Source organism: Schistocerca serialis, chromosome 8 (assembly GCF_023864345.2).
Source record: "Schistocerca serialis cubense isolate TAMUIC-IGC-003099 chromosome 8, iqSchSeri2.2, whole genome shotgun sequence".
Classification (NCBI taxonomy): Eukaryota; Metazoa; Arthropoda; class Insecta; order Orthoptera; family Acrididae; genus Schistocerca; species Schistocerca serialis.
Genome location: NC_064645.1, coordinates 604,137,755 through 604,209,843, shown reverse-complemented (window position 1 = coordinate 604,209,843; position 72,089 = coordinate 604,137,755).

Below are 72,089 nucleotides of genomic sequence, written 5' to 3'. Positions count from 1 at the left end.
CAACAATAAACTGGTGATCCCTTTGACGTCTCAGAAAGTGTCAAAACAACCGATCCTTTCTTTTAGTCAAGTTGTGTCACAAAGTTCTTGTCTCCCCAAACCCATCCTCATTGTCCGCCTCTATAGCTGAGTGGTCAGCGCGGCAGAATGCCGTGCGAGGGACCTGGGTTTGATTCCCTGTGGGGTCAGAGATTTTTCTCCGCTCGGGGGCTGGCTGTTGTGTTGTCTTCATCATCACATCATCCTCACCGACAGGCAAGTAGCCGAAGTGGCGTCAACTCGAAAGACTCACACCACGCGGACGGTTTACACGACGTGAGGCACTAGCCACACGACATTTCATTTCACTCCTCATTACTTACGTGATCTAAGCCCGTACGCCTAGCCGTGCGATCTAACGCGCTGCTTCCCGAACGGGAAGGCGTGCAGGTCCCCGGCACGAATCCGCCCGGTGGATTAGTGTCGAGGTCCGGTGTGCCGGCCAGCCTGTAGATGGTTTTTAAGGCGGTTTTCCATCTGCCTGGGCGAATGCGGGCTGGTTTCACCTGTTCCGCCTTAGTTACACTATGTCGGCGATAGCTGTGCAAACACTATCTCCACATACGTGTACACCATAATTACTCCACCACGCAAATATTCGGGGTTACCTTCGTCTGGTACGAGACGTTGCTGGGAGGGGGGGTTTCCACTGTCCACTGGGGGTCGAATCGCACAATAATCCTGGTTTCGGCGAGGGGCGGCGGTGGGGTGGGTGGACTGCTGTGGCCTGTTGTAGGGTTGTGTACCTCTGAGGGCTATGAATATGCAAAACACACACGTGGTCTAACCTCAACTTCAGCATTCTTCCGTAACAGCACATTCCAAAAGCATCTATTCTCTTCTTATATAAACTGCTAACCTTCCATGTTTCATTTCCATATGTTGCTACAGGGTGTTTCAAAAATGACCGGTATATTTGAAACGGCAATAAAAACCAAACGAGCAGCGATAGAAATACACCGTTTGTTGCAATATGCTTGGGACAACAGTACATTTTCAGGCAGAGAAACTTTCGAAATTACAGTAGTTACAATTGTCAACAACAGATGGCGCTGCGGTCTGGGAAACTCTATAGTACGATATTTTCCACATATCCACCATGCGTAGCAATAATATGGCGTAGTCTCTGAATGAAATTACCCGAAACCTTTGACAACGTGTCTGGCGCAATGGCTTCACATGCAGATGAGATGTACTGCTTCAGCTGTTCAATTGTTTCTGGATTCTGGCTGTAGACCTGGTCTTTCAAGTGTCCCCACAGAAAGAAGTCACAGGGGTTCATGTCTGGCGAATAGGGAGGCCAATCCACGCCGCCTCCTGTATGTTTCGGATAGCCCAAAGCAATCACACGATCTTCGAAATATTCATTCAGGAAATTAAAGACGTCGGCCGTCCGATGTGGCCGGGGACCATCTTGCATAAACCACGAGGTGTTCGCAGTGTCGTCTAAGGGAGTTTGTACCGCCACAAATTCACGAAGAATGTCCAGATAGCGTGATGCAGTAATCGTTTCGGATCTGAAAAATGGGCCAATGATTCCTTTGGAAGAAATGGCGGCCCAGACCAGTACTTTTTGAGGATGCAGGAACGATGGGACTGCAACATGGGGCTTTTCGGTTCCCCATATGCGCCGGTTCTGTTTATTGACGAAGCCGTCCAGGTAAAAATAAGCTTCGTCAGTAAACCATATCGCCGTCATCAATCCAGTGCACTATATCGTTAGCGAATGTCTCTCCTGCAGCAATGGTAGCAGCGCTGAGGGGTTGCCGCGTTTGAATTTTGTATGGATAGAGGTGTAAACTCTGGCGCATGAGACGATACGTGGACGTTGGCGTCATTTGGACCGCAGCTGCAACACGGCGAACGGAAACCCGAGGCCGCTGTTGGATCACCTGCTGCACTAGCTGCGCCTTGCCCTCTGTGGTTGCCGTACGCGGTCGCCCTACCTTTCCAGCACGTTCATCCGTCACGTTCCCAGTCCGTTGAAATTTTTCAAACAGATCCTTTATTGTAACGCTTTTCGGTCCTTTGGTTACATTAAACCTCCGCTGAAAACTTCGTCTTGTTGCAACAACACTGTGTTCTAGGCGGTGGAATTCCAACACCAGAAAAATTCTCTGTTCTAAGAATAAACCATGTTGTCTACAGCACACTTGCACGATGTGAACAGCACACGCTTACAGCAGAAAGACGACGTACAGAATGGCGCACCCACAGACTGCGTTGTCTTCTATATCTTTCACATCACTTGCAGCGCCATCTGTTGTTGAAAATTGTAACTACTGTAATTTCGAAAGTTTGTCCGCCTGAAAATGTACTGTTGTCCCAAGCATATTGCAACAAACGGTGCATTTCTATCGCTGCTCGTTTAGTTTTTATTGCCGTTTCAAATATACCGGTCATTTTTGAAACACCCTGTATATTCCAGTAAAGTTGTAAATAGCCTGTCGTCCCCTTTATTTTACCCCTGCTGTCTTCAGAATTCCTAAGAGTTTATTCCAGTCAGCATTGTTTAACGCTTTCTCTAAGTCTACAAACGTTGTAAACGTAGGTTTGCCTTTCCTTAACCTGTCTTCTAAGGTAAGTCGTATGGTCAGTATTGCCTCATGTGTTCCTGCATTTCTCCGGAATCCAAACTGATCCTCCTTGAGGTCGGCTTCTACCAGTTTTCTGTTCTTTGTACAGAATTCGTGTTAATATTTTGCAACCATGATCGTGGCAAGTGGCGAAAGCTGTGTCCATCACTTTGCGCCAGAAACAAAAATGAAGTAATCCACGAACAAATAAGCGCATTCAGAATATGATACCACAGTGAATGATGAGAGACGGGAGTACAAACTTCACAACAGAATTCCTAAATTCGCTCAATGCTTCCGGTATCCTCTCGCTAAAAACGCTTATAGTCAGCATCATAGGACGGGAATAGTAACTGGAAAAGAAATAGGCAAGTCACTATTTATAACACTAATTTCACCCAGTTCAGTTAATTTTCCAGTCATCTATAAAAGGTACAAATTTCCGCTCAGATTAGTATGCAGTGTGACTGTCAATAAAGCACAAGGACAAACATTCCACTGTTGCGAAGTGAATGTAAAGGAGTAATATTTCTTGCACAGGCAGCTATACATAGCGTGTTCACGTGTTGGAGAATCCCAAAACTCATTCCTATTTGCACCTGATAGCAAAACACAAAATATAATTTATAACAGTGTACTAGAATAATTTAGATGCTATACAGATGATATATTTAATTGCACCTCTTCCCAGTTCAGAATACAAATGGAAAAGACAAAGTGAAACGAGTCCTTTTCATCTAGTAACACAATAAAATATATGAGTACTTATTACTGAAAACTGAGGATCTGTTAAGGGACTATCAATTTGGCTCTGGGAAATGTACGAGGTGCATTCAAGTTCTAAGGCCTCCGATTTTTTTTCTCCGGACTGGAAAGAGATAGAAACATGCGCATTGTTTTAAAATGAGGCCACGTTCATTGTCAATACGTCCCAGAGATGGCAGCACCGTACGGCAGGTGGAATTTTACCGCCAGCGGCGAGAATGAGAACTGTTTTAAATACTTAAAATGGTGACGTTTTCCTTACTTGAACAGCGTGCAGTCATTTGTTTTCTGAATTTGCGTGGTGTGAAACCAATTGAAATTCATCGACAGTTGAAGGAGACATGTGGTAATGGAGTTATGGATGTGTCGAAAGTGCGTTCGTGGGTGCGACAGTTTAATGAAGGCAGAACATTGTGTGACAACAAACCGAAACAACCTCAGGCTCGCACAAGCCGGTCTGACGACATGATCGAGAAAGTGGAGAGAATTGTTTTGGGGGATCGCCGAATGACTGTTGAACAGATCGCCTCCAGAGTTGGCATTTCTGTGGGTTCTGTGCACGCAATCCTGCATGACGACCTGAAAATGCGAAAAGTGTCATCCAGGTGGGTGCCACGAATGCTGACGGACGACCACACGGCTGCCCGTGTGGCATGTTGCCAAGCAATGTTGACGCGCAACGACAGCATGAATGGGACTTTCTTTTCGTCGGTTATGACAATGGATGAGATGCGGATGCCATTTTTCAATCCAGAAACGAAGATCCAGTCAGCTCAATGGAAGCACACAGATTCACCGCCACCAATAAAATTTCGGGTAACCGCCAGTGCTGAAAAAATGATGGTGTCCATGTTCTGGGACAGCGAGGGCGTAATCCTTACCCATTGCGTTCCAAAGGGCACTACGGTAACAGGTGCATCCTACGAAAATGTTTTGAAGAACAAATTCCTTCCTGCACTGCAACAAAAACGTCCGGGAAGGGCTGTGCGTGTGCTGTTTCACCAAGACAATGCACCCACACATCGAGCTAACGTTACGCAACAGTTTCTTCGTGATAAAAACTTTGAAATGATTCCTCATGTTCGCTACTCACCTGACCTGGCTCCTAGTGACTTTGGGCTTTTTCCAACAATGAAAGACACTCTCCGTGGCCGCACATTCACCAGCCGTGCCGCTATTGCCTCAGCGATTTTCCAGTGGTCAAAACAGACTCCTAAAGAAGCCTTCGCCGCTGCCATGGAATCATGGCGTCAGCGTTGTGAAAAATGTGTACGTCTGCAGGGCGATTACGTCGAGAAGTAACGCCAGTTTCATCGATTTCGGGTGAGTAGTTAATTAGAAAAAAAATCGGAGGCCTTAGAACTTGAATGCACCAAAGATGGCGTTACGACGTTGCGCTTATAGTTGAAGCAAGATTTTAAAAACATCAAGGCTCTTTCATGGGAATTGTCGACCTGAAAACGAAATGTGCGTGTGGCACTTTTAAGAGGAAGACGCCTTCTGGGGAGTTTTGCCGCCTGGTTTAAATCGTTGTATTTGTAGTCACTTCGGCGTCGGCGGCGATGAAACGATAATGAGGACAACACATACAAACACGCACTAGAGAGCTGAGAAAATTCCAAATCTCGCCAAGAATCGGACCCGGGGCCTCGTGAATGAGTGTCAGTAATGCTAACCGCAAGATTGTCGAGCTGTACGAAGGTTTCGAGAATGTCCATCGGCGCGAAAATGTTCGAAAAATACGTGCAAGGGATGGAGGAAGGGTGTTAGTGTACAGCACGTACAAAAAGCAAAACGGAACATTTTGAATGGAAAACCAAGAACGAAGTGTTTGGATTAAAAAGCACGTAAACAGGAATACAGCCCTTTCCCCCTACTGATCAATCTATACATCGAAGAAGTAATAACAGAATAAAAAAGGTTCAGGAGTGGGATAAAAATTCAGTGTGAAACGTGATCAATGATCAGATTCGCTGATGACGTTACTATACTCAGTGGGAGTGAAGAAGAATTACAGGACGTACTGAATGGAATGAACAGATTAATGAGAAATAATGTGGATCGAGAGTAAGCGAATGAAGACGAAAGTGATGAGGAGTTCCGGATATCATGGTTGAAATGGTTCAAATGGCTCTGAGAACTATGGGACATCTGAGGTCATCAGTCCCTTAGATTTAGAACTACTTAAACCTAGCTAACATAAGGACATCACACACACCCATGCCCGAGGCAGGATTCGAACATGCGACCGTAGCAGTCTCGCGGTTCCGGACTGAAGCGCGTAGAACCGCTCAGTCACAGCGGCCGGCTCCGGATATGAAACTGGCGATGAACTTAACGTAACAACCGATGACCACGACGTAAACAGAATTAAGGAATTCTGCAACATTGCAAGCAAAATAACACATGACAGACGAATCAAGGAAGACATAATAGTTGGATTAATAAAGAGGGAATTCTTGGCCAAAAGAAGTGTACTAGTGTCAAACGTAGGCCTTAATTTGAGGAAGAAATTTCTGAGAATGTACGTTTGGAGCACAACATTATGCGGTAGTGAATCAAATGGTTCAAATGGCTCTGAGCACTATGCGACTTAACTTCTGAGATCATCAGTCGCCTAGGACTTAGAACTAATTAAACCTAACTAACCTAAGGACATCACGCACATCCATGCCCGAGGCAGGATTCGAACCTGCGGCCGTAGCGGTCGCTCGGCTCCAGACTGTAGCGCCTAGAACCGCACGGCCACTCCGGCCGGCGGTAGTGAATCATGGAAAACCGGAAAAGAAGAGATTTTAAGCGTTTGAGGTGTTGTACTATAGAAGGATACTGAAAATTAGGTGGACTGATAAGAAATGAAGTAGCGAGGAAAGGAACAGTTGGAAAGCACTGACAAGAGAGAGAGAATGACACGGCATATGTGAAGACATCAGGGAATATTTAGATGGAGCTGTAGACGGTGAAAACTGTGAAGAAAGAGCCTGGTAAACGTCAAACAAATAATTCCTCGACGTTGGGTGCAAAAGCTAGATTAATATGGAGCAGTTAACACAAGACAAGATGGTGTGATAGGTAGCATAATATCAGTCAGAAAACTGATGACACCCTTCCGCCTCCCCCCCTCCCCCCACCCTCCGCGAAATAGAATATTTCTGAAGAGGGACGCAAGTATATCAGCGCTATAGGCTCTATCTAGAAAATGATCTTAATAATGTGACGATTAGACGCACGTCGTCAGGTTGCGCAATATTGTGGTCCGTCGTTTGCGAGCGCAGGTATTGATTAGCCCGCCTCGTTGGCACGGACTTTGGGTACGCACGGCAAGGATGCAGCGCGAACCGCTGCAGTTCCGCCTCTCTAAATGCTCCCCTCATTGTTTCCCTCCGTCCTCCAGCTCGCCCGTCCTTTTTTTCCCCGTCGTTTGCGGGCGTGAGCAAAGAGAGCGGCGAGTAAAAAGGCTGCCACGTGGCGACGGATTTAAACTTTATAGCGTCGCGAATGTCGCCGGAATGCCGTAAGCCGCGGCTTGCCGTCACCGCCGAAAGAGACTGCAGCACGGGAGACGAGCGCAGCATGTCCACGCGTGCTCTGGGAAAAGCCGAGCCGGCCTGCCTCGCTGCTTTCCCCCCACACTCAAAGACACGATACTGATTCAGCCGTTTATTGTTTCTTATACAGGGTGGTCCATTGATAGTGACCGGGCCAAATATCTCACGAAATAAGCATCAAACGAAAAAACTACACAGAACGAAACTCGTCTAGCTTGAAGGGGGAAACCAGATGGCGCTATGTTTGGTCAGCTAGATGGCGCTGCCATAGGTCAAACAGATATCAACTGCGTTTTTTTAAAAAATAGGAACTCCCATTTTCATTACATATTCGTGTAGTACGTAAAGAAATATGAATGGTTTACTTGGACCACTTTTTTCGCTTTGTGATAGATGGCGCTGTAATAGTCACAAACGTATAAGTACGTGGTATCACGTAACATTCCGCTAGTGCAGACGGTATTTGCTTCGTGATACATTACCCGTGTTAAAATGGAACGTTTACCAATTGCGGAAAAGGCAGATATCGTGTTGATGTATGGCTATTGTGATCAAAATGCCCAACGGGCGTGTCGTATGTATGCTGCTCGGTATCCTGGACGACATCATCCAAGTGTCCGGATCGTTCGCCGGATAGTTACGTTATTTAAGGAAACAGGAAGAGTTCAGCCACATGTGAAACGTCAACCACGACCTGCAACAAATGATGATGACCAACTAGGTGTTTTAGCTGCTGTCGCGGCTAATCCGCACATCAGTAGCAGACAAATTGCGCGAGAATCGGGAATCTCAGAAACGTCGGTGTTCAGAATGCTACATCAATATTGATTGCACCCGTACCATATTCCTATGCACCAGGAATTGCATGGCGACGACTTTGAACGTCGTGTACAGTTCTGCCACTGGGCACAAGAGAAATTACGGGACGATGACAGATTTTTTGCACGCATTCTATTTAGCGATGAAGCGTCATTCACCAACAGCGGTAACGTAAAGCGGCATAATATGCACTATTCGGCAACGGGAAATCCACGATGACAGTGACAAGTGAAACATCAACGACCTTTGCGGGTTAATGTATGGGGCGACATTATGGGAGGAAGAATAATTGGCCCCCATTTTATCGACGGCAATCTAAATGGTGCAATGTATACTGATTTCCTACGTAATGTTCTACCGATGTTACTACAAGATGTTTCACTGCATGACAGAATGGCGATGTACTTCCGACATGATGGATGTCCGGCACATAGCTCGCGAGCGGTTGAAGCGGTATTGAATAGCATATTTCATGACAGGTGAATTGGTCGCCGAAGCACCATACCATGGCCCGCACGTTCACCGGATCTGACGTCCCCAGATTTTCTTACTGTGGGGAAAGCTGAAGGATATTTGCTATCGAGATCCACCGACAACGCCTGACAACACGCGTCAGCGCATTGTCAATGCATGTGCGAACATTACGGAAGGCGAACTACTCGCTGTTGAGAGGAATGTCGTTACACGTTGAAACACTTATGTATTCAGTACCAGCGATGGCGAGACATGACAGAATCTCTGACCAGAGAGTTATTTATCGTGGCTAGTATGCGCTTGACCGCGCGTGAGTGCAGTAGTTGTACGTAGCGAGTCGCGAGAGCATGTAGTTCAGTTGCGAGTCGGAAGTTGTGTGTGAGGAGTCGGTGGGCGTTGACATTGGTCTCTGGTCAAGGTTCGGGACGAGGTATATTGTTAAATAAGGTAATGAAGCAGCATTGCGCTCAGCCAATAACATCTGTTAGTTGTAATTAATTTGTTCAAGAAATGCCCCAATAATAATTTTGTTTTCAAAGCAATCTTTTTTAAGAAAAGAATCATTCCAATTGAAACAATATTTCCTTTGCTTTTCCTCCCAGAATCAATTTATCAGATTAATTACTGCACAGGGCCTAAGGTCAGCGATGCTGCCCTTCAATTTATCAGATTGATCTTAACGTTAATTTTGTGGGGACTTAACATTTTTGCACATTTTTATTATCATTGAGTTTTATTACTGTGGGAAGCTAACATTTGGCACTATTCGCAATTCTATTCCATTCTTTTCATTTTCATATTTTTACGGGGAGGTTACACGTATGGCTCCCATTTAATATTTAATAAATAATTTTCATTCATTTTTTGTGGGGAGGTTACAACGTGTTGCCAAATGCATTGAGGTTGACTGACATCATTTTGAGCATTCATTGCATTAATGTGGTATTTACAGGTAATCACGCTGTAACAGCATGCGTTCTCAGAAATGATAAGTTCACAAAGGTACATGTACCACATTGGAACAACCGAAATCAAATGTTTAAACGTACCTACGTTCTTTATTTTAATTAAAAAAAAACATCTTCCTGTTACCGACTGTTCGTCTAAAACTGTGAGCCATATGTTTGTGACTATTACAGCGCCATCTATCACAAAGCGAAAAAAGTGGTCCAACTAAAACATTCATATATCTTTACGTACTACACGAATATGTAATAAAAATGGGAGTTCCTATTTTAAAAAACGCAATTGATATCCGTTTGACCTATGACAGCGCCATCTAGCGGGCCAACCATAGCGCCATCTGGTTTCGCCCTTCAAGCTAGACAAGTTTCGTTCTTTGTAGTTTTTTCGTTTGACGCTCTTTTCGTGAGATATTTGGCCCGGTCACGATCAATGGACCACCCTGAATACACTGCATGACAAAATAGAAGTGAAGCACCCGTAAGAGGAGCTGGAAACGAAATGAAACTTCCAGGGTTGAGAGAGTATGTGGCATTATTTTAGTGATTACAAAGTCAACTTGGCCGTATCAGCATGACGTTTGACCCACCTCTGACCTATGTGCATGCACTGATTCGGTCGGGAAGGGTGTCATAAAGCCGCTGAAGCCTCTCCTGAGGCGAACTGACCCACAAACTGGAGTAACTGGTCCTTGAGATGCTGGGTACTGTTACTGCTGGGACGGAGTTGAGAGCTGGTTCCACACACGGTCTATCGGAGGCTGATATGGGGATGTTGGTGGCCGCAGGAGAACATCAGCATCACGCGGACAGTTCATAAAAGCACATGCAATGTGTGGACAAGGATTGTCCTGTTGAAAAACAGCATCACGATATTACTGCAGGGAGGTAACGTATGAGGACGCATGATATCAGTGACGTACTATTGTACTGAGAGAGATAGCTCAGTGACTACCAGCCGCGACCTGAATACACCCGTTAGCTCACCACGCCATGCCGCAAGGAGTAATGCCGTCGTTCCTCTCCAGATCAATGGAAGACTGGGACCTCTCTCCATGTCGCCGCCATTGTCGCCGACTATGGTCATCGGGGACAATGGAGACTAGGAATTCGTCGCTGGAAATATGGCAGCTCCATCCATCGGCAGTCCATGCTTCCTGATCACGGTACCGCAGTCTGTGTTGTGGTGTTAACAGCAGCCTACGCATGGAACGATTATTCCCTAAGATGGCTGCTGCTAGCCTCCAACGCAAAGTGCGGGATGACGAAGAATGTTGCAGGTACTCCGTTACATGTTCTTCGATGGCAGGTGAAAATTTGTAGGGGCTACGGTGTGCTTGATTCACAATACGATGATTCTCCCTTTCGGGGGGGGGGGGGGGGGAGGGGGAGGGGGGGGTGTCATATGTGGTCGACAGGAACCTTGTCGACGAGTACACCTGACTGGTATCCCCATGTAGTCCAAAATCAGGCCTCTGTCACATTTAATGTCTCTCAAATCTGGATAATGCACGTTTCGACCATCTGGCCAATTGGAGACCTACCATGAAGCCCGTCTGTGACTCTGTCAGATGCTGATAAATAAACTGGAAGCAATCTTTAACGCATAAACTTTTCTATGTGGTGACCGGTTTTGATCTTATTATAAGATCATCTTCAGACCTACAATGAACAAGAATCCTTATAAGGACGAAATCGTACATATATAAAACAGTAAATAACGCTGATATACCATAGATGTCTGCCGGAGGTGTTGGAGCATGGAAACCTCTTGCTTGTCGCTGGTGGTGTACTGCAACGTGAAGGACGCCAGCTGCTAATTAAATAAATACTTGAAGCCGCGCCCACCGTCTCCGGCATAACATCACGGATGGTCAATCACGTAAGTTGCATTTCTGCCGCTTAAGAAAGTAACGTGGTAGTTACTATTAAGTCATTATTACCATCTATAGAACATATAAAACGAGTTAAAATCTTATTGCTTATAAAATATAGTGTAAAAAGGTAATTACTGCGACCTAAATAGTGTGGCCCTCTATCATGTATTGTTATCGACCAAAGCAAAGATTATAACAAGGATGCCACTCTAGTAACCATGGCTACCTACTCGCCTTTCTAGGGCCAAAGAGGCTATATGTGGGGAAAATGTCCGGCTCGCTCTAAGGTTGCCAGGGAGACCCAACGAAGGTCGATCAGTACATGATATGGATAAGTGGTATGCGCATGAGTTACTGGTACCATTAAAATTTTTATTGAAAGACATCTTGTCAAAATATATGTTACATCTAGAATGCGATATCAGTTGTGGAATGTAACAGAAATGTATAAAGTAAAAGCTATATTTCCGTTACTGTAGTTGGTCTGCATAGAACGCAACGTGATGGCTATCATGAGCGTAAAATTAATGACATTATGTCACTGAAGAACAGAAAAAACGACTGTCTGGACGGTCACGTCATGGGTGGACGAAATAATGTCTGCGTGATTAGCTGTCCATGACGTTGTACCGGAGACGGTGGGCGGGCTTCAAGTATTTATTTAATTAGCAGCTGGCGTCCTTTACGTTGCAGTACACCACCAGCCACAAGCAAGAGAGTTGCCAAGCGCCACCGCCTCCGACAGACATCTATGTTATATCAGCGTTATTTACTGTTTTATCTATATATGATTTCCTCCTTTATATGCTTATAAGGATTCTTGTTCATTGTAGGTCTGAAGATGATCTTATAATAAGATCGAAACCGGTCACCATATTAAAAAATTTATGCGTTAAAGATTGCTTTCAGTTTATTTATAATAATTATAGATCGCTGTTTCCTATAATAAGAACTATGTTCTTTAAAATGTTAGATGCTGATAATGCTGTCTCACACGAGTACTCGGAATCTCCATGACCTTCACAGTGATCAGTTAACATCTGATGCTGTTAATGCCCCAGGTCTGGACACAACACCATACATGAACAACATTCATGCACTGTGGTGGTCATTTTAACTCGTCAGAGACAATTGTAACTCTAATCATTTTCATACCTGCCGATGGTGTGTACTCCTGCTAAACTACATTGACATCCGACAGTTTCTGTCAGCAGTGTACATCTGATTCGTAACAGCTCAAAAGTAGCACTACAATTTTTTTCTGCGCATGTTCTTTGCTCTATATACAATTTCTTCCGTTTCTCCATGCCACAGCAATGTGCATGTGATTCTAGAGTTATCCTAACCTTCCACCATCCCGGACTGCTGTCAGCATGTGTGTGTGTGTGTGTGTGTGTGTGTGTGTGTGTGTGTGTGTGTGTGTGTGTGTCTTTCATCCCTCATACATTTGACAGTTGCTTGTCAAGCATATAGCTACTCGTCGTTAAACGTGACATGTTGCTTTTGTTTACACAAATGGTTCAAATGGCTCTGAGCACTATGGGACTTAACATCTGAGGTCATCAGTTCCCTAGACTTAGAACTACTTAAACCTAACTAACCCAAGGACATCACACACATCCATGCCGAGGCAGGATTCGAACCTGCGCCCATAGCAGTCGCGCGGCTCCGGATTGAAGCGTCTAGAACCATTTGGCCACAATGGCCGGCTTTTGTTTACGCCCATGCTCTCAAAGCGTTGCGCGAATCCCCTTCATCTCACCTGAATAATTTTTTCCTGACTTCTGTTTAGTCACCAGTCTTATGATGAAAATGAAATAAGGCGATTCTGAGGCAATTACATTACGAAATTGGACACTAAAAATAACAGATGAATTTTGTTATTTGGGTAGCAAAATAACTATCGAGTAGTGATGCGGAGAGAATTTTAAATGCAGTGTGAAAACAATAAGAAACGAATTTCTGAAAAAAAGAAATTTTGTAACACCAAATATAAATAAAAAGACCTTTCGGAAGGAATTTGTCTCGAGAGTAGTCTTGTACGAGTTGATACGTGGGTGTTACTTGTGAATTGCAGGAGAATGCTGAAGATTATATGGATGTATCAGTTAACTAATAAGGCGATAGTTTATCGAACTGTGGCGAAAAGAAATTTATGGCACATCTTGACTAAAATAAGGAATCCCGTAGATACCCTGACCTTCCACTATCCTGGCGTGCTGCCTGTGTGTACGGATAAATCGTAGAGGGAAGGCGTCAGTTGACTATAATAAACAGTTTGGCGAGGATGCAGATTGCGGTAGTTACGCTGAGAAGAAGAGGCTTGCACAGGATAGACGGTCTTCGGACTGAAGGCCACAACAACAACAACAACAGTCTTGTGACTGATTTGATCCTACAGTTTTTGCTCTCTATGGCTCCCTCTAATAGGGGACTGTTTTCAGCTCTTTAACAGAGGTTATCCATTTTTAAAAGAGAGCATTCGCTTTTTACGTGCTGCACTCTTGTTCTGGAATCACAGAAATTACTCTGGGAAAACAAGGTTTTTCACATATGAAAACATGCGTGAAAGTACAACATGATGATGTACCCAGGAACAAAGTGCTTCAATCGATAAATACTTGTTTATGACAGTCTGTGTGTATTAAATGGTGTATATGTTACATTATTATTCTACTATACACCAATAGTCAGTAAGTGAAATCAAATTGAGAGGAAGAAGCATTATCAAAAACCAGTTATAAGTTTAAAACTTTTTGAAGCAAAAGCCATGCGAAACTAACGCAAATATCCGTTTTGGAGACAGGTAGACTTGTTAAGACATTAAAGAAACTCAATTCATTTGCAAGTATCACATGTTGCATGGTAAGGACCTTCTTGTGTATAATTGTGCAAGATGTTGGGTGCCCAGCGAATATATAAACAGTTCTAAAAATATAGAATTTTACTCAACATAAAATTCTATAACTAAAGAATGAGGAATATATTCCAAATAGCTTTAATATATTATACAGCACTTAAATGTTTAGAACACGAAATATTTACAAATGCTGCACAGAACAGAACCTGTTTAACAACAACAGAGACAGTCAGAAATTTTGCAAAAACAGACATAATGGCTGATGGGATACCGCAATCACTGGTTATGCAATGTTATTTATAATCCGTCTTGATTGCAAAAATGTTTATTCACATGACCGGTTTCGGTTCCTCTAGGACCATCTTTAGATCTGAAACAATAATGATACTAATTTACTATTTCACAAATGCTAACATTTTTCATCCTATCCGATCAACATCAAATATACCAGAAGATACCTGCAGTTTACTTAATGCACATACTTAATACAGGTGGCGTCTGGTACATTTGTTACATTACATAGGCACATACTTAATGCACATACTTAATACAGTATGTGCATATGTAATGTAACAATGACGCCACGTGTTGGTAATAGTTTTATAATTAATATAAATGACGTGCATTTTGCCAACCAATTTTATGTGACGCAGCATGTGAAGATTGTTACTCTTGTAACAGAAACTGCAGGTATCTTCTGGTACATTTGATGTTGATCGGATAGGATGAAAAAGGTTAGCATTTTTGAAATAGTAAATTAGTATCATTCTCGTTTCAGATCTGAAGATGGTTCGAGAGGAACCGAAACCGGTCATGTGAATAAATATTTTTGCAATGAAGACGGATTATAATAAGTCAGAAATGGCGGAAATTGCTTATGACCGTCCCTACTGTGCATTCCGTCATGCCATTCTAAAATCAGTCCGTAGACAGAAGTACCAACCAAAAAAACCGCATATTGTATTCCTCGCCGGCCGCTGTGACCGAGCGGTTCTAGGCGCTCCAGCCCGGAACCGCGCTGTCGCTACGGTCGCAGGTTCGAATCCTGCCTCGAGCTTGGATGTGTGTGATGTCCTTAGGTTAGTTAGGTTTAAGTAGTTCTAAGTCTAGGGAACTGATGACCTCAGATGTTAAGTCCCATAGTGCTTAAAGGCTTTTGAACCTTTTTTTTGTATTCCTCTAGGTACAACGCTGTGCCCTATGGTGAAAGTTACTCCCTGGCGTCTTAGTCATATCCTATCGACCATTTCTTTCTTCTGGTCAGTATTTCCCACATATTGCTTTCGTCACCATTTCTGCGAAGGACATACTCATTTCACACCTTATTAGTGAGCTTAAATGGTTCAAATGGCTCTGAGCACTATGGGACTCAACTGCTGAGGTCATTAGTCCCCTAGAACTTAGAATTAGTTAAACCTAACTAACCTAAGGACATGACAAACATCCATGCCCGAGGCAGGATTCGAACCTGTGATTGTAGCGGTCGCGCGGTTCCAGACTGCAGCGCCTTTAACCGCACGGCCACTTCGGCCGGCCTTAGTGAGCTTAATTTTCGGCATCTTGTTACGTTACATCACAAACACTTTTTGATTCTCTTGTTTTCCGGTTGTCCCACACGGCCCATGATTTATTTCCACTGCTGTGCTCCAACCGTACATTTTCAGATTCCTTACCAAAATTACGGCCAATATTTGATACCAGTACGCTTCAGTTAGCGAGAATGCCCTGTTTGCCTGTGTTGGTCTGTTTCTCACATTCTCCTTGCTAAATACGTTATGCGTTATTTTGCTTCCAAGATAGCATAAACTCTTTACTTTTTCTACTAAATAGCTAACCTCTTGTCTACTACTCCTCATTATATGTAAATTTAAGGTGGAGAAGGAAAGAAGGAAAGGAAAGGGGAGGGATCATTGCTGTCAGCTGCTTAGGAACATAACGCGGAATAGACGGCGACGAGTGAAAATGTGTACCCCACACATTCGTATAATTTGATAGGTCTAGCTGTGCAATGAATCCACCTACTTCAGTGTGAATGCACAAATTCATCTGACCTCCTGTGGCAATCTCGGAAGAGCGTCTATAGAGGAAACGGACAGGGAATGCGGATGGGTGGTGCTCGATGGGAGTGCAGATCGGCCGTGAGGTGATCCGAGGTAGCCTGTCCAGTTGCGATAACACTGTGTCCCGGTTAGTGCAGTGGTTACCGCACCTGCCTAGTAAGCAGGAGATCACGCGTTCGAGTCCCAGTCCAGTACACATCTTCACTCGTCGCCGCTGATTCCGCGTGATGCCCCAAAGACAGACAAATGGCTCTGAGCACTATGGGACTTAACTAGTGTGGTCATCAGTCCCCTAGAACTACTTAAACCTAACTAACCTAAGGACATCACACACATCCATGCCCGAGGCAGGATTCGAACCTGCGACCGTAGCAGTCGCGCGGTTCCGGACTGCGCGCCTAGAACCGCTAGACCACCACTCCTCATTACTTTCGTTTTTCTTTGGTTTATAGTGTTCATTCCATTCAGTACTCCCTTTTTCTCCTGTAACACAATTTTCGTGACTCCGGCCAACCGGATTGAGTTTTTCCATAGTTTCCCTTAGTAGTTCAGGGCAAGCGCCGTGTTAGTTCCTTTGAAACGCAAGCAGTCGATTTCCATCTGTAATGACCTCACCGTCGAATGGTTGACAAATATTAATTTTCCTTTCTTCAGGGTTGTTCCATTAACACGTTCTCCTCCTCTCCCCATTTCACGATTCTGGAAACTTCCTGTTTTCGGTTAAAATAAAGGAAACAGGGAGGCACTACAAAGAAATTAAAAATGATGGAAGATCAGCGTTCAGCGTCCCCTCAGCGCTGAGGTTATCGGAAAAGGAGTTTAAGCAAAGGTTGGACAAATACGAGGCGGGAGATCAGGAATGGTTGCAAAGGAAACATTCCGAAAAGAAGTAAGATTAAGGTTTCACGTTCGGTCGCCAAGGTCATTGGAGGCGAAGAATCAGGGAAGTGTGAAGGAAGGAAATTGGCCGTGCCCTTTCAAAAGAATCGTCCCGGCATTCGACTTCATCTAGCACGGGTCCGCAGCTCATGGTCGTGCGGTAGCGTTCTCGCTTCCCGCGCCCGGGTTCCCGGGTTCGATTCCCGGCAGGGTCAGGGATTTTCTCTGCCTCGTGATGACTGGGTGTTGTGTGCTGTCCTTAGGTTAGTTAGGTTTAAGTAGTTCTAAGTTCTATGGGACTGATGACCATAGATGTTAAGTCCCATGGTGCTCAGAGCCATTTGAACCATCTAGCCCGGAATGGCCGGACGGGGTTTGAAGCCTTGTCCTCCGGAACACGCATCTAGGGTCGCCTCAGAACACGTCCAGCCAACCGATTCCTTCTTCTAGTCAAGTTGTGCCACAAATTCCTCTTCTCTCCAATTCTGTTCAGTACCTCCTCATTAGTTATGTGATCTACCCATCTAATCTTCAGTATTCTTCTGTAGCAACACATTTTGAAAGCTTCTATCCGCTTCTTGTCTAAACTATTTATTGTCCATGTTTCACTTCCATACACATACTCCGTACACATACTTCCAGAAAAGACTTACTGACACTTAAATCTATACTTCGTGTCAACAAATTTCTCTTCTTCAGAAACGTTTGCCTTGCTATAGCCAGTCTACATTTTGTGTCCTCTTACTTCGACCGTCATCAGTTATTTTGCTCCCCAAATAGCAAAATTCATATACTGTTTCAAGTGTCTCATTTCCTAATCTAATTCCCTCAGCATCAGCTGATTTAATTCGACTACATTCCATTACCCTCGTTTTTCTTTTGTTGATGTTCATCTTATATTCACCTTTCAAGACACTGTCCATTCTGTTCAACTGCTCTTCCAGGTCCTTTGCTATCTATGACAGAATTACAATGTCATCGGCAAACCTCAGAGTTTTTATTTCTTCTCCATGGATTTTAATGCCTACTTAAAATTTTTCTTTTGTTTCCCTTATTGCATGCTCAATATATTGATATTGATAAGACTGAATAACATCGGGGATAGGCTACAACCCTGTCTCACTCCCTTCCCAACCATTGCTTCCCTTTGATGGCCCCTCGACTCTTATAACTCCCATCTGGTTTCTGTACAAATTGTAAATATCCTTTCGATCCTTGTATTTGACCCCTGCCACCTTCATAATTTGAAGGAGAGTATTCCAGTCAACATTATCAAAAGCTTTCTCTAAGTGTAACAAATGCTAGGAACGTAGGTTTTTCTTTCTTTAATCTATCTTCTAGGATAAGTCGTCGGCTCAGTATTGCCTCCCGTGTTCCAATATTTGTACGGAATCCAAACTGATCATCCTCAAGGTCGGCTTTTACCAATTTTACCATTTGTGTGTAAAGAATTAGTATTTTTCAGCCGTCTTATTAAACTGATAGTTCGGTGGTTTTAACACCTGTCAACACCTGCTTTCTTTGGGATTGGAATTATTATATTTTTCTTGAAGTCTGAGGGTATTTCGCCTGTCTCATACATCTTGCTCACCAGATGGTAGAGTTTTTTCAGAGTTGGGTCTCCCAAGGCCATCAGTAGTTCTAATGGAATGTTGTCTACTCCCGGGGCCTTGTTTCGACTTAGGTCTTTCAGTGCTCTGTCAAACTCTTCACGCAGTATTATATCTTCCATTTCATCTTCACCTACGTCCTCTTCCATTTCCATAATATTGCCCTCGAATATATCGTCCTTGTACAGACTCTGTGGCCGAGCGGTTCTAGGCGCTTCAGTCCGGAACCGCGCTGCTGCTACAGTCTACAGTCGCAGGTTCGAATCCTGCCTCGGGCATGGATGTGTGTGATGTCCTTAGGTTAGTTAGATTTAGCTAGTTCTAAGTGTGGGGGACTGATGAACTCAGATGTTAAGTCCCGTAGTGCTTAGAGCCATTTGAACCATATTTTTTTCTACTTTCCCTTCTTTGCTTAGAACTGGTTTTCTATCTGAGCTCTTGATATTCATACAAGTGGTTCTCTTTTCTCCAAAGATCTCTTTAATTTTCATGTAGGCAGTATCTACCTTACCCCTAGTGATATGTCTCTGCATCCTTACATTTGTCCTCTAGCCATCTCTGCTTAGCCATTTTTGACTTCCTGTCGATCTCATTTTTGAGACGTTTGTATTCCTTTTTGCATGCTTCATTTACTGCATTTTTATGTTTTATCCTTTCATCAATTAAATTCAGTATCTCTTCTGTTACCCTAGGATTTCTACTAGCCCTCGTCTATTTACCTACTTGATCCTCTGCTGCCTTCACTATTTCATCCCTCAAAGCTACCCATTCTTCTTCTACTGTATTTCTTTCCCCTGTTCTTGTCAATCGTTCTCTAATGCTCTCCGTGAAATTCTCTACAACCTCTGGTTCTTTATGTTTATCCAGGTCCCAACTCCTTAAATTCCCACCTTTTTGCAGTTTCTTCAGTTTTAATGTACAGTTCATAATCAGTAGATTGTGGTCAGAGTACGCATATGCCCCTGGAAATGCCTTTCAATTTAAAACCTGGTTCCTCAATCTCTGTCTTAACATTATATAATCTGTCTGAAACCTTCCAGTATCTCCAGACCTCTTCCACGTATACAACCTTCCTTTATGATTCTTGAACCAAGTGTTATTTATGATTAATTTACGCTGTGTGGAAAATTCTACCAGGCGCCTGCCGCTCTCATTTCTTACCCCCATTCCATATTCACCTAATACGTTTCCTTCTCTTCCTTTTCCTACTATTGAAATCCAGTCCCCCATGACTATTAAATTTTCGTCCCCTTTTACTATCTGAATAATTTCTTTTATCTCATCATATACTCGTATTTCTTCAATCTCTTCGTCATCTGCGGAGCTAGTTGGGATATAATGTGGTGTCACCGCCAGACACCACACTTGCTTGGTGGTAGCCTTTAAATCGGCCGCGGTCCATTAGTATACGCCGGACCCGCGTGTCGCCACTGTCAGTGATAGCAGACCGAGCGCCACCACACGGCAGGTCTAGAGAGACGTACTAGCACTCGCCCCAGTTGTACAGCCGACGTTCATAGCAAAGGTTCACTGACAACTACGCTCTCATTTGCCGAGACGATAGTTAGCATAGTCTTCAGCTACATTTGCTACGACCTAGCAAGGCGCCGTATTCAATTGATAATTAATATTATGAAGCATGTACCGTAACGAGAGATGTTCTACAATTGTGGATTAAAGTTAAGTATTACATCATCTACGTACTTTATTTGCAATTCTCAAGATATTGTCCTGTTCCAGACCTCACGCCAGTCAGTGTGTAATTAAACGCGTGCATTTCGGCCTCCTCTAAAAACACAGTGTTGGCTCTTCTGCCAACACTACATATAAACTTGTAGTAATGTGGTAGGCGTAGGCTTCGTGTATATCTTGGCTACAATAATGGTTCGAATGGTTCAAATGGCTCTGAGCACTATGGGACTTAACATCGGAGGTCATCAGTCCCCTAGACTTAGAACTACTTAAACCTAACTAACCTAAGGACATAACACACATCCATGGCTGTTGTTTTTCTCTTGCTCTATTTGCAGGTGGAACAGGAGGGGGAGTGACGAGTAGGTAGAGGGTACCCTCCGCCACGCGCCGTACGGTGGCTTGCGTGGTATATATGTAGTTGTGCATACAGATGCGGTGCAGTCAAAAGATACGGCCGAATATGTCACATATTTTCACATTCCCAAACTCACTCATCAAAACCTACAGATCACGTGTCGCCAAGAATTAGGCTCGCGACATGCCCTGGCACTGGTGCCATAGCGCGCAGCCTAGCTGACTCAAGTTCCCCCACCGGTATGCCATGACGTCAGAGTGTGAGCAGGGGCAAGAGGAGAAACTGCGTACGCGCCACATTTAAGTGGCAGTGTAGTCGCACTGAGTGTAAGTTGGTTTTATATTTCACATTTCTCAGCATCATAGAGCAAAAACAAAACAAGTTTTCAGTATTATTTAATTATTTTCTATCAAAAGCCCTGCTCAATCGTGTATCACCAATTATAGAGGGAAAACTTGGAGAATATCAAGCTGGCTTCAGACCAGGAAGATCCTGCGCCGAACAAATTTTTAACCTCAAAACAGCAATGAACTATTTATCTACAAGGAGCAAGAAATATTTCATAACATTCATTGATTTCAAAAAAGCTTATGACTCAATCGATAGGGACACACTCATCAAAACACTTCGAGAATATGAAATAGATGAAACAACAATCACCATAATCAAAGAAACATTAACAAATACAAAGTAAAATTCCAAGGAGAAATTTCACGGCATTTCGAGGTCAAAACCGGCGTCAGACAAGGAGATGCGCTGTCCCCGGTACTCTTCAACTGTGTTCTGGATAAAGTCATTGCAGAATGGAGAAAACTCACGCAAAAACATGGAGTTGAGAAAGTCCAAATTGGAGGGAAGTGCTACAAAGCCATTGAAACCAACTGTTTTGCCTTTGCTGACGATCTCGCCTGTTTAGCTTACACACAAAAAGACACAATAAAACAAATAGAATTACTTAAAGAAACTGCTGAAAAAGCAGGCTTGCAAATTTCATTTGAAAAGACAGAAATCATTACAAATATCAAAAATCCACCAAAGAAAATAACTACGAAATACGAGAAAATACAGGTATCTAAACATTTTAAGTATCTTGGTGAACTAATTCAGCCTGTGGCAAAAGATCATCCAGCCTGCAGGGCTAGAATACGAAAACTAGAGACAGCAACTCACTACTGCAGACAAATGTATTAAAAAAATGTATATCCAAAAACTCAGACACTACCAGACTGTCATTAGACCACAGATACTATATGCATCAGAAACACTGGCAAATTTTACATACGCAGAACAGATAGAAAATCGTGAAAGAAGAATTGTGAGGACAATTCTTGGACACAGGAAAATAACAGATGATCAAGGCAAGCCTGTATACAGACTAAAAAGCAACAAAGAAGTGTATATGAAGTGCAGCAAAATTACAGACGAAATTAGAAAAAGAAGATGCTCCTTTTATGCTCACATCATGAGGATGAACCCGAATAGGCTTACAAAACAAATATTTTCGTACATTGCAAATCTAAAAAATAAAAATTTATGGTTTATCAACACAGAAAGAGATCTAAAATTAATGGACATAGATCAGGAAACAATATTTAACAGAAACCTTTTTAGAAAAAAACTGAATTCATTCACGGGTTTCGGTGTGAAAATTAAGAAGACTTGTGGAACTAAATGGTCTGAAGAGAGAAAAGCCGCCTTCAGCGCAAGAATGAAAGAAGTGTGGACTGAGAGAAAGAAGACTTCCCAGAAGCGCAAGAAATAACTGTTTTCGCGGTCTTTAACGGCCAAATTTGTATAATAATAAATAATAAATAATTATTTTCGGCGCTCTGAAACCGTAGTATAATTTTTATCTTGTACAAAATGTCGGCGTAAGGACAGACGCAGACAGTTTCACAGATTTTCGCACTCAGGTTGCATATAGTCATGACTTATTTAGTTTCATAATCGAAAAAATGTCTTACACACACATGTGTTGATCGAAATATTGTACCACTTTATCAGACGTAGACACTTTACCCGAGGAAAGCAATGTAGACGTCCTGGTAAGTTTTAACCTTCAAGATGTTAATGTTTAAAACGAGAATTACCATCCAGACCAATCAGCTACATGTGCACATGCACAGGGACACCTTCATCTGAAATATCTAACGGTCTCGAAAACAGCTCTAAAAAAAATGTAAGATTGTCAGTGTCCTGGAAACGTTTACGAAACTATCCTTGTAACTCTTTCAAGACCACAATGAATTCTTCAGACCTCACGTTTGCTTTGACGCCAGTGAGCGTACAGAACTCGAGCGTGTTTATCAGAATGTGTCTCTTCTACAACGCGATTTTCTTTCTAAATGCATCCTCGTCAAATAAGAAAGAAGTTGTTTCTTAGCTTGCAGTGTCTGGCTGTGGGCAGTGTGAAGTCAAGTCCACTAAAAATGCGAGATCTGCAGTCCATTCTGGACGTTCCAATTTCCTTCATAAATTCAACAGCAGCGTGTTTTAAATCGAAGAATCGTTCCATGCACGCCGCTTGAGTTAACCAACACGCTTCTCAGTAACGTATAAAGTCTCCATACTTTTTGTTCAGTTCCATCGAAAACTATTGGACATGACAGGGGACTTACGTGTGGACTACAGGAATTTTACTATTAGTAATTTCACTATTCATGCACTGCTTGCCTGCAAATTTACCACAAAGTATTTCTTGATGAACAGAGCAATGAATCCTATCCGTCGATCGTTCCATTTTTTTTTTTTTTTGCTCTTCCATTGTCAACTATATCTTTAAATTGTTTCTGCATGATATTGTAATTTTGTTCCGTAGCAAATAAGCAATACCTTTTTCTTACAGGGTGTTTCAAAAATGACCTGTATATTTGAAACGGCAATAAAAACTAAACGAGCAGCGATAGAAATACACCGTTTGTTGCAATATGCATGGGACAAAAGTACATTTTCAGGCAGACAAACTTTCGAAATTACAGTAGTTACAATTTTCAACAACAGATGGCGCTGCGGTCTGGGAAACTCTATAGTACGATATTTTCCACATATCCACCATGCGTAGCAATAATATGGCGTAGTCTCTGAATGAAATTACCCGAAACCTTTGACAACGTGTCTGGCGGAATGGCTTCACATGCAGATGAGATGTACTGCTTCAGCTGTTCAATTGTTTCTGGATTCTGGCGGTACACCTGGTCTTTCAAGTATCCCCACAGAAGAAGTCACAGGGGTTCATGTCTGGCGAATAGGGAGGCCAATCCACGCCGCCTCCTGTATGTTTCGGATAGCCCAAAGCAATCACACGATCATCGAAATATTCATTCAGGAAATTAAAGACGTCGGCCATGCAATGTGGCCGGGCACCATCTTGCATAAACCACGAGGTGTTCGCAGTGTCGTCTAAGGCAGTTTGTACCGCCACAAATTCACGAAGAATGTCCAGATAGCGTGATGCAGTAATCGTCTCGGATCTGAAAAATGGGCCAATGATTCCTTTGGAAGAAATGGCGGCCCAGACCAGTACTTTTTGAGGATGCAGGGACGATGGGACTGCAACATGGGGCTTTTCGGCTCCCCATATGCGCCAGTTCTGTTTATTGACGAAGCCGTCCAGGTAAAAATAAGCTTCGTCAGTAAACCAAATGCTGCTCACATGCATATCGCCGTCATCAATCGTGTGCACTATATCGTTAGCGAATGTCTCTCGTGCAGCAATGGTAGTGGCGCTGAGAGGTTGCCGCGTTTCAATTTTGTATGGATGGAGGTGTAAACTCTGGCGCATGAGACGATACGTGGACGTTGGCGTCATTTGGACCGCAGCTGCAACACGGCGAACGGAAACCCGAGGCCGCTGTTGGATCACCTGCTGCACTAGCTGCGCGTTGCCCTCTGTGGTTGCCGTACGCGTTCGCCCTACCTTTCCAGCACGTTCATCCGTCACGTTCCCAGTCCGTTGAAATTTTTCAAACAGATCCTTTATTGTATCGCTTTTCAGTCCTTTGGTTACATTAAACCTCCGTTGAAAACTTCGTCTTGTTGCAAGAAAACTGTGTTCTAGGCGGTGGAATTCCAACACCAGAAAAATCCTCTGTTCTAAGGAATAAACCATGTTGTCCACAGCACACTTGCACGTGGTGAACAGCACACGCTTACAGCAGAAAGACGATGTACAGAATGGCGCACCCACAGACTGCGTTGTCTTCTATGTCTTTCACATCACTTGCAGCGCCATCTGTTGTTGAAAATTGTAACTACTGTAATTTCGAAAGTTTGTCCGCCTGAAAATGTACTGTTGTTCCAAGCATATTGCAGCAAACGGTGTATTTCTATCGCTGCTCGTTTAGTTTTTATTGCCGTTTCAAATATACCGGTCATTTTTGAAACACCCTGTATGTGCCCCGTAATATACAGGGCGTTCGGAAATTCCTGGTACAAACTTTTAGGATTTGTATAGGGGAATGAGTTGGAACCCATGTCCGTAAACGTACTGTTTCCGTGCTATTTCAATTCAAAATATCATGTACTCACTCCTTTATACAAATCCTAGAAATTTGCAACAGGAATTTCTGAACACCCTGTATATTGAGATAGAGCAGCTACTGGACCTGTGAACGTCCTTCAACACCACGAACAAATAGGAATGGGTAAAGAGCGCTGACGTCACGATTCGGCTGAACATTACGAGAAGGACCGAGCAAAGCCGAGAGAGAGGCCGAGTCTTGGACAGCACGTGGCCCGCACACTCAGCGTGCGTGAAGTTTGGGACGCCGCAGCCGGCCCTGCTACGGATGAACCGTCGCTATACGTGTCAGACGTGGTGGTGTTGCGGTAACACGTGTGTTTGGAGGGAGAAATCGCGGAATCGAATTTCGGTCGGACTACGGATTTTTTCTTCCAGTATTCGTTTTAGCCTAGCCTTCACCTCTCAACGATGTGAGACGTCACCAGAAGCAAAACACGGTTCGGACTCCGCGTTAAGCTGTAAGTCCCCTTTCCCCGGCAGGATGTGGTAGGTTAGGCACAGCCAAGACGTCGGTATCCGATAGAAAGACTTGCAGAGGCCACTGAGCCATAGGAAATTATTATAATCATCTATGTACCTAACTAGCTTAGCGCCCTCTGCTTCGTTTGCGTAGACTTTTTTTTTGCTTTATTGAAATCGAATTTTAAAGGGGAAAAAACCACATTAGGAGGTTCAAAAAATCCGATTTCTTTCATTGCATAAATCGTTAGCTTAACTATCCAAGAACACGCTGTCAAAATTTCAAAGCGAATTCGCATTCGTTTAGATTTTATGAGCATAGAACTAAGTGCACATAGGGTGCAGAAGGAAATTCTTCCAGTAAATGAACATTTATCAAGGGATGAATTATTGGAGAGATGTTTAGGAGGCCACACACAAAATGCGAATGAAAGTTTTAATTCCACTATTTGGCGATTAGCTGCTAACCACTTACACTCCGGAATAAAAGTCGTATTTAGCAGCGGGCTTGTTCAGTGAAGGAAATTCATCCCTTCTGATGGTCATGAACGAGGAAGGAATTGTAGTAGGCACGCAAAGCTTCAATTATGCCGAACAAATGGATAGCCAGCGTGTGAGCCGGCACAATCGGCTTAGTTCATTGGAATCGAAGGAAGGAGGGAAAGCTCGTGAAGCACTGCTGCAAGCGCAAAACGAAGCCTATGAGGAAGATTAATCGGTGAGCATTTTACATTGTTGTTAACTTCCTTGAATTTCTAGTTTCCGAGAATTTATTTTTCAGGCTCCTTTATCTCGAAATGACTTTTTTTTTTTCAAATTTGCCTGCAGTGTAACTCAAAAAGTATAGAACCGATCATTATGAAAATTGATAGTATGATTCTTTGTAAAATTACGAATTATATAAACCAACTTGGGAGATGATATCATGATTTTTCTTTGCATAATTAGAGAAAAATCGTGAAAATCGAAGTAAATTGTTCCAACGCCTGCAAAATTTTTGATTTTCATTATTTTCACCATTATTGAGTTTCGTATTCAAAGAAAATAAGTTATTAATGTAAAATCAAGACCTTTTAGATTTTAGATGAAAATCTGAGTGGCTACACTGCGCGCAATTGGAGAACTGTACTCACAACATTCAGCGGACATCACAGCGTAACTTTGTTATTTTTGGCTGAAATTATGCAAACAAATTCACAATAACTGTTAGAAATATGAATGAAATGATGTCAGAATTTGATTAAATTCTAATTGATTCTTCCTACCCAAACAAATCCAAAAAGCAGTGTCAAACAGCCTCCTAATGTGGTTTCCCCCCTTAAGTTGTTCACGAATTGCAGCATCTTGTAAACTTTTCATGCTAATTAAGGCCATAGAAGCACGGTCTTTTCCGAACGTATTTCTCACCAAAAAGCGGTTTGATAGCTGGAGTACAAAACTTTTGTTATTCGTACATTTTGCATTCTTGTGGTGACATTTCCATAGAAACATTAATCCCCTAACACACATTTCTTTATTACCCAACCGAGTGAAATACGAATTTTCGTAGATTTACCTTAAAATTTTTTTTGATGATGATGAGGTCCCGTACTCCGAGGAGCGTAGGGGACGATGCGGGAGACAATATATGAAATATTTTCTGAAAATATTTCATCAGAATCAAACACGTATTTTATTTACACCCAATCGAGAAGCCAAATTAAGTTTCATACGTTTAGCTTTGAAATGCTTTCATAATGAAATAATTTCAAAAAACACTTCCTCCCCTATTTCACTCCCTTAGGCGTTGAATTTCTGAAAGAACTGAAACATTTATTTTTTTATTTGCAACCGAGAAGTCAAACGTCAATTTTTACAAATGTTATTTCAAAACCACTTTAATAGTCCATTAATAATTACTTATTTTAAAAAAGCCTTTCATTCACCATTTCACCCCCAACTGTTTAAATTTCCAAAAAGCTGAAACACGTATTTCTTTATTTCTGATCGAGAAATCGAGAAACCAAACACGAATTGTCCTAGGTCTAGCTTCATAGCGACGTATTAAAAAAAAAAAAAAAAAAAAAAAAAAAAAAAAAAAAAAAAAAAAAAAAACTTTTAATCACCTTTTTCACTCCCTTAGGTGCGGAATTTCGAAAAACCCCGTCTTAAATGACGCCTACAGTATAAGATCAACACTCTCATCAAATTTCAAGTTCCTATCCTTAGCGTTAAGTGCGGGGCGATGATGACCAGTTAGGACATTGCTTTTTATGTACGAGGGCTATTCGAAAAGTAAGGAACGATAGGATGTGAAATGGAAACCACAGTGAAAATCAAAACTGTTTTATTTGCAACAGTTAGCTACAACCACCAGCTACCTATCTCCATAGTCGCTGATCCGACTTAGACGTTTGTCGTAGCGTTGTACCAATTTTCCAATACCCTCGTTATAGAAGGCAGCCGCCACTGCTTTCCGCCAACTGTCTACCCTGTCCTACAGTTCGTTGTCTGTGCCAAAATGTTGTCTTCATAGCCAGTGGTTCATGTGAGCTGAGATGAAACCCAGAGGGAGACAATTACGGTCTGCATTGTGGGTAATCAAACATTTCCAATTGAAAACGATGCAGGACCATCTTCATTGCCCCTGCAGAATGCGGCTGAGACTCGTCTTGAAGAAGAAAACGCACGACAGTTATGTAGTGTGGGCTGCATAGCTTCAGGCGAAATTTCTGACTAGGCTTGTCGTACTTGGCTGGAGACACTATTGTTCTAGGTATCTTTATGTGCTCCCTGTCTGCGCAGAACTGAAAAAGAACGACGTAATGCGATTGTCGGGCATGCTACAGACACTGCCCGAGACACGTGTGCAAAATTTAATCGAATTTTCACTATGGTTTCCATTTCGCGACCGATCGTTCTTTACTTTCCGAATGTTGTTGTTGTGGTCTTCAGTCCTGAGACTGGTTTGATGCAGCTCTCCATGCTACTCTATCCTGTGCAAGCTTCTTCATCTCCCAGTACCTACTGCAACCTACATCCTTCTGAATCTGCTTAGTGTATTCATCTCTTGGTCTCCCCCTACGATTTTTACCCTCCACGCTGCCCTCCAATACTAAATTGGTGATCCCTTGATGCCTCAGAACATGTCCTACCAACCGATCCCTTCTTCTGGTCAAGTTGTGCCACAAACTCCTCTTCTCCCCAATCCTATTCAGTACCTCCTCATTAGTTATGTGATCTACCCATCTAATCTTCAGCACTCTTCTGTAGCACCACATTTCGAAAGCTTCTATTCTCTTCTTGTCCAAACTATTTACCGTCCATGTTTCACTTCCATACATGGCTACACTCCATACAAATACTTTCAGAAATGACTTCCTGACACTTCAATCTATACTCGATGTTAACAAATCTCTCTTCTTCAGAAACGCTTTCCTTGCCATTGCCAGTCTACACTTTATATCCTCTCTACTTCGACCATCATCAGTTATTTTGCTCCCTAAATAGCAAAACTCCTTTACTACTTTAAGTGTCTCATTTCCTAATCTAATACCCTCAACATCACCCGACTTAATTCGACTACATTCCATTATCCTCGTTTTGCTTTTGTTGATGTTCATCTTATACCCTCCTTTCAAGACACCATCCATTCCGTTCAACTGCTCTTCCAAGTCCTTTGCTGTTTCTGACAGAATTACAATGTCATCGGCGAACCTCAAAGTTTTTATTTCTTCTCCACGGATTTTAATACCTACTCCGAATTTTTCTTTTGTTTCCTTTACCGCTTGCTCAATATACAGATTGAATAACATCCGGGAGAGGCTACAACCCTGTCTTACTCCCTTCCCAACCACTGCTTCCCTTTCATGTCCCTCAACTCTTATAACTGCCATTTGGTTTCTGTACAAATTGTAAACTTTCCGAATAACCCTCGTATATACCTGTATATAGATTCAATGTATACGAAACCCTCAGAGCTGGAGTTCTACTCGCACATACCCGGTTTCTTTTCTTTCTTTTTTTCCTGACTGCAGTAGGAACTGATCTATGTTTACAATCAAGAGCGGGAGGCGACTACCTGTTGCAACGTTGCGCAAACGCGCCAATTTCGCGGAAGTGGAGCCGCCACGTCACCGGCTGCTCGGCGGCGTGTCGCGGCCTGGCTGTGCCCGCGGATGTGCAGCGACCCGCCTCTGCTTTAAAGCGAGGCGTCCGCGTGCGCAGAGTAGCGCAACCTTGCGGCCATCGCCTACTCCTGCCGGTACCCGGTACTACCTCGCCAAGAGCCAACCTCCCCATTGAGCGACTGTCATCAATGACCGCTAACCACACTTACGCGGCACGGTCTCAACTGTTGAAATTTGTTAACTGTTTTTCCTTATTTTTAAAATCCCGCAATGTTATTCATAATTGCGCAAGGTGCTCACTTGTGGACTTTGACCACTTGCTGCGTCATTGGATACGGCGATGCAAATGGCGTCATCCGAATTGAGTTCCCGGATTCCTCTCCCGGTACGGTATCGAGCAGCACTATCTGAAGTGCACACGAAACGAGATATGATAAACTCCAGCTTGGTGTTTTTTGTTCTTTTAATCAGAGAAACGTGACGTTGAGCTGTTGAAAATGTAGCAGAGTAGGCGCCATCAATGGGGAGATCCCGTAAGGGTGGTTACTAATACAGGCCAAGGAAGACGACGCCTTAGCTTAAGGACTGGGTTCGTGTCCAGGAGGGTCAGGGGGAGCTTGGGAGGGGTTTTACTACATTCACCTTCACTTTGACCATTCATGATGGCCACTGTGGCTGCAAATTTTCGCACTCCCCGCCACCAGAAACATTAATTATTGATTCCAAGTGAACGGACTATCACTTAATTTAGAAGAAAAACGGAACCCAGTCAAATCAGTAGGAGGCGGAATATACCCTCATCACTAGGAACAGAACAGAAAGGAATTGTAAGAACTGAGTGCTCAAGACTCTTGAGTGTGCATATTGATCATAATTTGACTTGCAAATTACGTAGTTTACATATCAAACTCTTGAGTTCAGCAAAATTTCCACTATGTTTAATTGCTGATGAAAGTATCGGAACGACGTACAATTGCAACGAAAAAGTATTGGCACACGTGTTGTGGACTGGCAAGACAGCCAATCCACGAGGACGGGAGGCCGAAGGGCACGCGTTTAAACTCACGCAGGCTGGCGTGAGGTCTGGAACAGGTAAAGTAATTGAGACTAGCAAGTAAAGTACGTAGCTTCTTGAATACTTAACTTTAATCCATAATTGGTGAACATCGGTCTGACGGTACATGTATCACAAGATAATTAGCAAATGATAATGGCGCCTTGCTAGGTCGTAGCAAATGACGTAGCTGAAGGCTATGCTAACTATCGTCTCGGCAAGTGAGAGCGTAATTTGTCAGTGAACCATCGCTAGCAAAGTCGGCTGTACAACTGGGACGAGTGCTAGGAAGTCTCTCTAGACCTGCCGTGTGTCGGCGCTCGGTCTGCAATCACTGACAGTGGCGACACGCGGGTCCGACGTATACTAACGGACCGCGGCCGATTTAAAGGCTACCACCTAGCAAGTGTGGTGTCTGGCGGTGACACCACAACACGTTTATATTTATCGTTGCTGGCTACAAACGCCGCACCTTCCGGTACACAACGCATGTACGTGCTGCCTCACATACCAGACGTTACAATTCTGCCCACAGTGCCTACCATTAACAAAGAAATGCAGTGTTAAGGCCAAACATGTATCTCCTCTGCACACAAAAAGCATTGGCACATAGCGTGGCTTCTCGGTATATTGCTGGGTTTTCAGGTACCGAAACGCCATCTGCTGACGCAATAGACACTGCGTGTTGTTGACGGCCCAGTCGCTAGTATGTTGCTGTATTGCGCGTTAGTGGTCAGTACGGGGCCGAAGATGAAGGAACATTCAGTGGCGTTGCGTGAGTGGTATTTCTCCACTCACAAGGGAGAAGCTATCGACAAATCGGAGCAGAGGTGTCTGTTACCTACACCACGGTACGAGCCATCGTTCATAAATATAAACAGACTGGAACAACAGTGAATAAGTGTCGTCCTGGACGTCCGAAAGTACTTACAACCCAAGAGCGTCGCCGTATCATCGCACTGGCTCGGAAGGAACCTGCTACAAGTGCAGCAACTATTGCTGAGTTTGTTCAGACAACGTCCGACACGACGGTTAGTGTTCAAACTATACGAAATGTGTTGAATGAGGCTGACATCAATCGACGTTCTCCCAGGAAAAAGCCATACAAATCGGAAATCAACCGGCAGAAACTCCTGCACTTTGCCAAGGACTGCATCAGCAAGTCGATGGAGTTTTGGAACATTGTGATATTTAGCGACGAATCGAAGTTCAATGTTTTTGGATTCGATGCATGAAAGAAAGTTTGGCGCAAGCCGAATACGCACCTCGACATCAAACACATGCATCACCACAGTCAAACACGGTGGGGGAGGTATCATGGTCTGCGGCTGTATGGCAGCGTTCGGCGTTGGAAATCTAGCTGCAATCCACGGTACAATGGATCATATGAGATACACCGGCGTGTTGCAAGTTAATTTACACGCTTGTGCACAGACTTTGGGCCTTACTGGGGTGCTTCATTTCCAGCAAGACAACGACCCAAAACATACCGCCATGAAAACCCGGGAATGGTTACTGTACAATGCCCCCAGAAGGGTTCTAACACCACCTCAGAGCCCTGATTTGAACCCCATCGAGAACCTGTGGGCTCATCTTGACACACAAGTCAGAAAAAGGCGTCCATCCGGTAAAAACGACTTGGAGAAAGTGCTCCTGGAGGAGTGGTCGAAAATTACCCCTGATATCACGCGGAATTTAATACAAAGCATTCCTGGGCGTACAGGTGCTGTTATAGATGCTAAAGGGATGCACACTAGCTATTAGAAGGTGAACATCAATGAAGAAAACGAACACACTGTCCGATTCATACGTGTGTGCCAATACTTTTTTGGATGCAGAAGAGCGATGTTTATTTTCGTAACACTGAATGTTACTTTACGGACGGGTGATTTGGACATATTTGTAATCTATGTACTGCAAGGTGGCACGTGTTTGGGTTCTGTTCTGAAATATACACTCCTGGAAATTGAAATAAGAACACCGTGAATTCATTGTCCCAGGAAGGGAAAACTTTATTGACACATTCCTGGGGTCAGATACATCACATGATCACACTGACAGAACCACAGGCACATAGACACAGGCAACAGAGCATGCACAATGTCGGCGCTAGTACAGTGTATATCCACCTTTCGCAGCAATGCAGGCTGCTATTCTCCCATGGAGACGATCGTAGAGATGCTGGATGTAGTCCTGTGGAACGGCTTGCCATGCCATTTCCACCTGGCGCCTCAGTTGGACCAGCGTTCGTGCTGGACGTGCAGACCGCGTGAGACGACGCTTCATCCAGTCCCAAACATGCTCAATGGGGGACAGATCCGGAGATCTTGCTGGCCAGGGTAGTTGACTTACACCTTCTAGAGCACGTTGGGTGGCACGGGATATATGCGGACGTGCATTGTCCTGTTGGAACAGCAAGTTCCCTTGCCGGTCTAGGAATGGTAGAACGATGGGTTCGATGACGGTTTGGATGTACCGTGCACTATTCAGTGTCCCCTCGACGATCACCAGTGGTGTACGGCCAGTGTAGGAGATCGCTCCCCACACCATGATGCCGGGTGTTGGCCCTGTGTGCCTCGGTCGTATGCAGTCCGGATTGTGGCGCTCACCTGCACGGCGCCAAACACGCATACGACCATCATTGGCACCAAGGCAGAAGCGACTCTCATCGCTGAAGACGACACGTCTCCATTCGTCCCTCCATTCACGCCTGTCGCGACACCACTGGAGGCGGACTGCACGATGTTGGGGCGTGAGCGGAAGACGGCCTAACGGTGTGCGGGACCGTAGCCCAGCTTCATGGAGACGGTTGCGAATGGTCCTCGCCGATACCCCAGGAGCAACAGTGTCCCTAATTTGCTGGGAAGTGGCGGTGCGGTCCCCTACGGCACTGCGTAGGATCCTACGGTCTTGGCGTGCATCCGTGCGTCGCTGCGGTCCGGTCCCAGGTCGACGGGCACGTGCACCATCCACAGACCACTGGCGACAACATCGATGTACTGTGGAGACCTCACGCCCCACGTGTTGAGCAATTTGGCGGTATGTCCACCCGGCCTCCCGCATGCCCACTATACGCCCTCGCTCAAAGTCCGTCAACTGCACATACGGTTCACGTCCACGCTGTCGCGGCATGCTACCAGTGTTAAAGACTGCGATGGAGCTCCGTATGCCACGGCAAACTGGCTGACACTGACGGCGGCGGTGCACAAATGCTGCGCAGCTAGCGCCATTCGACGGCCAACACCGCGGTTCCTGGTGTGTCTGCTGTGCCGTGCGTGTGATCATTGCTTGTACAGCCCTCTCGCAGTGTCCGGAGCAAGTATGGTGGGTCTGACACACCGGTGTCAATGTGTTCTTTTTTCCATTTCCAGGAGTGTATGTTTCGTTTAGCCTACAACCAGTAAAATGTAACTATGCCAGTACTTTTTGGTGAGATTGTACGTGTTGCCCATCGTCGGAAGCGTTTGATACAGAATAAGTCTTATTTACATAATAAATCTAAAACTAACAAAGAAATTATATAGCTTAAGTTGTGTGCTAATTTGCTCGTGGAGGGTCTGTTGGCGGAGTTGGGGGAGGAGGGTCGTGAGCGCGGTGAGTTTAAATAGTAACAACTGTTGTTGTTGTTGACCTTATGGGGCAGGGCACAAAATATTGCAGCCAGTTCTTTGTGTAGTAAAGAACGCAACCTGTGTTGGAAACATGTAGACTTTTTTGCAACATTTATTGTGACTATCTTCACGCATCACAAAAAATGCACATATTTTATTGTATAATTTATCTGTTAATTTTAGATTTACGAAGTAAATGGTATCGCTAAATAACAATTATTACGGACGCAAAATCGACTGATGACATGCAAAACATGCTCGAAACGCATCGCAATGTGTGAATTAATTAACTTATAATGAATGGTAGCAGTATGACGTATGTAATTATTACAGACAATCACAGTATCTGTACTTATCCTTCATGGTCACAATTAATGAGGAAGACGCCAAGCTTAAGATCTCCACTCTCAAAGGAAGATAGAGAAGTTACTAATCTCACAGTCTCATAACTGAAGACATGGCTACTAGGGGCACCGTGACCACTTTTAATACACGGAAGAACACAGACCATTTCTGAACTACTTTTTATGTTCACTTGCATTACCGGTTTAGACCTTTGTTACAGTCATAACGAGATCCGTATCTAATAAAAGAAGATAAAGCGGAACGATCGTACAGACCTGATTATAACGTGACATAAAAATACAGGGCTATTACAAATGATTGAAGCGATTTCATAAATTCACTGTAGCTCCATTCATTGACATATGGTCTCGACACACTACAGATACGTAGAAAAACTCATAAAGTTTTGTTCGGCTGAAGCCGCACTTCAGGTTTCTGCCGCCAGAGCGCTCGAGAGCGCAGTGAGACAAAATGGCGACAGGAGCTGAGAAAGCGTATGTCGTGCTTGAAATGCACTCACATCAGTCAGTCATAACAGTGCAACGACACTTCAGGACGAAGTTCAACAAAGATCCACCGACTGCTAACTCCATTCGGCGATGGTATGCGCAGTGTAAAGCTTCTGGATGCCTCTGTAAGGGGAAACCAACGGGTCGGCCTGCGGTGAGCGAAGATACGGTTGAACGCGTGCGGGCAAGTTTCACGCGTAGCCCGCGGAAGTCGACGAATAAAGCAAGCAGGGAGCTAAACGTACCACAGCCGACGGTTTGGAAAATCTTACGGAAAAGGCTAAAGCAGAAGCCTTACCGTTTACAATTGCTACAAGCCCTGACACCCGATGACAGAGTCAAACGCTTTGAATTTTCGGCGCGGTTGCAACAGCTCATGGAAGAGGATGCGTTCAGTGCGAAACTTCTTTTCAGTGATGGAGCAACATTTTTTCTTAATGGTGAAGTGAACAGACACAATGTGCGAATCTGGGCGGTAGAGAATCCTCACGCATTCGTGCAGCAAATTCGCAATTCACCAAAAGTTAACGTAATTTGTGCAATCTCACGGTTTAAAGTTTATGGCCCCTTTTTCTTCTGCGAAAAAAACGTTACAGGACATGTGTATCTGGACATGCTGGAAAATTGGCTCATGCCACAACTGGAGACCGACAGCGCCGACTTCATCTTTTAACAGGATGGTGCTCCACTGCACTCCCATCATGATGTTCGGCATTTCTTAAACAGGAGATTGGAAAACCGATGGATCGGTTGTGGTGGAGATCATGATCAGCAATTCGTGTCATGGCCTCCACGCTCTCCCGACTTAACCCCATGCGATTTCTTTCTGTGGGGTTATGTGAAAGATTCAGTGTTTAAACCTCCTCTACCAAGAAACGTGCCAGAACTGCGAGCTCGCATCAACGATGCTTTCGAACTCATTGATGGGGACATGCTGCGCCGAGTGTGGGAGGAACTTGATTATCGGCTTGATGTCTGCCGAATCACTAAAGGGGCACATATAGAACATTTGTGAATGCCTAAAAAGACTTTTTGAGTTTTTGTATGTGTGTGCAAAGCATTGTGAAAATATCTCAAATAATAAAGTTATTGTAGAGCTGTGAAATCGCTTCAATCATTTGTAATAACCCTGTACATACAACAAAATAATAAACCATCATAAAACAATTTATACGGCATTTATGCTAATAAACATAAAAAGTGAACCAGACTGTGTCTATCTTTCTTTGCAACTAGCAGTGTTTTAAGCGTTTTCTAAAACTCAACGGGAAGATCTGATGCTGAAGTCAGGGAACCGACGCGAAATATGAACCAAAAGGAATAAATCAGCTATAGCGAAACATATAAATGAAACAGGACACAGTGTTATAAAGTACTACATAGTTTAGAAAAGACCTGGAAAATGGACATCTTGGAAGAAATGGAAATATTCATCCATGGGCACATGGGGAATAACGAGATCCTGAACGAAATGACAGACTTCAAAAATTCACATTTCTTTTGCAATTTCACTACAGTACTCCTAGAATAAAATATACATAACATGACAGTCGTTTGACTCTAGCCCCAGAAATAGCTTAGAAATATGTAAAATAAATAGTTTATATCGTCATGTGTTTAATAATATTGTAACAGGTGCTTAATTTGTCGCGCATTTCGTCTACCTACATCAGTAATACGATAACAAGACGCGCAGAAGACATGTAAATATCTGACACCACATAGATCGACAAATCGATGGTCAAATCGAAACCAGCGGTATTTCGCCCGCCATCTTATCCACTGCACTGCAGAACTGTTTGTGATCGTGTTTCCAAGTTACTGCTATGTTAGTCACAATTTGTGAACAGTGACCAGGAGAGACACGGAAATGGAAAGAGCTCAGCGCATCACAATGAGACTGCCACGCCAGAAGAACGAAGTGAGTGACCGTTATAAAACATTTTCGCTCAAACATCAGTCCAGCTTCCAAAGTGACATCGCCTCTTACTAAGTTTTCTCTTCTTCCACAGGATGACCACAGTATTTACGAAAAGACTATGTAACATCAGTATAACCTTATTGTAAAGTTGTTTTTGTGTTGCCATTTAGCCTGAAGATGAGGGATTTCGTCGAAACATGTTGCTAAATAAATAAGTAATACAATAGCTGACAAAGTTTGTGACTGGTAGCAGTAATTAAAAAAAACCCTTACATAAGCTATTCTCTGCTGCGACGGGACTTCAGAAATCTACACATTATCACGATAGGCCAAGTAACTTTTATTGAATGCAGCGCTGCACTTCAGAGTGACAAGTCATTGTTTTTCAACATAGGCACCAAGTCTGTATGAGCAACACCGGGAGCGTCGTACCAATCGTTCAGTTCCTCGACTACAGAAATCTATACCTCGATCACGTATCAACTCAAGTACCGCTGTGCGAATGTCCTCTTCGTTGGAAACCCTCTTTCGCCCAGCTTGCCGAGAGGATGGAAATCGCATGGTGTAAGATCTGTACTTCCTGATCAGCATCAGCCACGCCTGCGCAGCCTTGGTCTCATTGGCTGAATGCGACACTGCATTTGATCCATATACCCCAGAATTTCGCGGTGAATCTGAGTGCAGTTTTGGAGCACACCATTTTTAAAGTACGTTTCCAGTTGCCTCACCATTTCAGTCGTACACTATGGTTCTCCTGTTATTCGCACCGCACCATAACTAGGGCGGTTAAGAGAATACCGATATATCGATACATGACTAATTCTTCCTTAAAGTGTCAAAAAAAAAAAATGGCTCTGAGCACTATGGTACTCAGCTGCTGTGGTCATAAGTCCCCTAGAACTTAGAACTACTTAAACCTAACTAACCTAAGGACATCACACACATCCATGCCCGAGGCAGGATTCGAACCTGCGACCGTAGCGGTCGTGCGGTCTTAAACTGTCGATATATACATCGGCTATACTTTACTCCCTATATATCAATATCAAAATGGCATTTTCGAGTGCCGATATTTATATTTTATGTTACATTTTTTCACAACTTTCGGTACATATTTGATTTGTTCTTTTGAAATTGAAATTCCCTGTGTGAAGGAGTCTTACTACTTTTTGAGCTTTCGTCAAGCATATGTGGCACAAAAGAAGTATATGTGGCACAAAAGAAGAAGTCCAACTGCACTGGGGTGTGGTGGTGTGAATGGAATAATAAGATATCCGATGTGAAGAAATAGCACACCAGTTGCGTTAAAAAAACAGTTTTTAACGAAACTAGTGTGCTATTTCTTCACATCGGCATTCTTCAAAAACAGTTGCTGAAAATGATGGACAAACATCGAAATGACAAGATTAGTCTTTGAGGTGGGCGGAGACGTGCGAGGGGAAATGCTGGCGTAATCGGCGCTACCAACTGAAGCTGCAACGTTTAGGTTAACCACGCAGTCTGGACACTACAGCTACTAGGTCGTTGGCGCTGGAAGAAATGAAAAAAAAAACAACAACAACATCAACAAAAAACAGGGAAGTCGACATGAAGAGTTCCGGACAAATCGCGTATGTAACGAAATAGAGTTCCGGACAAAACCGTTGTGTGACGAAATAAGAGTTTCGGACAAATCCCATATGTGACGAAATGAGTTTCGGACTAATCCCATATGTGACGAAATAGAGCGACGGACCCATCAGACACCTCTTAAAAAATGTTCAAATGTGTGTGAAATCTTATGGGACTTAACTGCTAAAGTCATCAGTCCCTAAGCTTACACACTACTTAACCTAAATTATCCTAAGGACAAACACACACACACCCATGCCCGAGGGAGGACTCGAACCTACGCCGAGACCAGCCGCACACGCCATGACTATAGCGAATTAGACCGCTCGGAGACACCTCTTATTGTGACATTTAAATGCAGTTACCGTTTTTAGCAAAGCGGTTATCACAAAGCGTGCACGTGCATCGTTTTCCTTTCAATTCTTGCTCTAAGAGAGATATGCATGTATTTTTAAAAATATGCACAATCCTAACCAGAGCCGTCTCTGCAGGAAATCCGGAACATTGACTCCATTCCGACAATGCGTCACCCTTGTGCTACATTGGTCTCAGCGTGGGACACCACGTCAAACTTAATTTCTGAAGTCACTATGTACACTGAGGTGACAAAAAATCAAGGGATAGCGATATGCACATATACAGATGGCAGTAATATCGCGTAGACAAGGCAAGAAGCAGCAGTGCATTGGCGGAGCTGTCATTTGTAGTCTGGTGATCCATGTGAAACGGTTTCTGACGTGGTTATTACCGCACGACGGGATTTCACAGACTTTGAACGCGAAATGGTAGTTGGAGCTAGACGCATGGGACATTCCATTTCGGAAAATCGATAGGGAATTCAGTATTCCGACATCCACAGCTTCAAGTGTGTGGCAAGAATTTCAAATTTCAGGCGTTACCTCTTAACACAGAGAACAGCAACGTCAAAAGGCCTTCACCTAACGACCGAGAACAGCGGCGTTTGCGTAGAGTTGACAGTGCTAACAAACAAGCAACACTGCTTGAAATAACCTCAGAAGTCAATGTGGACCTACGACGAGCGTATCCGTTAGGAAAGCGCTATGGCAGCAGACGACTGATACCGATGCGAGGGTCTTTGCTAACAGCACAACGCCGCCCTCAGATCTCTCCTGGCTTCGTGACCGTATCGGTTGGACAGTTCTAAACAATCTGCGTGGTTTCTGTTTGTTCTATATCGTGTCTCCCTACCACTTTCGCGCAACGACGCTCTGAGCGTGTTTTTTTTTTTAGGGAATTGACTAGTTTGAACCTGGGACCTGTTGCTGGTTAAGGAGACGCCAGACCACACATGACATGTAGAGTTCAGAAGAGTTCAGTGAGACTAGCCATGATATAACCAAATACTTAATGATTTCAGCGTCAGCTCCACTGCACTCCCTGTAAAAGAATCTTAATACTAACTGAATTTAGTGGAAGGGGTTCAAGGCTTTCCTATTTTTAGTTAGCTGGTAAAATAACGTCGAAAAAGCAGTTAAGTTTACCATTGGAAATTGTATTCTACTCACAAAACATTGTTTATAAATTGCACTATTGATAAAAGGAAATGTTTTAATACAGGATGGTAAAAACCGACTGCGTTCAACAAAAATGTGAACGAATATTCCCTGAGTGGGTTTCTAAGTTCTACAATGGAACGAAGGACGACCTATGCCATATCACATCTATAATCTAGATTTAAATTAAGTTTCACAAAAGAGAAAACTATCAAAATGGTCTACAGTGACCCTCAATTATCTTTAATTACTTATTTAACTTGTCGTAAATTACAGTGGCTGATGTGGCTTCTCAATAACTACATAACATAAAAATCATCGCTTTTCAGATTTTTACTTCAAGTGGCAAATGTGAACACCATGAGCTTTAATCGACGATCGACACTAGTATTACGCAAAAAGGGGGTGTAAGAGATGAGACTTCTGCAGTTCTGAGTGAAGCTTTATGCGCTGTTATGTGGCATCGCGTGCGTTCATTACCTTGTCGGTGTTCGTCAGGGGGCGGCGGGCAGCACAGCTCCGCTCACCTCGCCGTCTCCGAAGCAACTCTCCAGCAACTCTCTCCTAACTTCCCTTACTACAATTTACCGAAGTTGGTTTGAAAAAAAAAAAACTATCTGGCTGTGTTTTCATCTGACCAATCAGGGTCTCAATGTTAACGATAAGCTCCGCCTACAAAAATTCTGTCTATCCAATGAGAAACGTTATACTTTTCGTGGTGGCGCATGTTTTTAAAGTTTGCAACGTAACAGAGACGCGAAAAAGTCTCACGCTAAAACTTGCAGCTGGTGTGGTCCTTTTAGCGTTATCGTAAGATCTATACTGTTCTTCTGGAGGGCTCTAGCTTTTAACATTGGCTGGGCGGTGGTCCTGACGTAACAGAGACGCGAAAAAGTCTCACGTTATAAACTTGCGGGTGGTGTGGTCCTAGCAGTTAGCTGGTGAGGTGGGTGTCCGTCCGTCCCTTATCGTAGGGCCTTCTCGCTTAACACGGTTCTGCTCTCGGCTTCTGTTCCCGTTTCTCCCCTCGGAACTGCGTCTGTCTCACTGTGGGAAGGTATGACATGCATTTAGGCATTCTTGTGTTAGTCTGTGGTATTCCATTTGCTCACTCGTTACTCGTATTACTTTGGTTAATTTAATGTCACGATTTATTCGGAGCTATGTGACATACTACTGGATTTGCTTATCACGTCAGGGTTTTCATGGAAGGTGTTGGATTTGCCTGACACCTTACACAGTGGATAACTGGAAAAACGTGGCCTGGTCAGATGAGACACGATTCCAGTTGGTATGAACTGAAGGTATGGTTCGAGTGTGGCGCAGACCCCACGAAGCGATGGACCCAAGTTGTGAACAAGGAACTGTGCAAGCTGGTGGTGGCGCGATAGTGGTGTGCGGTGAGTTTGCTTGGAATGGAATTGGTCCTCTGGTGCAACTGATGGTTATGTTCGGTTACTTGGAGACCATTTGCAACCATTCATGGACTTCATGCCTCGAAACAACGATGGAATTTTTCGGATAACAATGTTCCAAGGCACTGGGCCACCGTTGTTCGCGATTGGTTTGAAGAACATTCTGGACAATTGGAGGGAATGATTTGACCACCCAGACAGACCGTCATGTGTCACATCGATCATTAATCGGACATAATCTAGAGGTCGGTTCGCGTGCAAAATCCCGCAACGGCAACACTTTTGCAATCACGGGCGGCTGTAGTGTGTAACCTCCCCGCAAAAAATTTTAAGGACAATAATTAAATGTTAAAATGAATAGAGCCAAGTGTAACATTCCCACAAATAATGTAAAAGACTATAATTACCTCCCCCGCAAATAATTTAAATGTCTATATTTGAGTGTTAACGGGAATAGAGCCAAATGTTGTTGAGCTCCCACAAAACATCGTTAAATTGAAATAAAAGCGACTGTACCTTCGCTACAAAAATATTGAAAAATAATGGCCCAATGTAAACTCGACACAAAAATTGAGAAATGAACATTAATCATTAAACCCACAATAATAGGGCAGCATCGCTGACCTTAGGCCCTGTGCAATAATTAATCTGATAAATTGATTCTGGGAGGAAAAGCATAGGAAATATTGTTTCAATTGGAATGATTCTTTTCTTAAAAAAGATTGCTTTGAAAACAAAATTATTATTGGGGGATTTCTTGAACAGATTAATTACAATTAACATACATTACATTATCAGATGTGCGCAATGCTGCTTCATTACCTTATTTAACAATATACCTCGTCCTGAACCTTGACCAGAGATGTAAAGGGCGCACGCCGCCGACCCATGCCGACGCCCGCTGACTCCTCACACACTGCTTCCGACTGAGTACAACTCGCAACTGCAGTCTCGCGCAGTCAAGCGCAGACTAGACACGACAAATAACTCTCTGGTCAGAGATTCTGTCATGCCTCGCCATCGCTGGTACTGTTTCAAGTGGCAGCGTGGTTCAGTATTCCTGCGAGGGACTTCCAACGACTTATGGTGTCCATGCCACGTCGAAAGATCCGACACGTTATTAGGAAGTATCACCTGACTGAGGTGACAAACACAGCAGTGTATATTTTCTTAGTTTCGCTGGCCACTTCTGGAAGTGCAAATTTCTTTACCCGCCAAGTTTGAAACCAATTGTTACATTGATGATTGTACTGTAATGGCTTACTATTCCCGTTAAATTTGGTAATTATGAAAAAAGTATTGTGGATTGTTCATTGACTACGGACATTTCTGTTGTGACTTGGCAAGACAGCCAAGTCACTACGAGAGGAAGCCGAATGGCACGCGTTTAAGCTCACGCAGGCTGGCGTGAGGTCTGGAACAGGACAAGGTAATTAATATAGCCAATAACGTACGTAGCTGCTGGAACACTTAACTTTAATCCACAATTGGTGAACATCGGTCTGACGGTACATGCATCACAAGATAAATAGCAAATGATAATGGCGCCTTGCTAGGTCGTAGCAAATGACGTAACTGAAGGCTATGCTAACTATCGTCTCGGCAAATGAGAGCGTAATTTGTCAGTGAACCATCGCTAGCAAAGTTGGCTGTACAACTGGGGCGAGTGCTAGGAAGTCTCTCTAGACCTGCCGTGTGGCGGCGCTCGGTCTGCAATCACTGACAGTGGCGACACGCGGGTCTGACGTATACCAACGGACCGCGGCCGATTTCAAGGCTACCACCTAGCAAGTGTGGTGTCTGGCGGTGACACCACAATTTCTGCTATCCACAATCACCGTATTGCAGCTGAAGCAAGCCAAATCACAATATTACGGTATATTGATAATTTTTTTTTTAATTTTTTTATTTTTTACTTATGAACCGTCTGACAGCAACTGAATAAAACACAATTTTAGTGCATACGCGTTTCGCCTTTATTTTCTGCAAGGCATCATCAGTGGCAGGTTGCGTAGACAGTTTCTTACATATTACGCTCCTGTTGCATTTTTGGTGTTGTTCTTCTTCCTATGAGCGCCAATTTGCTGTTTTTTTCCACATTCCACAGCACTATGCACTGAACGCTTGTTTTAATGCCAAAATGCAACCTGCCACTGATGATGCCTTGCAAAAAATAAAGGCGAAACGCGTATGGCACTAAAATTGTGTTTTATTCAGTTGCTGTCAGACGGTCCATAAGTTAAAAAAAAATATCAATATACCGTAATATTACACGCAACTGAGGAAGACAGGACTACAAAAAATTGTTCAAATGGCTCTGAGCACTATGGGACTCAACTGCTGAGGTCATTAGTCCCCTAGAACTTAGAACTAGTTAAACCTAACTAACCTAAGGACATCACAAACATCCATGCCCGAGGCAGGATTCGAACCTGCGACCGTAGCGGTCTTGCGGTTCCAGACTGCAGCGCCTTTAACCGCACGGCCACTTCGGCCGGCCAGACAGGACTACAAAAGTTGAAGATGCCAAATCACAATCTTTACACTTCAACTAAAAACATTTCATGCAAGTAGTACTGTTCTGATCGTAAATGAATCACTTGTAACCCAACTTTATCCGCTCTTTGTCGTTAGCTATTTCTCAATTGAAAACAGTAAATCACAGTTTAACAAGGGGCGTTATCAAGGTGTGGAATGGTCGTTGAGGTAGTTCTAGCAAGAGGGAAAAAATACGAGTATTACGTAATCTCTTTCTCGCATGCTTCAACTATGGATATCTCGTTATTAATGAGCATGTTTTACGTTTAGCGAAGCCCGTTGATATTTCATTCGCGCAGTTGGAATCATCAATTCGGAGGACGCAGTCGCAGATCCGCTTCCAGCTTGGTCTTAAGTTATACTGCAGTCTTGTGAACTATTGCTTCACAAGGAAGCCCGATGCACTTCGTACGAACTCCACACTTCGTTCGAATTGCATTGCACTCAAGTAATTCACAGCGCAAATCTCATGTACAAACAAGTAGATAGTTACCTTCCCTCTTTCTCAAACCCTCTCTTTTCCCTTTCGTTTTCTATCTTGATTATGTGAAGCAAGATGGTGCAGGACAAAAGAAGTTTAAATCCATGAGCGAATTAGTTCTACTGTTGTTTCGCCAAATCGCCTCAGAGGAATCTGAGGCTTGTTTGTTAAACCAAAAAAGTCCGATTTCCTGCGACATTCTTTTATAATCCATCACAGCGTTCGTCTCTACTAACCTCTACGTCATCGAGATGTTAAACAGTCTATTCTTGCTATGCTCTACAGCTACATCTACATTTGAATTCGTACTCGTCAAACTACTGTGTCACCATTATAAACCAATAAATTATTATTAAATATTATGCCGATCAGTGTGTTCCAGTTTCTATTGATTCAGCTCCTCCTTCACCCACACTGTCGAATTTCAACTTAGTTCGAGCGTGTAGTAATTTTTATATCTTTTCTGTGTTCTTTCTAATAAAGTGGAACAATTATGCATCATCTAGTTTTGAGCAATTGTCTTCCTCTCCAAGCTCTCTGTTTCTTAGCGTTTAAACTGTCGAATATGATCAGCTAATTTCATGATAAGGAAAATTTATTTTATGTTTAATTTTGTGCCGGGTTCCCTTCCTGGCGTCAAGCCAACTTAGGGGACGAAAGTCGACAGCATTTGCATAAACGAAGGGGGGAAACCGCCTAACAATCCCACTCGGACTTCCTGGTGTACCAGAATAACGAGAGCTCAGCTACCTCGCGGTTTCGATGCGGTGTGGCTCACCTCCCTAGCAGGCAAACTGGCTCGCTTCATGTTAAGCTGTAGGAGAAGACTTTTTTTTCGTTTGCAGGCAGTTCGTAAATAATTTTTCAAGTTTACAAATCATAGAGCACGGCAATTAGTCGTCCTTTGTTTTTGCTGGTTTTATTACGCAAATCCAGATTTCAGCTAGTACCTGTTGTTGTTGTTGTTGTGGTCTTCAGTCCTGAGACTGGTTTGCTGCAGCTCTCCATGCTACTCTATCCTGTGCAAGCTTCTTCATCTTCCAGTACCTACTGCAACCTACATCCTTCTGAACCTGCTTAGTGTATTAATCTCTTGGTCTCCCTCTACGATTTTTACCCTCCACGCTGCCCTCCAACACTAAATTGGTGATCCCTTGATGCCTCAGAACATGTCCTACCAACCGATCCCTTCTTCTGGTCAAGTTGTGCCGCAAACTTCTCTTCTCCCCAATCCTATTCAATACTTCCTCATTAGTTATGTGATCTACCCATCTAATCTTCAGCATTCTTCTGTAGCACCACATTTCGAAAACTTCTATTCTCTTCTCGTCTAAACTATCTATTGCCCATGTTTCACTTCCATACATGGCTACACTCCATACAAACACTTTCAGAAACGACTTCCTGACACTTAAATCAATACTCGATGTTAACAAATTTCTCTTCTTCAGAAACACTATCCTTGCCATTGCCAGTCTACATTTTATATCCTCTCTACTTCGACCATCATCAGTTATTTTGCTCCCAAAATAGAAAAACTCCTTTACTACTTTAAGTGTGTCATTTCCTAATCTAATTCCCTCAGCATCACCCGACTTAATTCGACTACATTCCATTATCCTCGTTTTGCTTTTGTTGATGTTCATCTTATATCCTCCTTTCAAGACACTGTCCATTCCGTTCAACTGCTCTTCCAAGTCCTTTGCTGTCTCTGACAGAATTACAGTGTCATCGGCAAACCTCAAAGCTAGTACCTAGCCATTATAAATGCACTATTGGCACCAGCCGAAATCTAGATTTGCGTAATAAAACCACCACAAAAAAAAAAGGTCGATTGAGTGCTGCGCTCTATCATTTATAAATTACATAACAGTCGCTGAGCGCACCCACTTTTCTAATGGAAGGTAACCTGATGTATGTTTCAAGTATTTTTAGATTAACTTGTCGCGAGCTTCCTATTTCTGTTGAAACATTACACCTCAGAGAGCTTACCTTTCTTCAAATCTCCCAAGTCTTTAGACACCTGATTACTTTAGGAATACCGTTATTTTCTATAGTAACTATACATTATGTGCAATTTTTAAGATGGAAGAACCTAGATTCCACGCAGGTATAAAAATTTGGCTTTATTGGCCTACGTGGTGTTGGGTGTAGGTAGATGGGATCAGAAAACTACAGCTTTCTTATCACTTTCATATCACTGCTTAGTCGCTATACTGAACGTTTTATTGAGACTCTGCTGTAAAGAGAAGCGTTGGGAGAACAGCTGTCATGAGACAATCGTGGTATTCGAAGGGTGCGTTTCATAATATTTGCGATCCAAAAACCAGTCAGGTCCCTAATTACCGCTATTGTCTTTATTATTCTAACTTTTATTAGAGAGTGGAAATAAACAACTTCGTTGTGCTATCGGTAACGTCGACAAATCATGCTTCTGCCTAGTTAGTAAACTGATCTACTGCAAATTATGTTTACATCCGTCTCAGATTTGTTAATCATTTACAATACACTAGCTACTTGATATAATTTACTAACCTTGTTAAATCTTTGCTAAAAGTGATTGTCTGCATAGCTGGGAGGAAACTACAATATTAAGTTAGCCACGCGCCTGGTATTATCACACTCAGACACACACCCACACACTCAGTCTGTCGTGCTGCGGCACTGTGCGAATTCCAGTCATCGGGCATTTACCTCAGCCATTCCCTGCGACTAGCTTTACATAACGCCACAACATATTGTTTTCCTGGATGGTGATTCCTCTTCACTTACGAATAGCATAATTTACTTTGAGTGTACTACTTTTGGGTCTTGAAATTATGTGAATCTTTTTGTAGACCTTGAACTCTCGATAGAGCTCTTCGGACGGCAACAGACGTCTACACAGCACGATTCTGATGGAACTATGTCATTCAACAAATTCTCATATCGAATTTTTAAAGGTTCCTCTAACTTCCTCTTGACATACTATCTGACAGAGAATAAGAATTTTCGTTAACTAACGGTATGGCTGTATTGTGTTGTGGAGTATATGTTACTATACTTTATTATAGAATAAGCTTTAAGACTCGTAGAGGTCTCGGGCCCGGCAGGCAGGCAGATTCCGACGGCCGGCTGGGGATACGGTGGATTTTTCCTCGCTCCTGGCCAGACTGTGGATGACTCACCTCTCCAGCGACCGAGAAAGAAAGCTGTCGCCCCACCTCCGCTGTAAATTTGCGCAGTTAGCTTCGTAACTTTCTGTGGGTGGTGTAGTCGTAATGCAGCGAACCTGTCGCCACCACGGGTAAGATCACTGCACAGCCATCCTGACACGTGTTCCCGCTAAATAAGTTGACCTGCATGCCGGAATGGTTCTCTCAAAATGGCCACGGCTGATTTCCTTGAGCAGTTTGTTTCCAGTGATAGCTAAAAGTGGTTCTAATCGCTCTGAGCACTATGGGACTTAACATCTGAGGTCATCAGTCCCCTAGAACTTAGAACTACTTAAACCTAACTAACCTAAGGACATCACACACATCCATGCCCGAGGCAGGGCTCGAAACTGCGACCGTAGCGGTCGCGTGGTTCCAGACTCAAGCGCCTAGAACCGCTCGGCCACAAGGCCGGCCCAGTGACAACAAAACTCCTTGTTAGGAGCAGGTGTATCCATTCAAGTTAGAGAATGCTTATAAGTATCGTGAAGTAATGTGTGTTCACACACGGTAAATATAGACTAGAAAAGTCTAGCGGGGTTGCTCAAAGTTATCAGAGTCATTTCGTCTTCCTCAGCCAACTGAGCTGTATGTATGGGCGCTTTTGGGAAGTGAATTTCAGTTGGAAGTACACACACCGGACCAAAAATTAGTCCCTCTGACACCTCACGGAACACTGAGTGCTACATTTCAGCAGCTGTTCCAGACTGTCCCAGACGATTTCTGTGGGATTAAGATCGTTTGCCTTAGCGATCCAGTTGACACGCGGCAGGATGTCTACGTGCTCGTCAAACAAGAAGAGATGCTGAAACTTCCACTTAAAAAAAATTATGAATTACTGTGCTGATAAACCTCTTACGTTATTTGATTTTCGGACAGCTGAGCAGAACTGAATGTAATCAGACATTTCTCTCTCTACTTATTCTGATCAACACTAAACTGACACACAATATTTTTAGCGCTACGCAGTCTGACTTTCAATAATCCCTACAAAAGAATGGCCCTGACTAACAATAACCTATATCTTTCATAAATCACTTACCTCACAAAAATCTTCGTTTCTCGAACTACTGGAATACAGCGAGCACCAATACTGCCAGCTAAACAAAAGATTCTAACTACTGAAGGCACTAACCACTGACTGGCATAGTTAGCAAATGAAAGATTTTGATAGAGAACAAACAATGTATTTACCTTAATAATTTTCAAAAATCATCATATGTATATCAGTTCATGATATACAGTATTACAAATTTACTCTTTCTGATGGACACACGCCCAGATCGTCAGCTCTCAAAATTCTGCCATCTCTCACCCCACCTCCACCACTGCTGGCGGCTCACCTCCAACTGCGCAACGCTACGCGCTGTTCACATCCAACTGCCCAACACTAGAATAGCGAATATTCCAACAATGCCAACCAGCCACATACTGCACACAGCACAGCCAGTGATTTTCATACAAAGCGCTACGTGACGTTACCAACATAAAACCTAAACAGCCTACTTACAATGTGACTGTCCCGTGAACTCGGTTTTTGTCAGCTTGGAAGCCGGCCGGAGTGGCCGTGCTGTTCTAGGCGCTATAGTCTGGAACCGGGCGACCGCTACGGTCGCAGGTTCGAATCCTGCCTCGGGCATGGATGATTGTGATGTCCTTAGGTTAGTTAGGTTTAAGTAGTTCTAAGTTCTAAGCGACTGATGACTTCAGAAGTTAAGTCGCATAGTGCTCAGAGCCATTTGAACCAAGCCATCAGCTTGGAAGGTGGGGATATCCACAGCATACTCATCGTGAAGACGTAGTCAATAGCAGGTCTCTGAAATGATTGAAATAAACATCCTGGTTCACGCTCATGGTAGCATGAGTGAGAGGGCCCAAGTCATCACAGAACCGCTTCCAGCTCGACTGCAGGCTCCACAAGTTAAAAGCCTCATCGGGATGTCAAATCGCGACTTTCTGTACCACACTACCCGCCACCACTCAGTTCAGTTTCTGCCCAGTTTCTGTGTTGTTTGGCCTATTGCAGACGTGCAGCTTTATATGCTACTGTGAGCAGCGGCCTTTTGCCAGGTACCCCATTCAAAATATCCACTGCATGCGATTCCATTTGCAACGTTCTCTCGGAAAACGGCTTGTGGTGCTATCGTCAATGCGTGACAGTTGTGTCCAGTCCCTGTAAATCAGGAAATTTTCGAGACTACTGCTTTTATGCTGTGTCACATGGCTGCACTATTTCTTGAAGAAAAGTTGGACAGTCCACTTTGATACGCCAGCAAATCGGGCAGCTTCATCGGTGTCGTCATGTGCACGTCCAAACACGATGGCTCCTTTCTGCCAATTAGTCATCCACGCGGACTCACGCTACTGTGCTGACTCATACAGCCGACTGACACATAAACACCCCATTCCACTGCCAGCTAAAGAGGGTCATATGATGGCTTGGTATCAGATGTGCACCATCTGTATCGTTCCAAAATGCCAAATTTGCTCTTTAATCTAGCGAGCATATGTGAGTTGCAGTATGCACTGATCAAAAGTTTCCAAACACTAACTAAACTAGGAGACATTAATACGGAGTGCTTAGATCTTTCCCCTTTAAGGTGGCTTGAACTCTGCTGGGAACGCTTTCAACGAGGTGTCTGGATGTATGTGGAGAAATGGCAGCCCATTCTTCCCCAAGAGCGGAGACCAGAGAAAGTAGTCATGTTGGAGACGTTGGGGTCTTGAGCGAAGTCGACGTTCCAACTCATCGCGAAGGTGTTCCGTTGGGTTCACGTCGGGAATCTGACGAGCCCAGTCTATTTCAGGAATGTTATTATCCGCAAACCATTACTTCACACACGTTGCCATGCTGATATATACAGTCACCGTCTCTGAATTGTTCCTCCGCTGTACGCAGTACACATTGCTGCAAAATGTCTTCGTATCGTTCCGTATTTAGCGTTTTCTCAATCATTATTGATACCACACTCTAACCACGAAAAACACACCCGTTTCATAACACCACCTCTTGCTTACTTCAAAAATGTTCAAATGTGTGTGAAATCTTATGGGACTTAACTGCTAAGGTCATCAGTCCCTCAGCTCACACACTACGTAACCTAAATTATCCTAAGGACAAACATACACACCCATGCCCGAGGGAGGACTCGAACCTCCACCGGGACCAGCCGCACAGTCCATGACTGCAGCGCCCCTGACCGCTCGGCTAATCCCGCGCGGCCTGCTTACTTCCGTGTTGTCAATAAACATGATTGCAGGTAACATTCTGCAGGCTTTCGACGAACCTAATCCCTTGTATCGGATTGGCACAGGGTCTAGTGTGATTCGTCACTCTAAATCACTTGTTTCCAGTCATCCACTAGCCAGTGGCGTCGCTCTTTACACCATCTCAAGCATGGCTTAGCATGTGGCTCATGAGGAGCTACTCGACCGGTGTACCCCCCTCATTTCAACTCCCTGCGCACAGTCATTGTGCTAGGTGGACTGCTAGTAACACTTTGGAACTCACGAGTGATTCCTTACGCTGATTTCATGCGACTTTTTTTTTTACAGCCACCCTCCGCAGTGCTCGAGTTTGCCTGCCCATCAGTACATACACTATGTGATCAAAAGTATCCGGACACCTGGCTGAAAATGACTTACAAGTTCGTCGCGCCCTCGATCGGTAATGCTGCAATTCAGTATGGTGTTGGTCCATCTTAGCCTTGATGACAACTTACACTCTTGCAGGCACATGTCCAATCAGGTGCTGGAAGGTTTCTTGGGGAATGGCAAGCCATTCTTAACGGAGTGCTGCACTGAGGAGAGGTATCAATGTCGGTCGGTGAGGCCTGGCACGAAGTAGGTATTCCAAAACATCCCAAAGGTGTTCTGTAGGATTCAGGTCAGGACTCTGTGCAGGCCAGCCCATTACAGGGATATAATTGTCGTGTAATCACTCCGCCACAGGCGGTGCATTATGAAGAGGTGCTCGATCGTGTTGAAAGATGCAATTGCAATCGCCATCCCCCCCCCCCCCCCCCCCCAATTGCTCTTCAACAGTGGGAAGCAAGAAGGTGCGTAAAACATCAATGTAGGACTGTGCTGTGATAGTACCACGCAAAGCAACAAATGGTGCCAGCCCCCTCCATGAAAAACACGAACACACCATAACACCACCGTTGGCACTACACACGCTGGCAAATGACGTTCACCGGGCATTCGCCATACCCACACCCTGCCATCGGATCGCCACATTGTGTACCGCAATTCGTCACTCCACACAACGTTTTTCCACCGTTCAATAGTCCAGTGTTTACGCTCCTTACACCAAGCGAGGCGTCGTTTGGCATCTACCGGCGTTCAAATGGCTCTGAGCACTATGGGACTTAACTTCTGAGGTCATCAGTCCCCTAGAACTTAGAACTACTTAAACCTAACTAACCTAAGGACATCACACACATCCATGCCCGAGGCAGGATTCGAACCTGCGACGGTAGCGGTCACGCGGTTCCAGACTGTAGCGCCTAGAACCGCTCGGCCACCCCGGCCGGCTCTACCGGCGTGATGTGTGGCTTATGACCAGCCGCTAGACCATGAAATCCAAGTTTTATCACCTCCTGTCTAACTGTCATACTACCTGCGATGTATCCTGATGCAGTATGGAATTCCCGTGTGACGGTCTGGGTAGATGTCTGCCTATTATACATGACAACCCTCTTCAACTGTCGGCGGTCTGTACGCTTTTGTGCTGTACGTGTCCCTTCACGTTTCCACTTCACTATCACATGGGAAACAGTGGACCTAGGGATGTGGAAATCTCGCATACAGACGTATGACACAAGTGATACCCAGTCACCTGACCACGTTCGAAGTCCGTGAGTTCCGCGGAGCGCCCCATTCTGCTCTCTGACGATGTCAAATGACTACTGAGGTCGCTGATATGGATTACCTGGCAGTAGGTTGACAGCACAAAGCACCTAACATGAAAAAATACGTTTTTGGGGGTGTCCGGATACTTTTGATCACATAGTGTATCTGCCGGATCTTTGTTAAACTGTCTTTGTTCCTTCGCGTTTCCACTTAGCAATCGCGTCACCAAAAGTCGCTCTTGGAAGGGTTTAAATGGATCTGTTGGATTTGCTACTTAGGTGACATCCAGTGACGAAGTCCACGTCGAAGTCATGAACTCTTCTGAGCGACCCAGTCTCCTGTTACTGCTTCTTTACTGATAACACAATACTCCCCGTTTGCTTTTATAATGACAGATTCACCTCTCGTGACGTCTAGTCCCCAGTCCCGCATTACTTAGGCGTAACCCGTTACTGTTGATCAGGTAGTCTATGAGTGACATACGATCACTTCTTTTCAATGTGGTGTAGAAACCTAGAGTGATTTTACATTACCTAGCTGTCCATTCTTGCAATCTTTTGTCTTTTCAGGTGTCACGTTGAATAATACCTTACTTAAAGAATTCATTGAATGATAAGTCGTCTCCTGTAAATTTATTTTAAGATGAAGCGACGACTTGGACTCCATCTTTTCCTGTATTGAAATTTTCTGAAAGTTTATGAATATGTTGAAACGTTATTTAAATGGGCCTATTATAAACAGCAACTACATATGTACACCGCCAAACGACTAAGATTAGTGGAAATTCGTTCTCTACCTACCCTGAGAAAAACGTATATTTTAAGTATTGTGATATAAATACTATACGAAACCGGAATAACCTCAAATTGATACACGTGTACACAACGTGCGAACTGCACACACATCGAAACACCACTGATTACATACAGATTTCCCGTTTTTCTAGTGTTGAAACAAATTACATGTAGACGCATCTTACTATGTGTGAGTTATTTTCAGCGATTATGAGCAATAAAATAGTAAAGCAAAGTAGTATGTACATTACTGCATAAACATATTTGAAAGGAGCACCAAGTTTTTATTAAGCTGATGCGTACGCCTTTAGTTACTTTCATCACGTATAGACACAGCTTATGGCGTTCGCTCATACGTAATGGCAAATACGATTCATTTTTTGTGTGTGAGGCATTTGCAGGACGAAACGAAAATTTGAGGACAGAAGTTATATCGGAAATACTATACATTCGGACAAACTTATAAATCACGCGTAATGGTGTGAAGCGGGAAATTTCAAGCTGGGTGTTTTAGGTCTTACAACACCTGTGCATCTGTATTTGAGCAGTAAAGTGATGCAAATGTAGTGAAAAATCAATAAAATTCTTTTGGGTATATGACCGCATTATAAATATGTAAAATTGTCCCATGCTGCGGCCACTGCTGGAAATGGCCTTTCTTAGGGTGTTGTGCTGACTGCTGAGCGAGAGAAACCACAGTTCTTATATGCTAGTGGAAGAAGCTGTTATCGTAACCTGATAGGACAATGAGGATCAAGAGGAGGTGCGTTAAACGTCCTTTGCTGGTGTCTGCTTTATTTCTTGCCTTTAGTCGAAACATGCGAATAAGAAACAAATGGCTCTGAGCACTATGGGACTTAACATCTGAGGTCATCAGTTCCCTAGAACTAGGAACTACTTAAACCTAACTAACCTAAGGACATCACAAACATCCATGCCCGAGGCAGGATTTGAACCTGCGACCGTAGCAGTCGCGCGGTTCCGGACTGAAGCGCCTAGTACCATTCGGCCACCACGTCGGGCACGAATGAGAAACAAACGGCAGCTGGGACGTAGCGGTGATTGAATGTTGCCTTGTGCAGACGGAGGTGTGGCGGTAATTTCTGTACCTACAGCCGCTATGGTCTCCCCTCGGCCTGCGTGTGTTGTTTGGCGAACGCTGTCCTTCCGTAGCACTGTTAGCCTTAGTAGCCAGGACGCTGGAAGTCTGTACCCGTATTCTCTGTTGACGGTGGCGATTCGCTTAGCTAGTTCTATCGCCTCTCTGATCTTCCTGCTCAAGGTAAGTGGCAGTTTCGCCAGAACCGTCTGAGATTATTTAAACATTGTCGTTTTTCCGCACTCATGCTGGTGTTCCGCCACCGCTAACTTGATGTGTTGTATCAGATGAATTTACGAGGTGTGGCTAGAAAAAAACCGGACTAGTACTGGTGAAACAATAAAACGAATGCAATAAGGCTGAAAGTCGCGTGGCCTGTCACGTGATTCTCGCTCCGCCTACTGCTCGAGTTTCGTCTGCCTCCTGCACTCAGTCTGCCCGTGGCGTCTGTTTTAAGTAGTTGACGTTTTGTCTGTGCGTCGGAAAATGTTGAGTGTACAGAAACAACAGCGTGTTAACATCAAATTTTGTTTCAAACTAGGAAAATCTGCAAGTGAAACGTTTGTAATGTTACAACAAGTGTACGGCGATGATTGTTTATCGCGAACACAAGTGTTTGAGTGGTTTAAACGATTTAAAGATGGCCGCGAAGACACCAGTGATGACACTCGCACTGGCAGACCATTGTCAGCAAAAACTGATGCAAACATTGAAAAAATCGGTAAACTTGTTCGACAAGATCGCCGTTTAACAATCAGAGCAGTGTCTGAGTTAACAGGAGTTGACAAGGAAAGTGTTAGGCAGATTCTTCATGAAAGTTTCAACATGAACAAAGTGTGTTCGAAAATGGTTCGCAAGTGTCTCACAATTGAACAGAAGGAACGCCGAAGAATGATTTGTTCTGACATCCTGGAAAACATTGAAAGTGATCCCACCTTCTTACAAAATGTTATTACTTGCGATGAATCGTGGTTTTTTACTTACGATCCCGAAACTAAACGCCAATCGATGCATTGGAAAACACCTGGTTCTCCACGACAAAAAAAGCAGGAATGTCAAAATCGAAATTCAAGGCAATGATGATTGTTTTTTTTTTTTTGACATCAAAGGGATTGTGCACATTGATTGGGTACCAGAGGGACAAACAGTGAATCAGCATTACTACATTAGCGTCTTGGCTACCCTACGTGAGCCGTGTACGGAGAAAACGGAACGATTTGTGGAGAAAAAAGTCATGGATCCTTCACCAAGACAATGCCCCAGCTCACAGTGCGTTGTCAGTGAAGACGTTTTTGGCAAAACACAACATTCCCATCTTAGATCATCCACCCTACTCACCTGATTTGGCCCCCTGTGACTTTTTTCTTTTCCCTAAAGTCAAGTCAGCTTTGAAAGGAACTAGATTTGAGACTGTTGAAGCAGTAAAAGAAAAAGCGACGGAAGTAATGTATGGACTTACCGAAAATGATCTGCAGCATTGCTATGAACAGTGGAAAATTCGTATGGAGCGGTGTAGAGACCGAGGAGGAGAGTACATTGAAGGAGATAACATGAAATTGTAAATAATCGTAAATAAATGTTTTTTCCAGCATCAGTCCGGTTTTTTTCTAGCCGCACCTCGTATCTTTCATATTCAGATATCCGTGTAGCAATCGGACGTCCTGTAGTAGTCCACACTCGCCGCCGATTTCATAGACTCTAGCAATATGTAGAATAACATCTTGCAATCGGTTGTGGTTGAGCATATGTAAATCCCGTACTCGTGTACATGAAACATGAGCGATCACCACTCAATGCGCGTCGCCATAGACGCCGCCATAGCCACCCCCACGCCATTCACCGCCACAGTCCCACCCGCAAGCCGTATTTCATATCAGCTCTGAAGATGGAGCTTCGCAGCTCCGCCCACAAATGCACCCCATCGCTGATCCTGTGAGCCTTCTTGACCAAAGCGCACACTACCTATGCTTGGGGTGATGGTGGGTGGAGGCGTGTTGATACCCATTTGTGCTGGTGGGCTTTCTATAAACGTTTGACGAAGTTTAGCATCAGACTTTCGGTAAACTTCCTCTTCGAGGAAAGGCAGCACTCCATTTCTTTCTATCTCCGAAGTCACAGAACGTATGGGCAAAATTCTCCGCCGAGCTGGTATCGAGTCAATCCTCCTAAGCAGCAAAAAAATTGAAGATAAAAGGTTTACCACTTCACAGAGCGGTGATACAGCAACTAATGTGTAGAATGAGGAGAACAAAACAGTCTTGGTTGCGATGTTGAAATTACTGTTTAAGCTGGCCGGAGTGGCCGTGCGGTTCTAGGCGTTACAATCTGGAGCCGAGCGACCCCTACGGTCGCAGGTTCGAATCCTGCCTCGGGCATGGATGTGTGTGATGTCCTTAGGTTAGTTAGGCCGCTGTGGTCTCGCGGTTCTAGGCGCGCAGTCCGGAACCGTGCGACTGCTACGGTCGCAGGTTCGAATCCTGCCTCGGGCATGGTTGTGTGTGGTGTCCTTAGGTTAGTTAGGTTTAAGTAGTTCTAAGTTCTAGGGGACTGATGACCACAGCAGTTGAGTCCCATAGTGCTCAGAGCCATTTGAACAGCCTTAGGTTAGTTAGGTTTAATTAGTTCTAAGTTCTAGGCGACTGATGACCTCAGACGTTAAGTCGCATAGTGCTCAGAGCCATTTGAACCATTTTTTTACTGTTTAATGAGTCATCAATGATGCGCGTTTCGCTTAATTCGGCGAATCTGAAGATGCCTTGAACTGGGCGAAACGCGTGTCATTGATGAATAAATAAACAGTAATTTCAACACTGTAGCCAAGACTGATTTCTTCTTCTCAAACGAGAAAACGTTCTTAGTTCAACGGAGGATGTAGTCGCCAAACTATATCCTGCTGGAGTCTACGAAATCGGCTGCGATTGAGGACTATTGTCCGATCCACGAACGATGGCGCTTCGCGCTTGTCGAGGCACAGACGGGGATTTCAGTACTGACGAGTCCAAACAACAGTTGCGGTATGCGCATGCGCGTGCTTTCCGCTTGATAAAAGCGTATATCCCGCATATTTCGTCTCCCGCGTGTTTCTGCAGAATTTATCATTTACCACCACTGTCGGCGATGAAAACTCGCAACGAATGGAATAGAAATTCACTAAACAACTCCCTATGGATTACATTTAATGCGCGCACGAGCTACGGCACTAGCGCTCACGACGCTACTGATCGCTCACTGGATTTCGGAGAACGCGTGATGTAGATGCGCAGAACAGGCCTAAGCTCGACCGACATAATGTATGTAGGCGCGACAGGGCAACCGATTGGTGCCCGAATATCTGAACACGAAAGATACATTCCTCTGAGACAACGCACAAAGTCAGCCGTAGTGGAACATCAGCATGAGTGCGAAAAACCGATAATATTTAGATAAGCTTGCGTACTGCCGAAACAGTCACTTACCTTGAGGAGGGAGATTAGAGAGGCGATAGAAATAGTTAAGCGGCATGTCAGCATGAGTAGAGAAGATAGGTGCAGACTTCCAGCGTCTTGTTGGCTACCAACACTAACAGCGCTATTGGACGACAACGTTCACAAAGAAACAAACGCAGGCGCGCGGGAGACCACAGGGGCAGTGGTTACGTACACACACACACACACACACACACACACACACACATACACAGCTTGCACGACTCAGCCAGCACCAGCCAGTATGTAAACAAACCGCTACGTCACATCTGCCACCTGTGTCTCATTCGCCAGATTCCATTGATGACAAGAAATAGCGCAAACACCAATAAAGGACGTCTTTTTTCACCAAGAACGAGAAATATAGCAAACGTCAATAATGGATGGCTAACACCCCTCCTCCCCATTCTCATTACCCTACCACATAACGGAACAGCTTCTTACACTACCTATATAAGTGTGTAACAACTAAGTTTCTTAGTCAAAATATCCACGGGTGTGCTGCCGGTCTACAGCGTCCAACGGGCACAATATTTCGGCGATCATACATGTCGCCGTCATCAGGTGAACTGACGGACTGAGCTCCTGTGAACGTGCCGGCACGGAGATCCGTGCGCTATGGATGCTCAGAGGGAACTGGGTTCGGTCGCGGCGGCGGCCGATTTAAATACCCTCCGCCCGCGGCGCGCTCCCTCCGCCGTCCGCGCCCCGCGCCACGGTCGCGCGGTGGAACAGATTGCGACGGCGTCTGAGATGACGTCGGAGTGATGGCTCTGTTCGCCGTGGTCGTCACAACTATACGCTTGCTCGATTTACTCTTGATTAACCCGATCGCTGGTTCCCAAGCCTTGCTAAGATTATAGCCACAGTCACGGTTTATGAGGTCGTCATTGGTGCGAATTTCGATGGCCTCTCTAACAACGCTGTCCCAATATCTCGACGTCTGTACCAGAATCCTCGTGCGGTCATATTCCATGGCGTGATTTTCCGACAAACAATGTTCAGCGACCGCCGACTTGCTCGGATACATCAGACGAGTGTGCCTCTGGTGTTCACGGCATCGATTGACACGGAATCTGGTACACGCCGGCCTTCCTCAAACCGAGGTCATCTTTGGCGCTCCCCACCAGTGCACGAGTTTTATTTGGAGGACAAAACACAGTTCCGACCCGGTGTTTCTTCAGAACGCGAGCGATTTTCCCCGAGAGTGCGCCTGTGTATGGAATAAGTGCAGTGCCTACCTCCTTCCTCGTGACTTCATCCATCTCAAGAGGTTGTGCTGCAGTGGTTGGGCGGAGAGCACGTTGAATCTGCCACTCTTAATTAAACGTAAACATGGTCCGTAACAGGCCGTTATGCGATGTTTACTTAATCGTGCGATTTGGGCTAAGCGTCTTTGTCTTGCGCATTTGTAACATCTGTATTTCATGTCTTTTCAAATCACTCTTAATTACAAGTATAAAGTTGCCATATTCCGTCATTTTACGAAACGATCTACACAACAATGACACCTTTTAAGATCGTATTCTGGACTTAGATCTGCGCCGGCCGAAGTGGCCGTGCGGTTAAAGGCGCTGCAGTCTGAAACCGCAAGACCGCTACGGTCGCAGGTTCGAATCCTGCCTCAGGCATGGATGTTTGTGATGTCCTTAGGTTAGTTAGGTTTAACTAGTTCTAAGTTCTAGGGGACTAATGACCTCAGCAGTTGAGTCCCATAGTGCTCAGAGCCATTTGAACTTAGATCTGCGTTCATTAAATAAACATCGCAATACAGCATACTACAAACCATGTTTACGTTTATTAAGCTTCTGGAGGCTGTGGATCCCTATAAATACAAAAAAAGTAAGAACTAAGTTTCTCTCATTCAGTACTCAGCACAACACCCTCAGCACGGCCGTTTGCTACAGTTGTCGAAACGTTGGGAATTTTGATTATTGACAATGCGGCTACATTCGCTGAAGAATTTTATTGACAGTGACAACGGCCTCGGAAGCGTTCACCAATACAGCGGAAAATGTGTATTCAGCAGAATAGGAGAGAGAAGACGAGACAATCGAGAAACCCGTTATCAAGCATACCGAAGCACTGTAATACATTGATCTGTTAACACGAGTACGCACGGCAAAATTCGTTTAACAATACCGTTGTTTACTTTCTGGGAAATAAGAGCCGTCGTCAGGAAAAAAGTAAATGAAAACTAGAAACAAAATTGGACACTTTATTTTCCTGGAAGTGAACTGAGAGCAAATGATATTCAAGTGTATTTTAAGCGTAATTTTGTTAAGAAGTTGTCACTTTCTGCCGAATACGCGTAAGTAATGTAACGGACTTTCGGAGGTTACATGTAGCCTGTTTTGTAAGTTGAGCCGGCCGAAGTGGCCGTGCGGTTAAAGGCGCTGCAGTCTGGAACCGCAATACCACTACGGTCGCAGGTTCGACTCCTGCCTCGGGCATGGATGTTTGTGATGTCCTTAGGTTAGTTAGGTTTAACTAGTTCTAAGTTCTAGGGGACTAATGACCTCAGCAGTTGAGTCCCATAGTGCTCAGAGCCATTTGAACCATTTTTTTGTAAGTTGACTAATTAGCGGTAAATGTAAATGTGATGTGACTAGGGCCTCCCGTCGAGTAGACCATTCGCCGGGCGCAAGTCTTTCGATTTGACGCTACTTTGGCGACCTGCGCGTCAACTAATTAGCGGTTTCCGGTAACGACACGTGTTATTTGAATTATCTATGTTTTTCCGTTATTCCTGCAGTCTCGGCTCCACTTTAACCCAGATAATAGGGAGCGCGTTGTATTGGATCTGTTGATAAACGCAATTATTGCAACACAATCCCCTGGAGACAATGGTATCATACATAATGAATTAGCACAAGTTGTCCTGGATAGTTGCGGGAAGTTGGTTGATAAAGGTCATATCCATATATACAGGTTAGAACAAAAAGGAAAGACCAAATGTTCAATTCACGTAACTCACGCACAGAATAAGAACATATTTACACGAGGCTGGGAACGTTTTCTTAGAAACGGTTGTCAGAACACAATTCCTACAAATCTTCATAGTTCGTGAATCACAGGAAACACAGGAACACGTACGTATAGGCTGACATGAATCTTCACGTAATTGTTGAAGTGTATCAACAATTTTAATCAATATTGTTAGCGACTGTTAGATTATTGTTAGATTATGTTAATCTACCCACACTCGTCCGAGAGCTTACAATGTTCTTCCCTTTTTTTAATTTTTATACACTCCTGGAAATTGAAATAAGAACACCGTGAATTCATTGTCCCAGGAAGGGGAAACTTTATTGACACATTCCTGGGGTCAGATACATCACATGATCACACTGACGGAACCACAGGCACATAGACACAGGCAACAGAGCATGCACAATGTCGGCACTAGTACAGTGTATATCCACCTTTCGCAGCAATGCAGGCTGCTATTCTCCCATGGAGACGATCGTAGAGATGCTGGATGTAGTCCTGTGGAACGGCTTGCCATGCCATTTCCACCTGGCGCCTCAGCTGGACCAGCGTTCGTGCTGGACGTGCAGACCGCGTGAGACGACGCTTCATCCAGTCCCAAACATGCTCAATGGGGGACAGATCCGGAGATCTTGCTGGCCAGGGCAGTTGACTTACACCTTCTAGAGCACGTTGGGTGGCACGGGATACATGCGGACGTGCATTGTCCTGTTGGAACAGCAAGTTCCCTTGCCGGTCTAGGAATGGTAGAACGATGGGTTCGATGACGGTTTGGATGTACCGTGCACTATTCAGTGTCCCCTCGACGATCACCAGTGGTGTACGGCCAGTGTAGGAGATCGCTCCCCACACCATGATGCCGGGTGTTGGCCCTGCGTGCCTCGGTCGTATGCAGTCCTGATTGTGGCGCTCACCTGCACGGCGCCAAACACGCATACGACCATCATTGGCACCAAGGCAGAAGCGACTCTCATCGCTGAAGACGACACGTCTCCATTCGTCCCTCCATTCACGCCTGTCGCGACACCACTGGAGGCGGGCTGCACGATGTTGGGGCGTGAGCGGAAGACGGCCTAACGGTGTGCGGGACCGTAGCCCAGCTTCATGGAGACGGTTGCGAATGGTCCTCGCCGATACCCCAGGAGCAACAGTGTCCCTAATTTGCTGGGAAGTGGCGGTGCGGTCCCCTACGGCACTGCGTAGGATCCTACGGTCTTGGCGTGCATCCGTGCGTCGCTGCGGTCCGGTCCCAGGTCGACGGGCACGTGCACCTTCCGCCGACCACTGGCGACAACATCGATGTACTGTGGAGACCTCACGCCCCACGTGTTGAGCAATTCGGCGGTACGTCCAGCCGGCCTCCCGCATGCCCACTATACGCCCTCGCTCAAAGTCCGTCAACTGCACATACGGTTCACGTCCACGCTGTCGCGGCATGCTACCAGTGTTAAAGACTGCGATGGAGCTCCGTATGCCACGGCAAACTGGCTGACACTGACGGCGGCGGTGCACAAATGCTGCGCAGCTAGCGCCATTCGACGGCCAACACCGCGGTTCCTGGTGTGTCTGCTGTGCCGTGCGTGTGATCATTGCTTGTACAGCCCTCTCGCAGTGTCCGGAGCAAGTATGGTGGGTCTGACACACCGGTGTCAATGTGTTCTTTTTTCCATTTCCAGGAGTGTATTTAAGAGAATGCTATACATGATCTGATAGGTGCCTTTGTCAGTGCGACAAAAACATATAGTATGAGAACTCCTCAATTTACCGTTAAGGCCCTAGAGGTAGTAAATAATGGAAGGGGAAGTTAAATGAAATGAAAATGAGACAAGCTACGAGGAGTGGCCACGCGGTTCTCGCGGAGTGGCCGCGTGGTTCGAGGCGCCATATCACGGACTGCGCGGCCTCTCCCGCCGGAGGTTCGAGCCCTCCCTCGGGCATGGGTGTGTGTGTTGTTCTTAGCGTAACTTAGTTTACGTAGTCTGTAAGTCTAGCGACCGATGACCTAAGCAGTTTGGTCCCTTAGGAATTCACACATTTTGAAAATGAGACGGGTGGAAAAAAAGAAGTAAAAAGTTTGCCGGCCGGGGTGGCCGAACGGTTCTAGGCGCTACAGTCTGGAACCGCAAGACCGCTACGGTCGCAGGTTCGAATCCTGCCTCGGGCCTGGATGTGTGTGATGTCCTTAGGTTAGTTAGGTTTAGGTAGTTCTAAGTTCTAGGGGACTGATGACCTCAGCAGTTATGTCCCATAGTGCTCAGAGCCATTTTTTGAAGTAAAATGTTTATTATTTCGTAAGTAAGGGCCGTAACTGTTGATACATCTATCCAATTATGAGATAAGGCGGTCTATGCCTTCACGGAAAAATGTTTGCAGCTACATACAGAAGCATGATTGTACCCAGGCATTCACCTCTTCATCCAGAGCAAATGTCTTTTTTCAGGGATCCAAAAATACGGAAACGGCATTGAGAGAGATAGCTACAGTTAACGCGCAGGAGTACGTGAACAGTTTACAATAACTGAAGCTCGGCAAAAAGTCCAAATGCGTGGGAATGTTTACGAACACTTATCATTCTGTTGTAGGATAATGTTCGCCCAGGTGTTGCCAAGATTGCTTCGAGTACACCGCAGACGCTTTGCCGAGAGGCCACTAAAAGGTGTCCACACAGTCTCGTTAATTAGTTAGTTGCGTACGTCATTTGTGTAATGACCCGTCAGCGTATCCGAAAGCGCTAATGCGCTGCTTCCTTGACTCGGGTAGGCGCGCCCGCCCCGAATCGCATCCGCCCGTCGGATTAACGACGCGGGCCGGTATGCTGGCCAGCCAGGATGCTGTTTTTAGGCGGTTTTCCACATCTCGGTAGGTGAATACCGGGCTGGTCCCCGCGTTCAGTCTCAGTTACTCGACTCGCAGACATTTGAAAGACTTTAGCAGTGTTCCATGGCTTACACTAGACACAGACAGCTGGATACACTATAGTTCAATTCTTTTATCTTGGTGGCTCGTGCATGCCCGCCCAGACGCGGGGGGGATTGCTGCGTTGCCAGTTGCACACGACGCACGCGCCAATAGAAGCAGCGCCATAGTATAGCATAGTTCGCAAGCTTACGTTTAGGGGGGAGCGCGCAGTTCATGAAGTAAAGCCACCACAGCCGCATTAACCCTTTCGCTGCTACAAAGACGTGCTCCCTGCATTCCGCGCTGTGCGCGTTTTTGTCACTGCACTGCTCGCCTGTGCAGACACATCGCGTTCCGACTGCTTTGACACTCTTATCAATCGATTCCACAAAAACTATTTGGCCCAAAAATTAGATTTTTACACATCTTCTTGACTGATACCTTCCCCCCATAAATGACTTAATTTTGTTTCGATGTTCAACGCAGTTATTATGCAGCATTAAATATAGTAAACCATTGCACGAAATTTTGAAGAGTTTGCAGAGGTAAAAGTCCATAGAGTATACTTTCCGGATGGTCGATTTTAGTTGCCACAATGTTGAGAATGAAATGTGGACAAGATACCTAAATTTCATATAAAATGTACTGTATAACAATAGCTCATTTAAGGACCACATAGGTGTCGTATGTAATATTGAGAAATATTCCGTCTTTTGCGACTGTAACAAAAGTTTTATTTACACTGAGCACGTTTGGCTTTATTTTAAAGCACTTCAATCAATCAAAATACATTAAACAAAACTGTGGTCTTAGAAAAACATTAGGACTTGAATATACCATCTATCAGTGAAGTGCTCTGAGCTATGTCAAATATGTGTGCCACACACAAACATCATTTATTTGCTAAAACACTGATCTGCCAACACAAACGTTGAATATTGTGTTACCGCAGCACAAAACTATGAAAGGTGACTTGGCAATGGAGGAGACAAAATACTGCCCACTGAAGATGCTTCAAAAGAGAGAAACGCGTCTGGTCTAAATAAGCCCCTTATTACAGTTGCAAGAAGAGGAATATATTTCAGTACCATTGGTAAAACTGCGACTGTGGAACAAAAACAAGAAAGAAAACATGAGTACCATTGTGTATGTGCCATACCTTTCCTTGATTGAAGTGCTTTAAAATAAAGCCAAACGCGTCCGGTGTAAATAATACTTTTATTACAGTCGCGAAAGACGGAATATTTCTCAATATTACATACGACACCTATGTCGTACTTAAATTAAGTGAGATATTGTTATGCAGTAAATTTTATATGAAATTTAGGTATCTTGTCCACATTTCATTCTCAACATTGTGGCAACTAAAATCGACCATACGGAAAGTATACGCTATGGGCTTCTACCTCTGCAAACTCTTCAAAATTTCGTGCAATGGCTTACTACATTTAATGCTGCATAATAACTGCGTTGAACATCGAAACAAAATTAAGTCATTTATGGGGGGAAGGTATCAGTCAAGAAAACGTGTACAAATCAAATTTTTGGGCCAAATAGTTTTTGTGAAATCGAATGATAAGTGTGCAAAGCAGTGGGAACACCATGTGTCTGCACAGGCGAGCAGTGCAGTGATGACAAAATCGCGTACAGCGCAGAATGCGGCGAGCACGTGTCTGCAGCAGCGAAGGGGTTAATGAAGAGACAAAGCACTAGAAATTTCAAAGAATTGCATTCAAACGAATATAATTCGTGAAGTAAGGCACTTCGATATTGTTTTTAAATAATGAAAATATTAAGTTGTGCACAAGGTTTGAATTCATAACCTTTCACGTAGCAGCCCAACAGCTTAACAGTTACGCTAACGCACCTCGTCCTGCTACATAATGCCATGAGAATTATAACACATCACGCAAAATACTGGCAAACACTGTTAGTATGACTCATGCTTCGTCGAAGTACAATAGGAAATAAACAATTACCGCTGTTCTTTATTGCGAAAAAGCGGTTCGTGAGATTGATACAAACACCTTTCCTTGCTATCGCCTGAATTAGGAGTCTTATTGCTTGTTTGGTTTAATTAATTAATAGAATATGAAGCAATTGGTATAAAGAATGCTTTTTCCAAACTTTCTATAAAAGAATGTCTGCTATCAAGACATTGCTTTTGTTCTATTACTTTATTTATGACTGAACGTTTCTAAAACTGAAGACACTCGTCCATGCTCTGCACTGCAGTCGAGATGTGGCAACGTCGTTCTCTGTTCATTGGCTGACTGTGTTTTGTGACGTCAGATGCGCAGAACGAACCTAAACTCGGCCGCCAACATAAATGACGCGCACTTTAACTCCGTCCTAGGAGTTCGAGTTGGCGGCAGGAAGGGAATCCAGCCACCCTCTACAATTTTGTTTTTTTTTTCTTTATTGATTTTCAATTCCCCCCAAAGGGGGCGGGCCGGCAGCAGCTTACTACACTGCTCTACAGCCTACAGACTTTTTTTAAATATAGGAAGAAGAAAGAAACAAGGAAAAACAAGCGATAAAATGGCGATTTAAAGTGTAAAAGTGCGTAAAATGGTGGAAAGTTAAAACAGAAAGCAAAAGGGGTTGGCAATGTAGATAAAAGGCACAGGAATCAGACAAGTAACATAGTAGACACACAATTAAAAAACGTGGCGACAGTCTGGTTTCTGTTCGCAAGTGATAAGAAGCACACCCAGCAACAGTATGATGGCTGTTCGCTACACTTCCCAAAAGACACAACACGGAGCACGCACTGGAAAAACACACTGTAAAACACTGCACGAAAAGGCGGCACAAAGATGGCACTCCCGATCCACGGCAGATGGTGGGGGGGGACCTGGAGTAGGGGGAAAAACAAGGAGGGAGGAGAGGAAAAAACGAAAAGGGGGGGGAACCAAAGAGGGAGAGGACTAATAAAGGGGGAGAAGGACAGACGCGAGAGGGAATGCGAGGAGGCAGAGGAGGGAAATGTAAAAGGACGCGGGGCAGAGAAGGGGGCAAAGAGAGGGGAGGTGGGGAAGAAAGAGGATGGAAGGGGGGGGAGAGGGAGCCCGGGAAAAGGACAGAGGAAAGGAGGGGGAGTGAGGATCAGAGTTGATAGGAGGGGTAAAGGGAGGGAGAGAGGGCATCATCCGGGAGGGGGAGTTGATGGAAGCCACCTTGGGAAAGGAGATGGAGGCTGTAGAGATGGAGGGTAGGGGGGACACCCTCTACAACTAATACTGCGAAATAGTAACACGACCGACCCCGCATTGTCGCGGGAATAAGGCCTCAAGGAAATGATGATGATACGTCATTGGTGTAGTATCACGCTTAGACACCATCCTACCGGCATAAACGCGGAACGGAATGGCGAGTTTTCCTCCAACGCCGATAGCGAGCGTGCGGGATCCGGCGGACCCAGTCGAGCATGCCCTCCGGGCCACACCTCGTAGCCCTGTGCATTGAGCGCCCTCTGCCGCCCCGGTATAGGAGCGCCGGCGGCAGCGAGTTTGCCCACTCACGCTCAGAGCCACAATGCTTCAGGGAGCTTTGCAGACGCCACCTGGTCGCGGCTCTGTCTTCGTCTTTTAGTACAGAGAGACTTTTCCTTGTCGATATTACACTAAGGAGCCAAAACATTATCACCATTGCCCACTGCAAGATGTAAAGCTGCCTCGTGGCGCTGTGGGGACGTGACGCTGCAAGGAAAGTATATAAGCGGACCAGAAGTTGAAAGGAGTCTACTGGGGCACACTTGTATGTGGCACCAGAATATGATGATAATACACACATAAAAAAAAATTGTACCACCTCGGTTCCACGAGTTCCTGAACCTTGTAACCTCCCCACAGAAATTTCGAAAGACAATATTTTGAATGACAATTATAATCGTGCTAAGTGTAACCTCCCAGCCAAAACAAAATTTAATGACAATAAATGAGAACTAGCAATCTGACCCAAATGTAAGCTGCCCACAAAAAATGTAAGACAATTCAATGATAATGAAATCTAGACTGGGTTGCCTCCAAACACGCCTCCGACGATTGTCTGGTTGAAGGCATATGCGACACTCATCGGCGAAGAGAACGTGATGCCAATCCCGATCGGTCCATTCGGCATCTTGTTCGGTACATCTGTACCGCGCTGCATGGTGTCGTGGTTGCAAAGATGGATATCGTCATGGGCGTCGGGATTGAAGTTGCGTATCATGCAGCCTATTGCGCACAGTTTGAGTCGTAACACGACGTCCTGTGGCTGCACGAAAAACATTATTCAACATGGTGGCGTTGCTATCAGAGTTCCTACGAGCCATAAGTAGCGGTCATCCACTGCAGTAGTAGCCCTTGGGCGGCCTGAGAGAGTCATGCCATCGACATTTCCTGTCTCTCTGTATCTCCTTCATTTCCGAACAACATCGCTTTGGCTATAATTTCATTGCTCCACGGCTCAGACTCTACGATCCCATTGCCCACTGCAATCGTAACTGACGTGTTGTTAGGCCAACATGGGAACACTGTGCGGTCGCTGCTGCAGAGCACCATCTTCAACAATGTGCACCGAACGCTGTGCTCTGAAACACTTGTGCCTGCATCAGAATTGTACTCTGTCGGCAAATTCGTCGCAGATCGTCACCTACCCTGCTTTATAGAGAGCAAAAGCCTCCCAACTCCGCGTTCTGTGCTGTATCGTCGATTTTCAACACATTACCGCTTCGTATATATATATACAGGTATAAAATACAGGGAGCGAAAGGCTATTTACAATTTGTACAGAAATCAGATGGCAGTTATAAGAGTCGAGGGGTATGAAAGGGAAGCAGTGGTTGGGAAAGGAGCGAGACAGGGTTGTAGCCTCTCCCCGATGTTATTCAATCTGTATATTGAGCAAGCAGTAAAGGAAACAAAAGAAAAATTCGGAGTAGGTATTAAAATTCATGGAGAAGAAGTAAAAACTTTGAGGTTCGCCGATGACATTGTAATTCTGTCAGAGACAGCAAAGGACTTGGAAGAGCAGTTGAACGGAATGGACAGTGTCTTGAAAGGAGGGTATAAGATGAACATCAACAAAAGCAAAACGAGGATAATGGAATGTAATCAAATTAAATCGGGTGATGCTGAGGGAATTAGATTAGGAAATGAGACACTTAAAGTAGTAAAGGAGTTTTGCTATTTAGGGAGTAAAATAACTGATGATGGACGAAGTAGAGAGGATATAAAATGTAGACTGGCAATGGCAAGGAAATCGTTTCTGAAGAAGAAAAATTTGTTAATATCGAGTATAGATTTAAGTGTCAGGAAGTCGTTTCTGAAAGTATTTGTATGGAGTGTAGCCATGTATGGAAGTGAAACATGGACGATAACTAGTTTGGACAAGAAGAGAATAGAAGCTTTGGAAATGTGGTGCTCCAGAAGAATGCTGAAGGTAAGGTGGGTAGATCACGTAACTAATGAGGAGGTATTGAATAGGATTGGGGAGAAGAGAAGTTTGTGGCACAACTTGACTAGAAGAAGGGATTGGTTGGTAGGACATGTTTTGAGGCATCAAGGGATCACAAATTTAGCATTGGAGGGCAGCATGGAGGGTAAAAATCGTAGAGGGAGACCAAGAGATGAATACACTAAGCAGATTCAGAAGGATGTAGGTTGCAGTAGGTACTGGGAGATGAAGCAGCTTGCACAGGATAGAGCAGCATGGAGAGCTGCATCAAACCAGTCTCAGGACTGAAGACCACAACAACAACAACCGCTTCGTCGTGGCTTCATAGTCCTTCAGCTGCTTTCCACAGACGCTCATATCAATAGCAACTGAACAGCCGACCAAATTAGCCTTTTCCGAAATGCTGGTTTCCAGGCGCCAGGCCACAATAATCCGTCTTTTGTCAAAGTCGCTTATGTCAGCTGATTTCCCAATTTGCAGCCCATATACACTAGGTGATCAAAAGTATCCGGACACCCAAAACATACGTTTCTCGTATTAGGTGCATCGCGCTGCCACCTACTGCGAGGTACTCCATATCAGTGACATCAATAGTCATTAGACATCGTGAGAGCAGAATGGGGCGCTCCGTGCAACTCACGGACTTAGAACGTGGTCAGGTGATTGGGTGTCACTTGTGTCATGCGTCTGTGTGCGAGATTTCCACACTTCTAAACATCCCTGGGTCCACTGTTCCCGTTCTTGTAGTGAAGTGGAAACATGAAGGGAAAAGTACAGCACAAAAGCACACTGGCCGACCTCGTCTGTTAACTGGCAGGAACGGCCGACATTTGAAGACGGTCGTAATGTGTAACAGGCAGACTATCCAGACCATCACACATGAATTCCAAGCTGTATCAGGATCCACTGCAAGTACTATAGCATTTAGGCGGGCGGTGAGAAAATTTGGATATCAAGGTGGAGCAGCTGCTCATAAGCCTCACATCACGCCGGTAAATGCTGAACGACGCCTCGCTTGGTGTAAGGAGCGTAAGCATTGGACGATTGAACAGTGGAAAACGTTTTGTGGAGTGACGAATCACGGTACACAATGTGGCGATCCGATGGCAGGGTGTGGCTATGGCGAATGCCCGGTGAACGTCATCTGCCAGCGTGTGTAGTGCCAACAGTAAAATTCGGAGGCGGTGTTGTTATGGTGTGGTCGTGTTTTTCATGGATGGGGCTTGCACCCCTTGTTGTTTTTCGCGCCACTATCACAGCACAGGCCTACATTGATGTTTTACGCACCCTCTTGCTTCCCACTGTTGAAGAGCAATGCGGGGATGGCGATCGCATCTTTCAACACGATCGAGCACGTGTTCACGATACACGGCCTGTGGCGGAGTGGTTACTCGACAATAATATCCCTGTAATGGACTGGCCTGCACAGAGTCTTGACCTGAAACGTATAGAACATCTTTGGCATGTTTTGGAACGCCTACTTCGTGCCAGGCCTCACCGACCGACATCGATATGGTTGCTGTTTTGGGATGGCATTATGTGGGGCCAACGTGGTCATGGAAGGCGCCGTAACGCCTGTACGATACGTGAATGCCATCCTCCGACAGATAGTGTAACCTTATTGTCAGCATACTGGCGAGGCATTCGTCTTCATGGACGACAATTCGCGCCCCCATCGTGCACATCTTGTGAATGACTTCCTTCAGGATGTGGACATCGCTCGACTAGAATATTCTCCAGACATGAACCCTAGCGAACATGCCTGGGATAGATTAAAAACGACGTGACCCAGCAACCACTCTGAGGGATCTACTCCGATCCGTTGTTAAGGAGTATGACAATCTGGATCAACAGTGCCTTGATGAACTTGTGAATAGTATTCCACGACGAATACAGGCATGCATCAATGCAAGAGGACGTGCTACTGGTTGTGTACAGCAATCTGGACCACCACCTCTGATGGTCTCGCTGCATTGTGGTACAACATGCAATGCGTTGTTTTCATGAGCAATAAAAAGGGCGGAAATGGTGCTTATGTTGATCTCTGTTCTAATTTTCTGTACTGGTTCCGGAACTCTCGGAACCGAGGTGATGCGAAACTTTTTTTGATGTGTGTATAATCGCTGGACTGTGTTTCTTGCTGCTCTATTGTATGAGTCTTCGTATGTTTGGAGAAAACAAGTTAAGCAGATCTCCTGTTTGCTATGTTAAATTGCCCGTTAATCATTTCTGTCCGACTTTCCTACGACGACAGTTGCTCCATCACATTCCACCCCACCTCTTCTTACCGTTGAGTACGAAATCGTAATGATGTGGAACTAGGCGTTTTACACATACAGCACAACTTAATTTTTAATTATGGGTAGATGCTGAACAGCTACAAAAGTCTTTTTTAAAAATATCTACAAATGTGGGCTAGTAAATCCTGGCCATCAGATTTTTACGTATTACAGTAATATAAAGTCCTCTACAAAACACGAGGAGTTGTCAAGGAGGAACATTTTTAGTTTGCTCTCAAATTTTACTTGCTATCTGCCACACATTTTATACCCCTGGGTAAGTTACCAAGAATGTTTGTTGCAGCACTGTGCACCACTGTTTGTGGTGAAGACAACCTTAATGTGGAGTAATGTATGCCATTTTTCCTTCTTATGTTGTATTTATTGTACCTACATCATTATTCCTTTTGAACTGTAGTGGATTATTTAAAAATTCTGTGAAGCATTAGTCAGAATGCCCAACTTTTTA